This window comes from Ruditapes philippinarum, unplaced genomic scaffold, assembly GCF_026571515.1.
Source record: "Ruditapes philippinarum isolate M1 unplaced genomic scaffold, ASM2657151v2 ctg4749_1_1_1_1, whole genome shotgun sequence".
Classification (NCBI taxonomy): domain Eukaryota; kingdom Metazoa; phylum Mollusca; class Bivalvia; order Venerida; family Veneridae; genus Ruditapes; species Ruditapes philippinarum.
The window spans coordinates 64765-136853 of NW_026863493.1; the positions used below are offsets into that span (position 1 = coordinate 64765).

Consider the following 72089-nt stretch of genomic DNA (forward strand, 5'->3'; position numbering starts at 1 on the left):
TTCACGACAAGCTATCAGCTCCATTACAACTCCTTGTTTTCGCGTAATTGTTCATATCTCGTGAACTTAATTCGCAATATTTATACGTCTTTAAAATATTCCAAATATTCTTAAAATGATGTATGGCTTCCATTACATCTTCATTTATATTTAGTTTCCAGGAAATGCATTAAAACATAAATCATTTCTCAAATATAAGATCGTCGTAAACTTCTCATAGCCGCTAATTATGCATATCTTAATATGCTTAATAATATTGTTCTTTGACGACCGTGCCGAAAGCAAGCTTCATTTTAATATCTGAAACAAAACAAAACAAAACAATATAATTTTATTTCAATATGATCTTTATATAAACAGAATGATTATTCAGAAAATTTTATTAAACTTCTCTTCTTCTGCACTCGCAATAAAATTTTGTCTTCACTGAACAAAAAAAATTAATGCATATTCAAGAACTAAGCAAACTAACATTTTGAGAGGTGATCGCACACAGCTATCAAAGCGTTTAAAAAGAACATCATTATATACAACAATAACAAGAACAACAACGACAACAACAGACATACGTGGTTATACGGTGTAAATTAAGTACTCCAAAAGAACCAAACGTGAAAAAGAACGGAGCTAAACATTCCACAAACATATATTTGATATGTTGAACGCTCTTAAAAATCAAGATAGAATGTAAGGGGTTTAAGCACAGTACACAGAAGGTTTGTGTGACAATAAAACTATGATAAAAGATGGATACCTTAAATGTCAAAAAATCTATATCTAATTGCAGAAATAAAACAAAAATGTCACAGGGTAAGAATATTTGATATTTATCGATGTTTTATCAGGGAGGAGGATTTTTGTCATTTTTTTCTCTCAGAAACATCTACGTCTTCATGTCTACTATGAAGTACGACAATGACATTCACATGGTTATAATGTGCATAATTATGGTGTATAAGCGCTTTCTAGGTATTATTAAGTGTATATATGTCTGTAATTTTCCAACCCTAATCTTGAGTTCAATACTCAGAAAATATGATAAATTTGGTTCCTGAAGAACTACATTTTGTCTGTTGATTGTAATTTATTATACCGATATGCCAGATACCATTTTTATTGACATGAAAATTGACGTTCGCTTTAATCTGAATGTTGTATTATCCTATAGAAATAAAAACTATATAAATCTATATGAAGAAAAGCGTTAATTGATGAGTAAACTGGTCTACATAAATAATTGAATTTTTTCATATAATTACTGTGTAGAAATGACGAAGTTCATAAAGGTCAGTATATAAATTAAATTAAAAATTCATCAATAACGTGTATTTCCTCCTTCCGTTTTCCGCCGCTTTGTGTTCGCCCATGGGCGGTTGCATATGGGACGAAAAATCAGGTCGTTATCGCAAACACAGGTCAGGAAACCTTTTTTGCATATTTATTTTACCATATTCCATCTTATTTTATATGACTTAATACCAAAACATGTTTTTATTCCATGGAAATTAATGTCATTTCATAAATAGCCTATGCATTTGAATCGACTTCAGTTGTCTTCAGGTTTTGTGCAAAATAATATTGGGAAAACTAACACTTTGCCCGCGAAATTCTTGTCCTTCTTTTATTTTTAACTCGGCCATAAGAAGTGTATGGACAGCTGCTTTACTCACCCCGGCGCTGCCATCCAGATTACTGGTTTAAATGCTTATAAAGTATCTGAAAGCTTATAATATGCCTAAAAGATTTTTATTTTCATTGTTACTTCTTTGTTTCTGATGGTATTTTCTTCAAACTTAAAATATACGTTGCCATGTATCAGACACATTACACGTTCAATTGTTCATCGCTGTATCGCCAAAAATTTAAAATCAAATTTACAATGAATTCAACTTTCAATTTCTTTGATATTCTGTCTCTTTTATCCTTTTGGGATTTACTTCAATCTTCAAAAGGACATTTTTTATTATTAACCAACGTTATAAGTAAGCAGGTTCATAATTATAAAGCACATAATTTTTAGAAATGTGATTAAAATTAAAGTCTTGCATCTTTATGTCCTGACTTAAACTATCTCCATTTTGAACTTACGGTCTTGTCTTTATGAAATATTTAAAATATTTTGTTGATAACTTCTTCGACTTAAAAGTCAAGATTAAAATTTCTTTGTCATCAATGATATTATGTATGTATAATAAGGTAAATAGCTCTCGCATCTTTAAGGCAAGAGTAATTTTCTCTTTGAATTTAAAATTTGGCTTTTAAAATATTGCTTTTAACTCTTAATTTCCTTCTAACAGAAAGGATTTCATTCATATTGTATTGATGTCTTTTTCATAATAGCTTACATATTGTTCTTGCTTATTTCATGCCATAGGGCCATTTGCATGTTATGTGGTACACAAAAAAAGGATATTCGAGGTTTTCTGTTATTACTTATCACATATACTGATTTTTACTTGTTCTTTGTTTAGTTCAGTATTACGTCAAGCGTGCTGACTTCTTTGAGAGATCTCGTTAAAATTATCCATGATAATTATTTTTTTTGGGATATCAAGGTGAAATGTAGATCCTGTTCTTGCTCTATGCTGGTGACAAAGGCGTTGCCCTTAATGTTCCAGCAGGTTTAATGATGTAGCTTTTATAACATTACAATGTGATCCCAGTGTACAAAACAATGTACACGTTTACTATATCATTTCCGTACTCATGTTTAGCATAGCTATATTAATCAACACCGGATTAAAATTGCTGAATATAACCTGTCAACATTTTTAGTTTAAAGTTTTAATTTTATTTTAATAACATAGCAGTCTGGAATTCTGAGAATGATGATCGGTATCTACATTAACATACACGTGTCAAATACAAGAGAAACCTAGTATTAATATTGAAAAGGACAATGTTCACATCAACATAAATATTTAAGATTATATGGGAATAATTCCTGTAAATAATATTTGTGTAATAAACAACTGAAAATACCATTCTATGAAAAGTCACTGATGTCACGACAACAGTCAGAACTATTTTTCTTTTCTATTTCATTTAATATATCTAATGGAAACCTGTCTGGAGTGCTAATGGTTAAATTACTTTTAGACATAGTTAAGAAACATATTTTATTTACAGAACTTATTTTTCTGTCCAATTGTGTGGGAAGCTTTATTCTTTAAAACACCTTCTTGAATCCATCTCTTAATTTTAAACAGTGCTGTGTAATGAGTATAAAGTTTCTTGCTAAAAGAAGGGACACTCCCCTAACTCTTCCCTTTACTTAATAAACAAAAACAAAATGATTATTTTTTATAAGTCAACAAAATGAAATTAACCATAACAAACACAAATAAGCAAATGCCTCCACTCTTGTAAGTATTGACAAATCATATTTTCTAAGCAACAGCAAAACAACATCATCAACACTATACCTTTATTTAGTTACTGATTGACATTATACGTTATCATGAATTATAATTATCCTCACACAATCATTTGATTAGTTAACTAAAATAATGTTACAGAAAAGTTGTTACATGAAGATTGGATGAATAAGCTTAAATGTTTAAAATTGCTCCAATCTAATGCTATCTTAAATTTTGCCTTGCGTGTAAATACACTGCTTATTAGATAACAAATAAGCTACGACTGATAATGATTCTAAAGAAAGAATTCTTAACCAGCGCAAAATATGTTCAATTACAAAACCGGTTACGATAAAACATACTAAATTGTTATCTTCTGTGGTACACATAAATTAAGACATGAAGATAACTTCAGAACACGCAATAATCAACTTATTAATATAAATATTTATTCCCAAGATAATGATCAAAGATTTATGTCATCATTTAATGACTTCTTTTAACAGGGTTGACATATCACGTGGTATGATAATGACATCACTCTCAAGGTATATAAAGCCTTGAAAATGCAAACATTTTGTTTTCTTGTAAATCATTTGGCAATTAGTAGATTGATATTTATTTTAAATTAGTTTTTCTGTAAGGAAGTCAAAATACAACTTTGTTTACATTTTGCTGCAATGATCACAAATTATTTCTTATCAGTTCTGTTTTCTTCATGTGGTAAGTATCTTTTATGTTCTACATTGATTACAACAGCATTATAAAACTCACAATAGCACTGTCTACAGAAAGGGAAAATCATGTCTGAAGCTAAATGTGCCTTGAATGTAATAAATTACAAAATTATTGCCTTGCTCAAGGGATAATTTCGTAATTTATTTCATTTTCTCATCAATTTGAATAAGAAATATGCATGCTTTTAGCGATTCAATTTTCTATCAGTTCTTTAGAACAAAAAACTTCAATATGGAAAGGGACTTTATAACTTCCTTAACAGAAATGAAACCCCATTTGTCTTGGTGTTTCAAACGAGTTAATGACAAATGTTTATCTACAGACTTTTACCCTCGTGTTGACGGTTGATATCCTGCACAGAAACAAACATTCGCAATGTTTGTACCTCTTCAAAGATATTCTGAAAATGATGTATAGCTTCTATCACATCTTCAATTATATTCATTTTCTAGGAAGTGCATTTTAACAGGAATCATTTCTCAAATATGAAATTGCTTTTCAATGTTTTAGATTATTGTTAAGCCCAAGCCTGTCCGTTTTCTTGTTCATTTCCTGTTTACTTCCCGTAAACACATTCAAGGATATTAATTTGTCACTGCATTCGTAATTTAAGTAGCATAATCTGCAGTTTTTTAATGGCAGTGGTAAATGCAAGCTGGGATCTTTATAAAAAGACAACAACAACAACAAAAACACTAATAGAAATCAAGATAAAATAAAGATAAATAATTACCATATCTGTTGAAACAAAACTAGTTATTAACATCCAACTGTTCTACACGGGCAGTACGTTCACTTGTGTTTGCCCTAAGTCAAACAATTAAAAAACTAAGAAAAGTATAATCTTGAGAGTGACATACTGTTGCAAAAAACAACAGCAGGCATGGATGTATAGTACTAGACTACTTTAGAAAAGTTCGGTCATAACAAATCAATATTTAATTATCCCATTAGTGCTTTAAATGATTTCATAAAGACATTAAAGCTCAAGGTAATAACGATTTGCTTCTGATGGGATGTTAGCCCATGCGGCTATGATAATAAGATGACTTGTCTGACGCATTATCAACTCGGTCATTCCGGTATTGATGATATATTTATCAATTATCAACATGTTCAAAATGATTATCATTCACCATATAACTGGGTCATCTTTAACATTCTTTGCGATTAGTTATAATGATTCATTTTTTTATTGAAGACAAAAACAACTTTGTGAAATTGTCTCACATTCAACGATGCTATAGTCACGTAATTAACATCTAACATGGTCTTGAAACAGTATGGCTTTTTATGGTTAATGTACCTTTGAATAACAATTTCTTCAGTCTTGTCTAAAATATAGATAACTTATTTCTGTTTGATCATGATCATAACATACAAAAATGTACATTATATGCTGATGCTATTTGTATCAAGCTTAACAATCGGTTATTATAAACCAATAACTTATCATTATGTTACTTGAAGTCAGCTAAAATTTTGCTTTCTCTGATCTCATTTATTATAAATGTCCTACAGAAATAGACAAAGTGCATAAATCGGCTTAATTTACATACATCACCTATTCTTAAATAATCTGTAAAGATTTATACCATAAGGAAAGCTCATTAGAATCCTGTTAAATTTCTTCTTTGGTCTTGTCCAACCTCCATTTTATCTCCATAAAAAGAGCTGTTTTACTTGCATAACATTTTTCAAGCGGTAGAACATTTTTAAACTTTAAAAATTCTGTTGTTGTGATCAAATGGTTAACTTTTTTTTAATGCGTTTATTTAAGGTCGCCGCCGGAAAGCCCATATGGGCGACCGTACACTCAAGTCGGGCCAGCAAAGAGCGTCCCGCTGAGATTTTTTTCGTCGATTTTTTTCCAGCTTTTATTGGTGGAGGAAGACCCCAGGTGACCTTCCGGGCATTATTTCAGTCTCGAGCGGGCACCCGGGTAGAACCACCAACCTTCGTAAGCCAGCTGGATGGCTTCCTCACATGAACGATTTCGACCACGACCAAAGTGAGGATCGAACCTTCAGCGGTCAGGGGCCAGTGATCTCAAGTCGGCGACCTTAACAACTCGGCCACGGAGGCCCCGTACATGGTTAACCACACTAAGAGAAATTATATATGTGTATATAATTATGCAAATAAAACAATTTTCAAACATCGAAGAATATGTAAAATATGAACTGCAAGTATTTGTGCATATTATATGTAATCGTTAAAATATATGCATTCAAATATTATTTTAAAATTTGACTTAAACTTTAATGTAATTAAATTTCTAATTACCTCCCTTTATTTACATGAAATGTTAAATGCGGTAATATCTTTAAAAATAATGCTTTTTTGAACTTACAATATTGATAAATCTTAATTTGAGCATCATATCTCTGATTTAAAACCATAAAAATTGTGTTACAGGTTATTTAATCTATTTAGTTTTTGAGGATTTACTGTACATTTCATTATTAAGCATTGTTTTCTTATAATCAACTCAACAACATCAAAAGTCATAACTCTAGTTCCAGAATGTAATGATTTATTATCACCTTGCGCTAAAATATATTTTACAATAACTTTTTTATTATCTGAGGTATGTAATCTTCTTCAACTATATGGTTCTTTCTATCACTCACCTAATGTCTGGCACAATTCATAAGCGTAGCACAATAGTTTCAGAATCATTTCTCCCTGCCAACGAAGTTTGAATATTCTTGTTCAATTTATGCTTTTAATTTAAATTTCATTATTTTGTAAGTATTTACTTCATACATTTTTTTTACTGTTCAACTGCACCTTCATATCTGACGAGGTTCATAACGTTAGCATTAGTTTAATGGTGCAACTTTGTACAAGTGACAATAGCTTGTCCCTTTTAGTTCCGGTAGGTTAGGGGATAATCATATTTATATGATTTTGAACCTTAAGATTTTAACTATACAAACAAAAGTACAAACTTATACAATGTATATACGTATACATTATTACTAACAAAATATGTATATTGTAGGCTTTTTATCAACTCTAAAGAAAAGAAAAACTTCTTACTCTAACTTGGCAACATTTTGATTTAAATTTAAAGTTTTTTGTTTGTTACTTACATACTATATATGTTATTGCTATTGATGAACTTAAGAATAAAATTGCCTGAAGTAACCAGACAGCATTGAGATTAAAGTTTTAAATTTACTCTACTAACATCTCGTTTAAAAACTTAACAGCCTGGATTTCTGGGAATGATAGTCATATCGAATTAAACATAGATATTTCAAATTGCAAAGAAATCAAGTATTAATATAATAAAAAGCTATGTCTATTTCAACACAAACATTTTGAGTTACGTAGGAATCACGTATTTAAAGATATATAATAAACATCCCGAAATACCAAACTTTTGTAATTCTGAATATAAAAGGCCACTGATGTTACGAAAGAAGGGAAAATTAATTTCTTATTGTTTTTATTTAAATTGAAAACTGACTAAATTGTTAATGCTATAACTGTTTTGGGATATTTTTTTTAAATTTCATTTCATATTTGTAATTTCTGATCGCAAGATCAGTAAATACAAAGCTTACATCCACGGTCTAACACAAAATTTCCTAACAGACCTAACAACGCAAAGTAGTTCTCACTCAAAACTGCTAAAAAAACAGCAATTTAAAAGAGAGAATAATTTTCAGTGCAGGCATTTAACGAATTACAGTGCATTTAAAGTTTAGATTAGTCAATAGAAATATGAGGTTACAAGCACAAATTTCGCGGATGAATATCTTTTTTACCCTTTTTACCCAATGAAAAATGTTCGGCTATTTCCGTAAAGCTTCGGATTATCATGAATGCACAATCACAAATTACGCGGATGAATATCATTTTAATCAATGAAAATGCTATTTTTAGCTATGTCGTTTACCGAATACTCCAGAGCGTAGTACACAAATAAATCTGACTGTAGTGGAATATATACATGTCGGACTGTTTTCATTGGCGAGAAGATTTTCGCTAAATTATTTTCATCAGTGTTAAACAACAGGTTTATCGTGAACAAAATACCTCGAAAAAATACGGATTACAAACACGAAATAGAAATTCTCAATTTAGAATTACAATGTATTTGTTTTTATTCAAGTTACATACATATAACTTCACCGTGGTGCAGACGTAGCGCGCTCGTTTAGGGTGAGAGAGCCCTTGGGTTCAAATCCTTGTCAGGGCAACTTTTTTGAAGTGTCTTTTTAAGGAAGTAGCCACAGTATGCAAGGATAAAGTGTGACCGTCATAAAAAATGAACATAGATTATTTTTTGATGCAACTCTAGTCATGCAAAATTCCATATGTATCAATCTCAAACTGTTATAGAAAAAAATCTAAACGCAGTTGCTGCGTTACATGAATTATAGTATATAAAAATAAACTTATACAGGAAAATACATGCAGATAGTCAGTATGATTTAGATTGCAAAGATCAGAAAATACCACAGAGCTTGCAGCCCTTTGATTTATATATTAAATATTGAAGTGGCGCTGTGAATATAAGTGACGGCAAACTGTTAACGCGTCAGGCTAGTAATCTAAATCCGCTTAGGTTATTAAACACCAGCTCAGGGGCAAGTCTTTGTATCATTGAGAAAGAAGCTTTGCGCTAATTACAGTTTTCTAAGTGGTTGGTTCCATGAAGGGTTTCGAGACTGTGTCTATAACAAAACAAGGATATCACTTGAAAACTTTACATCATTTGTTACATCAACTATTTTATTAATGAACTGAAATATTGTCACAGAAAAAAGTAAAGATTGGATGAATAGGCTTAAATGATTCATTTTTAGATTCCGTTTACATTCACTGTTAAGAACACGTTAATTAACGGACAAAAAAGCTACGACTGAAAATGCGTCTTAAAAATAGAATTCTTCCCAGCGCAAAATAAGAATAATTACACCTGGTAAAGAATCATTTTTTCATTAAATTTATTCAGGATTTACTTCATCATTACCAGTCTATTTAATAGGATTGACATACCACGTGGTATAACTATGACGTCATTTATAAAGGTTCGTTTGGCGAAATTTCTTTTTTGCTTTAAATTAAATATGAATCACATTTTATTTGTTTTGCGTATTGGCAATTACTTAATTTATTTTAATTATTAATAAGTATTTTGCATGGAAGTCATATATATTCGTTCGTTTACAGGTTGCTTCCTTTATCACATATTATCCAATATTAACACTCATTTGATAAGCATTTTACATGTTCTTCATTATTAACTACAAACAATCGTTTTACAGAAACCTAAAGTGCCTTTAACGAACAAATTACAGCATTTTGCCATTTCTGAGGCTGTACTTTATTGTTTTCATTCAAAATTGCAATCTTAAAGTGCATGCAGAAAGCATTTAGTATTCAATGAAGTATAAAAAATATTGTATCCAGTTAAAGAATTCACGACATTAAAACTCCTTGTTTTCGTGTAACTGTTCATATCTAGTGAACTTAATTCGCAATATTTATACGTCTTTAAATATTCCAAATATTCTGAAAATGATGTATGGCTTCCATAACAGCTTCATTTATATTTAGTTTCTAGGAAGTGCATTAAAACATGAATCATTTCTCAAATATTAGAACGTCGTAAACTTCTCAAAGCCGCTAATTATGTATATCTTAATATGCTTAATAATATTTGTGATAAATTTTCAGCTGCAAACTTCTTGATTTCTTGTTTACTTCCTGTGAAATAAAACAGGGTTAAAGTGACTCTCCTTATTTACTTCTGTTATTAACAAAATGTTAAGTATACAGTAAAGAGATCAACAAGGCAAGGCGACTTTCACAGATTGCTTATAAAAATGAAGAAAATAACATTTGTAGCTAAATTATAAACGTATGGGCTCGTATGTTCTTTGACGAACATCAAGATCAATAACAGCAACAGCAACAACAACACAATAACAACAACAACAACAACAGACAGACAGACATAAATGGTTAAACAGTGTAAATAAAGTACTCCAAAAGAACCAAACGCGAATAACGGAGCTAAATGTTTAACGATCTTCAAAATCAAGATGTAAGGGTTTAAACACGGTACACATAAATTTTGTGTGACAATAAAACTATAATTGTGTGACAATAAAACTATAATAAAAGATCTATATTTTATCAGAAACATCTGCGTCTTCATGTCTACTATGAAGTACGACAATGACATTCACATGGTTATAATGTGCATAATTATGGTGCATAAGCGCTCTCTAGGTATTATTAAGTGTATATATGTCTGTAATTTTCCATCCCTAATCTTAAGCTCAATACTCAGAAAATATGATAAATTTGGTTCCTGAAGAACTACATTTTGTCTGTTGATTGTAATTTATTATACCGATATGCCAGATACCATTTTTATTGACATGAAAATTGACGTTCGCTTTAATCTGAATGTTGTATAATCTTATACGAATAAAAACTATATAAATCTATATGAAGAAAAGCGTTAATTGATGAGTAAACTGGTCTACATAAATAATTGATTTTTTCCCCATATAATTACTGTGTAGAAATGACGAAGTTCATAAAAGTCAGTTTATAAATTAAATTAAAAATTCATCAATAACGTGTATTTCCTCCTTCCGTTTTCCGCCACTTTGTGGGCGGTTGCCCATGGGACGAAAAATCAGGTCGTTATCGCAAACACAGGTCAGGAAACCTTTTTTGCATATTTAGTTTACCATATTCCATTTAATTTAAATATGACTAAATACAAAAACATGTTTTTATTCCATGAAAATTAATGTCATTTCATAAATTGCCTATGCATTTTAATCGACTCCAGTTCTCTTCATCTTTTGTGCAAAATAATATTTGGTACACTAACACTTTGTCTGCGAAATTTTTGTCCTTGTATTATTTCTAACTCTGAAAACTTATAATATGCCCCAAAAAATGTTATTTTCATTGTTACTTCTTTGTTCGTAACAGTACTTTCTTCAAACTTTCAAATATACGTTGCCATGTATCAGACACATTACACGTTCAATTGTTCATCGCTGTATCGCCAAAAATTTAAAATCAAATTTACAATGAATTCAACTTTCAATTTCTTTGATATTCTGTCTCTTTTATCCTTTTGGGATTTACTTCAATCTTCAAAAGGGCATTTCTTATTATTAACCAACGTTATAAGTAAGCAGGCTCATAGCTTTAGCTTGAATTTGTTTAGAATTTTCTCTCCTTGAAATTATTATGTTACGTTTTACATAATTTTCAGAAATGTGATTAAAATTAAAGTCTTGCATCTTTATGTCCTGACTTAAACTATCTCCATTTTGAACTTACGGTCTTGTCTTTATGAAATATTTAAAATATTTTGTTGATAACTTCTTCGACTTAAAAGTCAAGATTAGAATTTCTTTGTCATCAATGATATTATGTATAATAAGGTAAATAGCTCTCGCATCTTTAAGGCAAGAGTTATTTTCTCTTTGAATTTAAAATTTGGCTTTTAAAATATTGCTTTTAACTCTTAATTTCCTTCTAACAGAAAGGATTTCATTCATATTGTATTGTTGTCTTTTTCAAAATAGCATACATATTGTTCTTGCTTATTTCATGCCATAGGGCTATTTGCATGTTATGTGGTACGCAGGAAAAGGATATTTGAGGTTTTTCTGTTAGTACTTATCACATATACTGATTTTTACTTGTTCTTTGTTTAGTTCAGTATTACGTCAAGCGCGCCGACTTCTTTGACAGCTCTCGTAAAAATTATCCATGATAATTATTTTTTTGGGATATCAAGGTGAAATGTAGATCCTGTTCTTGCTCTATGATGGTGACAAAGGCTTTGCCCTTATTGTTCCAGAAGGTTTAATGATAGACGTAGCTTTTATAACATTACAATGTGATTTCAATATACAAACCAATGTATACGTTTACAATATTATTTCCGTTATCATGCTTTTTATAGCTATATTAATCAACACCGGAAATTATAATTATAATTAATTTTTGGGAAATCGAGATGAAATAATGTAGATCCTGTTCTTGCTCTGTACTGGTTACAAAGGCTATGCATTTAATTTTTAAGCGAGTTTCATGATGAACCATTACAATGTGATTCCAGCGTACAAACCAATGTATACCTTTACAATATCACTTCCGTAATTGCTTAGTATAGCTATTTTATGCAACACCGGATTAAAATTGTTGAATATAACCTGTCAACATTTTTAGTTTAAAGGTTTAATTTTATCTTAATAACATAGTAGTCTGGAATTCTGAGAATGATGATAGGTATATATATTAACATACACGTGTCAAATACAAGATAAACCTAGTAGTAATATTGAAAAGGAAAATGATCACATCAACATAAATATTTAAGATTATATGGAAATAATTCCTGTAAATAATATTTGTGTAATAAACAACTGAAAATACCATTATATGAAATGTCAATGATGTCACGACAACAGTCAGAACTATTTTTCTTTTCTATTTCATTTTATATATATCTAATGGAAACCTGTCTGGAGTGCTAATGGTTAAATTACTTTTAGACTTAGTTAAGAAATATATTTTATTCGTTTATACAGAACTTATTTCTGTCCAATTGTGTGGAAAGCTTTATTCTTTAACACACCTTCTTGAATCCATCTCTTAACTTTAACAGTGCTGTGTAATGAGTATAAAGTTTCTTGCTAAATGATGGGACACTCCCCTAACTCTTCCTTTTACTTAAACAAAAACAAAACGATTATTTTCAAACAGATTAGTCAACAAAATGAAATTAACAATATCAAACACAAAAAAGCAAACACACCCACTTTTGTTAGTATTGACAAATCATATGTTCTAAGCAACAACATCATGAACACTACACATTTATTTAGTTACTGATTGATATTATACGTTATCATGAATTATAATTATTCTTACACAATCCTTTGATTAGTTAACTAAACTAATGTAACAGAAAAGTTGTTACATGAAGATTTGATGAATAAGCTAAAATTGCTCCAATCTAATGCTGTCTTAAATTTTACCTTGCGTGTTAATACACTGCTTATTAGATAACAAATAAGCTGCGACTGATAATGCTTCTAAAAAAAGCGCAAAATATGTTCAATTACAAAACCGGTTACGATAAAACATACTAAATTGTTATCTTCTGTGGTACACATAAATTAAGACATGAAGATAACTTCAGAACACGCAAGAATCAACTTATTATTATTAACATTTATTCCCAAGATAATGATCCAAGATTTTAATCATCATTTAATGACTTCTTTAACAGGGTTGACATACCACGTGGTATAATTATGACATCACTCTCAATATATATATATTGTATCGATAATACTATCTTTTCTGTTCATGTAAATCATTTGGTAATAAGTAAATTTATCTTGGTTCATTTTTTGTATGGCAGTCAAAATACTACTTTGCTTACATTTTGCAACAATTATCACCAATGAGTTCAAATAAGCACTATTAACCTCGTTGTTGTAAGCATCTTACACATTTTCATCAATTTTATCAGCATTATAAAACACACAATGGCACATTTAACAGAAAGGGAAAAATCATTTCTGAAGCTAAATGTGCCTTTAACGAAACAAATTACATAATTATTGCCTTGATTAAGGGATATTTCCGTACTTAATTTTATTTTCTCATCAATTTGAAAAATAAAAAAAATATGCATGTTTTTAGCGATTCAATTTTCTATCAGTTCTTTAGAACAAAACTTCAATTTGAAAAGGGACTGCAAAACATTCTAAACAAAAATAAAACACCACTTATCTTGGTGTTTCAAACGACTTTATGACAAGTTATCATCTACAGATTTTCACTCCGGTGTTAACAGTTAATATTCTGCACAGAAACAAAACTCACAATGTCTGTACCTCTTCGAAGATATTCTGAAAATGATGTATGGCTTCCATCCGATCTTCATTTATATTTGTTTTCCAGGAAGTGCATTATTACAGGAATTATTTCTCAAATATTTAATCATCGTCAATTTTAAAAGCCGGAACATATGCATACGTGATGCTCTACAATGTTTAAGATAATTGCCGGATAAAAGTAGGTTTCTCTCCGATTTCTAGTTCAGTTTCTGTTGACTTTCCGTGAACAAAAAAAAACAATAAAACAAAAAAAACACACACAAAACATTTTCTGCAGTTTTTGGGCGGCAGTTGTAAATGCAAGATGATATATTTACAAAAGAACAACAACAACAACAACAACAACAACAACAAAAGCACACTTATAGAACTCATCTTTGTCATAATCACTTCTGTCAGAACGGAAATATGTATTAACCTCCAACTGTTCTGCACACTTCAAATGCGTTTGCTTTAACTAAAAATAGAATTATAGGAGTAAGTCATTCTTCAGAGTATGTATGTCTGTAGTTTGAAAAGTTTTCCGATTCTCAGAAAATATGATAAATGGGGTTCCACTAGACCTACATCTTATATGTTAATTGTAATTTATTACACTAGTATATGCAAGATACATTTTTGCATTGAAAATGGGATTGGAGTTTGCGTTTATTTGGGAATCGTGTTATCCTGCAAACTAGTTCATTTCAATGGAAATTGTTCATCTAGTGATCTAATTAATTTAATCACTTGTAAATAAGTAATACACTGTATGCCGGCTTGATTCAGCAAGAACGAACAGCCATAAATTTGATAGAAGAAGTATTTATCTTTCCAATCTCTTCCACTTCACTGCAATTTCTTAAATCAGCCAATTGCTGACTTCCTTTATCCCAGAAAAGAAGAGTTAATGATATTAATATGAAACAGTATTAAACGACACATTTTGGTATACAAGTTTGAAACAGTTTCCGAAACGAATGAATGCAAAAGTGCTCTATAAACTGTAAAGATATATTTCAAGTATATGAACTTAAATTTCTTTACAATTTGAAAATAACTTTTCAGCATACATCACCAAAAATATATTTTTATTCCTTATATGTATTTTTTTTTGCTGATAGTGATGCATTTATAACTTTAATTGAAACAAAGTGAACAAAAGCACATACTTTTTGTGGAATGAAACTGACGTGACATGTTGCAAATGTCTTTATAACCGCCATGTGACTCATCTGTGAAAGAACAAAATTGCGTTTCACATGTTTAAATGCCGAGTCTTGCTTGAGTTGGCACTAGGGGGCATTGACAGGCTTTATATTTAACAGATCCGACATTATAAGCCTGCAACAAGATCATCCTAACATCCATACAACCTTTTTATGGCCTGCAGTGTTCGCTTTTCAGTTTGTATTTATTTTGAAAACTTCAGAACACAGAATGGTTTATCCAAATGGATTGAAAACAAAATAACAATACCATTTTAGACAGCGTTTAACAAATGATTAGATTTGCAACAATCCTAACCAAGGTCTTTTTTTTTTAAATTATAGCCATTCAATATAACTTTATACGACTAACATGTTATACACGTATCTGGTATAGATTTTGTTAATCAATTTAAAGGCAAATAGCAGCGTGTTAATTATCTGTTAACTTCTTGATGTTTTATTGGCCTGCATAAATTATTTGAATTTTCCATAAATAGAAATACATTATCTTCCTTTTTGATAATCTAAGATTTATTTCTTTAAATGTTGTTTTATTTTTAAATTTTTTTATGTGTGCTTTGAACGAAGTTCGCATGATGTCATTACGAATCAACATTGTGAAGAAAAGAACTCGTAGTTTATATTTATTTCATTCTGACCTTTGTTTTAATTTTCATTTCATAGAGATTGTTTTTATTTCTCTCTATTTCATATTGAATCTCTCTGTCATCTTATAATGAAATTTAGTTATTTTGTAACCGTAACTTCAATGTTTTCCTTCTTTAAACTTGTATTCCGTTCAACAGCTCTATTATATTACGGTTCGTAACTCAAGCATCTGGTGAGACTATAAACTTATGACAATGGCCAGTCCTTTTTGGTTCTAAGGATAGACATCTCTATATGATGTTTAACTTTTAGATTTTAAGAGTACAAACAAAGGTACACGCTGACATTATTGTATTACTTGTATTATAGCCGTAATTCAACACTGGATTAAATTTGCTATCTGGCAAGTTTTAGATTAAAGTTTGAAGTTTATTCTAGCAACATCTCGTCTTACACATTATCTGTCTGGATGACAGTTTATTTATTTGAACATAAATATTATTTTGATATTGTTATTATAGAGATATTTTTAGTTACGTAAGAATCATTCGGTTAAAGCAGCACGCCTCCATATTCATGTTAATTTTCACAAAATTTGTGGATTTTTCTTTAAAAGAAGAAAACATGAAGTAATTTACAATATTCATTAAAACATAAAGAGGTCAACATATGCAAAAACAGCCCTTATTGCGTTAGTAACGCAGTTAGAATATGGTGATAAAATACGGAAAAATCAGTGTTTAACCGCACATAACATGTAAAGTATAACTTGGATCTTGAATATTTTTACCTTTCGTAAAAGTTTAAAAAGTTAAGGGCATTTTTCTCAACATTGATTTTTTTTAAAAATAGTTTGACTCATCTGGAGGCGTGCAGCTTTAAAACTTATTTTTATGATACCATTCTAATATTACTTTGATTATGCAAAGTCATGGATGACAAAATGGAGATTCTAATTTCCAATTATATAAATGGAAAAGTGTCTGGCATTTAAATAGTTGAATTATCTTCAAAGGGTATAAATCTAAATCTTACGAAATACTTTTATAAAATTTATCAACAGTAAAATTATATTAGTTCCATTATTATATGGCTGACTTCCCTACGACAATTTTATAACATAAAATTCTTTTACACATGAATATTGTACGAAAACAGAATAAAATGTTCCATTACAAAATATTATTTGCTACTTTAAGTAGGGTTTTATCAGTTTAGCAATGGTCTGGTCTTATGCGTGTCGCTTTTAAGCCAATTATTACATATTTATATCATACAAGCATTTTAGAAGTTACTGTATTCTTTTTTATGACCAATATAATCTTTGCAGCAGATATATAGCTTTATACACTTTAATGCTATATTTACAATAATCTTTCATTAGTTTTTTTACTTAGATTGTGAAGAAAGCTGTATAATTATTTACATTCTAAAATACATGCCTTGAACTAACCATTACTGAGCAGTGAGTGCAACTTTTCTACCTAAGCCTGTCCACGGATGGAAAAGGAAAGTATAAGTAACTATCCACGCCCCTTGGCAACAGCAATATTCAACATTTAAATATGAAAATTGTTCATTCTTTCTTTTTTTGAAACACATATCCGAAGATGTGTTCATGGAACTTTCAATGTGGCACGTTTGTGCCATTCCATGAAAAGCGGCTTACGGATCCCAAGTAAAAAAATACCTGTGCCCAAAACGAGGAAACAATAGGCGGAACTAGATAAAATAGATATCTTAGAGTTCCATCAATCTTTATTTTGTTTTAGATTTATTTCCCGTACAAAGACTACATTGTCAATGTTTAAGCGGCCTTGAATTTTTCAAAATACATTCAGAAAATGATGTATAGCTTACATTACATTTTCAGACATAATTATGTATTTCATAGGGTAAACTTTATAGCAGGAATTAAATATTAAAGCTGGTAAACATTAAAAGTCGGAAGATGAGAAACATCGGTCTTTTTAACCTTTTTTCTTTGTTGACTTCTCTTAGATAGGATTGACATTGTTTATTAAAAAGAGAAAAAGTAGAATCATTAAATGTCGATGGTTCCATTTTATTTAGTGTCGTGAATTTTTGTTTCGTTGAAGGCACATACATTCTTGTACTTCAGGCCAATACTCCGCTTTTCATTGAATGGCACGAAAGTGTCACATTGAAGGTGCCATGATAAGCGCCGTATGAAAATATGTTTCTAAATACAAAATTTCATCATTTTACATGTTTATATGTTGAATTATGCTTAAATAGATGCTAGGGGGCAGTCGTTAACTTGCACTATTCAGTACGTCCATGATCAGTCTCGATCAAACCGAGCCTGCACCATTTTCAATTTTGTCGTTTAAGGCATTCATTAGAGATTCGTTTTTCTCAATTTCACCGGAGTCTGTTTGTGCTTTGATGACAAAGCGGATTGCTATCCATGATAAGAAATCGGAACCTTACATGACTCAACGCTCCTAAAACATGTCAAAAACGTTGCAGGCTTAGATTGAGCTAGCTTATTCATCGACGTTTAATTAGGAGGATGTTTTGTCGATTTTACTTTCAAGAAACATCTGCGACATTATGTCTACTTTTGGAAATGCGACAGTGACATCAAAATGACAATAACATGCGTAGCTATGGTGCATAATTTCTCTCTTAAATATTCTAAAGTGTAAGCATATCTGTAGTTGTCTGTAGTTGTCTGTTACTTAGAAAATAAGATAAATTGTGTTCAAAATTTCAAAATTTTACCAGTTCACGTTTAATGTTGAATTCTACTTAAATTAATTATAGTAGTAATAATTTTCCATGTAAACTTATGTCAAAATACCCGAAAACAACTTTGTTTCAACAGCATATGAATTTTCAATGTCATTAATAATTTAGATAGTCTAAACATGACGTTGTATAGCACGCGACTCATCTGGCACCCTCTATGCCAGATTAAATTTCCGGCATGGGTAAAACTAAATGGAAATGTCGGCTTGATGTGCACAAATAACAAAATTTTGAAGTTGTAAGTATATTCATTCCTTGTTATGATAGATAGATGTTTCGAGGAGCATTTGTTATGACAGCCATTTTCTTGATTTTGGCGCTATATTGAACCCAACATTAAATGTCATGGGGATGTAATAAATGCAGCTAATATCATTTCGTTGTATCTTATTTTTGAAACAATTTTATGTATGTTTAAGTGACTTGAAAGAAAGTTAGATGTAGCATTTATCAAAGTAAAGTTGCGAAAGACTACAGCTTTTATGTCAAGCCTTTTCGATTTTCCAAAATATTTAGATAACAACACATCGCTAATAAAAACGTGCTTAATGTCAAAAATCAATCATTTTTTATAAGAATTTTTTTTTAACAATTTACATTCTACAAAGAATGATCATCATCACTCGATCAGTATATGTTTTTTATGTTTATACATTTTTATCTTATCATCTTATCAAACAACATTATTGGCGTCCGCGCCGAAAGGCGAAACCCTTAATAGAATGCATTTAGATTTTGTAAAAGTACAATCGCAATTGTTTGGCTCTTTCCGTCAGTCGTAGCCGAGGACGTTTCGATAGGTGAAAGGGTAGTTGTTGTTTACTGATTTTTAAACACGAAACGGTCATTCGTGTCGCGCTATGGTAATAGATAAAGAACAATAGAATTTTACAGGAAATGAAATGCAAACATATTCAACAATAAATCGCACTCTTCCTAAATCTATCTTAACAATTATTTAAAGTACAATGTATAAACGTAGGTCATTTTTTACGAATTGTTATATTATAGTATTATCATTTTGAAATGGTCTTTTCCGTAGGTTCCGTACGCCCCCCTCAACACATTTCTTTCAAAGTGTTTTTAAAGAATTTGTTTTTCAAAACCAACAGTTAGTTGGTCAATTAATAGAAAGATTCAAACACTTTAAGGCTTTGTTCTGTGAAGGTTTTTGATGTTTGGGCCGGAATATCCGTTTTAAGGGTACCCGCCAATTTGGCTTAAGCGCTAAAATAACGCCATTGCATTTCTCGCGAATTTTCAAACATATGTGAATATGAAGAGATACACCAGTCCGTTTTGAAAGTATATATAAATTAGAGTGCATGATTTCTAGTCAAAGAGTACGTCTGAGAAAAAAAATGGAAATATGATAAATTTACATTCAATTTGTTTATCATAGGAATTTTTGTTTCATACAATTTTAAACTCAAGGTAATATTGGTAACCGCAATCCCATGAAAAGATAGAAAATATGTTCATATTTTGTCTATAAATCATACTTTTCTGATCCCAATACACTTCCTGGTGTTGAAATTTGATAGTAATTTAACATAATGTTTACGAGATGTGATATTCCATGTTTTCTTAATTTATAGTTGTCTAAAAGCATATCTTATAAAAGATTTATTTCTAATTGAAACTCATAATTTTGCTAATGATAATTTGTTTTTGTTTATTTCTGAACGATCACACTAGCAAGGTTGATTAAAAACACGTACTTGATAGTTTTGTATAAACACAAAGTACGCAATGGTTTGCAGAGTTTAAATTATCATGGTATTTCCATTACATCTGGTGCTCTGCGACAACCGTCGCGTTCGGGGCGTGTTTGATTTACCACGTGCTTACATTTACCACACCCGACAGAGAAAATATAAAATTTGATTGCACCTGCAAATTCATTTGTTTGTCTGTTTCAGGTTACTTTTAGGTTTCACTTTTTAGCAATGCTAAGAAACATTTACGTAGAACTCGAAGAATGTGGCATAAAATGGCATAATGTGCTCCAGCGCGCATTGTCAGTCTATTTTTTTTTAATTTGTCATATTTTGAATTATTGTTGCCTTCTCATTATGCTATTTATTTATACTTGCAGAAAAGATTAGTTGTGTGACATTTTTTATGACGGGATTCGAACACACAGAGAACAATTTTAGGCTGTCAAGCTTTTGCACGGCGACGGAGTAATAGAGAGTTGAAAAAGCAACAACAAATTTCACGCCCCATAGCAACGGCATTACATTAAATACATTGTATGACAAACAAGATCTACAAGGAAAGGTGGCATTCACTGAACGCAACTCCCACACGACCAAGTTAGAGGGACCAGCGGCAAGAAGTATCGCCAAAGAAAGTCCAACACGACAAGACTGACATTGTTGCAAGCTTTATTTGATTGAGACTGTTCATGGACTCTCTTTCATATGTTTTTTAAACTATAAGTATTTTCTTTTTAGTTTCTCCAAATTTGAAATATTTTCTCCAAAAAATGAATTACATCAATAACAACAATCCATGCAAACTTAGAAAACGGAAAAGGCAACAATTACACAAATAAAGAATAAGTTTTGGCAGCTGTTTCAGTTATCACAACCTACCAGAAATAAATTATATGAATATTGTTATGAAGTACGAAGTGTTCATTGAATAAGATACGTCACTACAGGTTTCTAACGTACATGAATGCAGCATACATTCATAATACACAATAAGAAAGAATGTATGTTTGCAACACCTGGCTTTATGTTTACAATTAGTTTTAAGTACGAGTACATATGTCTAAAAAGCTCTTTGTCAAACCAGAAATTAGTCTCCCGAACTTATGTTTAATGCATTGGCAGGACATTCAAAAAGTAAAATGTTTTCCAATTTTTCATTTTGAACATTTCTTATGTAAATCACTTAGTTGCGCAAAATCTTTATCAAGTGTTTACCGTCTTCAGAAATCGTCCTCTCCTATATTACCGAGGCTTAAGCAACAGTTTCTTATTGACCTTATTCAGCTTTTTGCATTTTGTCGGCTTTTCTTTGCCCTGACCTGGTTCTTAATTTGTGTCCTGCTTGACTCCTTGCCGATGGTCCTGTGTTGCTGGGTCGTGAAGAGATTGAATGTATTGTACGCCGCCCATTCTTGTTGATTTTGTGTTTTTGTGTATAATTTGTCAACAGTAAAATTGTGTCCATCTTATCTCAAATACACGACATAATATACATCAGTTTGTACAGCAATGCAAGATAATACCACATGAACAGTTTGTATTTCAATTATCTTTTTAATACCAACACAATAAAACTTATTAGCTTAATCTTGAGGATCCTGTCTATTTAATGGGGGTGAAAACCGCAAGCAATTGTGACAAGAGCTAATTGGCTTCGACACTAATTAACCTCGATCAATGATGTAAAATTAAATCAGGGAAAAGAAATAGTTTAAATTGAAAGGAAAGATCATATGAGAGCACTTTGCAGAACGCAGCACAAACATAATCCATCAGCAAAGGACCATTGATAAGGCACCCAGCAGGAACAAAATTTTGGGCACGTGAACGGCATGAAAACGTTTTTAATGATACTTCATTTAAAACACGATTATAAAACATTGTCATTTAATGTAAAATACTGCATTAAAAATATTTGACACTAGCTTGTCAATTATTCAAACGAACCATACAATTTCCATGTTTCTAATGGTTGTTTTTTTGCTTGTAAAAGATTTCAAACGGGAATTTGTTGTGTTGCTCTTTTCCCCTAAAGACATAATGATTAATTGATGATAGTTTAATCTCAGTTGTTGCGGCAAGTCCTGTCAAAAAATGCATTGCTGAATTATGCATTTGACAAATTTTCATTTAATCGTTTAAAATGATGTTAATTTCAGGCACGGCACAGTCTTTTTAATCATAGGGGGTGACAGAATTATAAATCAGGTTAATGCATGCTCCAAAGGGGGTTGACTTTCACATTTTTTTTCGGACGGTGTCGTGGAAAAAAGGTTTCTGATTTCCACTATTTGTTTCGTGATTTTTACTTGGTAAGCCAAATCCATGAAGTTATGGTGGGATGGAGGGGCCAGAATCTCCATTTTGTCCCCCCCCTCCACTTCGGATTTGCAAAATAATTTTAAAATTTTAGTTTTTACTACTATGTCTACATTTCTTAAGAAAGCGGTACTGTTTTTTAATACAATTGAAAATGAAATAAAAAATGTGAATAACATACTTAAGACACACATCAGGTGATTTCTCTGCTGGACATAAAGATATTGGACATTTTTCATGGCAAAGACACGCTTCGTTATATAAACTGTCTGTTCACCAGATATCGGAAAACACATAACGCAACAGAGTTAGTGAAGAAACTAAGACGGGAATTATCAAAGCTTTGAAGGAATATTAACGTACAGTAGTGTTGAATGGGATATTAAATCTGAAACTGTTCTTGAAGCCAAAGGAAAACTTTAAAATTTACAAACATGTGTAATATTACAAGTACAACATTATAGGTGAGGTGATAAGATTTTTCGTTTGTGAATCTGGATGTTAAACATACTTTAAATTTAATTTATTGAAATCGATGAAGAGAATCAGCAAAAATATTTTTGCAATATATCTTACATTTGTATTCAATTAAATAATATTAAAGCTATATTAACTTTAGTTAGTGAAACACTCGAAAGGTTATTGACACATTTGGGGGTGTTTATAAATTCAAAATTTCTCCATTTTCGTGGTTTAATGTTAAATTCCGGCGTTTGGGGGGGGGGGTCATTCATAAACGGTAGCTTACACTTTCCAGTATCGTCCATGAATAGGCTCAATCATTTTCATTTTTTGCCGTTTAGGGCATTCTTTAGGGGTTCAGTCTTCCTCTAAATAACTTTGATATTTGATCTATTTTCAGGATACTTTATTACTCATTGGAACGTTATGAAACGATCATACAAAATTGCAAACTTAAATCATAATTGTGCAAATTGTGTTGTTTTATAAATATAACTGTGAGTTGGTCCATTATACCATAGCAAGTTTAACTGATTATAAAAAGTATCATACGTGACATCAAAAACGCGGAACAATTATAAATGAATAGTGCTGGTGAGTGTAAGATACAAGATTCGATATAACATATCTATATATAGCAGATTATAAATTTGTTATAGAACAAAAAATATATTATTTTTCATATAACAAAAATCAAAGTAATGATTTTTGTCAACGTAAATATTTGTGAGTGAAACAATCTGTGGGTAACTTGCCTCAAGACGCATGAGAAAAATAGTATTTGAAAGTAAAATATTGCAATTGAACAAAGAAAGTATTTAACGCATTTCAATAGACTAAGTGCTAAAAATCCACGGAAATTGTCATGCTTTGCCTAAATAGCCCTCTCTGTGTTCGTCTCGCAGTAGAAATATGTTGTTAAATACTTAAAATCATTCATCGCATATAACATATAACATGTAAATTATTACTTGAATTTTGAATGTTTTTACTTTTCTTAAGATCTAACTAAACTTTTCTCATATTTGATTTTCATGAAATATTTTGGCCAATCCGAAAGCATGCAGCTTTTGATGGTATTGTTTGTAAAGGTAAATACTTTAATGATTGAAAAATGAATATGATAAAATATCTTATAAAAGGAAATAACCAGAAATGACTTTAAAGTTTGGTATAAAATGCCCGTCATCATTATATAACGCTAACAAGAATTTGAAGTCATCTGATGACAACAAGTGACTTCATGTGATAAGATATCGTTATAGAAATTAGAAATGCCCGTTGGTTGATTATTAAAAACTGTTAACGCAAGACTAAGGTTTCTTAATAAAACAAGATTTTTTTTTGTATTCTACCATGTTCATACAATATCTTATGTCAAACAATGACTTTAACAATATTATTTCAAAGAGAGGAAGATCAAACGATCATAAATGTCGTTAAATGTTATGCATAGCATGCGAAGCACGCACTGTTGAATCTGATTTACAGAAATTTTAATCAACATTTGGTAATGTCTAGGCAGTTGGCCCTCCTGACTAATTTATTAACAATTTCAGATTTCTCCGCAAGACTTTTAGTGACTACTTAGTACACATGACTTCTTTGTCATGAGTGAGAGACAAATAATCACTAGACTCAATGTCTGAGATAAATTCTAATGGCAAAATATTGCTCAGCCCGAAATTGAACCAGCGAATCCAGTGCGCTCTCAATTAAGCTTAGCGGGATAACATCATACCTCTCTTAGTCCGGCACGGAACGGTACGCCAAAGTAAAGGCTAATCTCACGAAGCGTCGCGAGGTTCGGCACGGAACGATAAAGCACAAACTATTATTAGGTAACGTCGCGTTAGCCGTCGCGTTAGCCGGCACTGCACGACATAGTTTATAAAAGCATAACGTACCGTTGTGTAGTTCTGTACAGCACGACACAGCATACAATGACGCAACTTTTCGTGGTTCAGCCAGACACTACATAGCAAAGGGTTAAATAGCCTAGTGCAACGTGACCGGCTTGACAAAGACTTTTTTAACGTAGCAACTTAAACATAGACATGACACGACATAACACATACTAGCATATCTTAGCTCTGTGCCACCCGTCTCAGCACGGAATGGAACAGAAGCATAGCATTGGAAACTTTTCCATAGCTTCTGATAGTATTAACATGGGAAGCTAATAGTCATAGATACTTATATTTTCTACATGAAATGAATGTATCACATATTTACATATGACCAGACAGAAATGAGATCTCTATCACGCTCGAGTTTGATCCCGTGTGCTCCAGGGTGACTTTGCTGGCGTCTTGCCAATAACATGTTCGCTATGGTTAAATATGTAGTTTAAACCTGACAAGGTTTAAATATATAATTAAAATAGGGTTATAATAGGACTAACTTGATTTTTATTTGTATTTCCTTCCATTGGATAGTACTAGAACGGGTCCTACCCGAGTCTAGTCAAGATAATCCTAAAGTTACTTACTTTTTTTCTTAAAAAATAGTTCAGTACATGTAACAAAATAAAGTAAATAAAAAACACATACACAAAGTATTAACCGATCAGTATAGAATGTGAAATATAATGTAATTACTGAAATAAAAAAGCTTAATTAAAAACAGTTATCATAACAGTTGTAAAAAGTAACATTTTTTTTTTTTTGATACACAGTTTTAATATTTTAACTTTGAATAAAGTAGATTTGTCTACCCAAGGCACTTTTTCCTATTAGTGTTTCAAATAATTATACTGAAAATGTATCGATACGATAGTCTTATAAAATATTATAATATGACAATTAGTAGTACAAATGTATATTGTTTTTAGAACATTTTATTATCTGCTATATATATAGATATGTCATGTCACATCTAGTTTCTCACACTAACTTACAATGGCATTCGTCTTCAATATCGTTCGGGTTGCATTTTTGACCATAACTCGTGCATTTAACATTAAAATCGTTATACTCTTTACTATATTGTATCTCAAGACAGAATGCTACTAAAACAGTTATTGAATGTCAGTTGATCAATGTTTTACATGTCAGGTTAACAATCGGGGTTATAAAACTTTCATAACATTTCGGTATCCAAGATTGTCAGCATGACGTCAACATTTGCTGAACTATGATAATTATCGTCGAAGCAACGTTTTTCATTCATCAGTGAATTAAGAAAGGGAATATAAACATCAATAAACACCGGCGTATATGCAATTAACCGAGGATTGCTCTAATTTGTAACATATTGCAATATCTTATTTTGTTAACATTCCGTATGATTTTATTACTCCCCGTATTAAATGCAATTATATATGTTTTCATAGCTTACATTGCATAACTGCAGTGTGGCCTTGGTTTGAATTTATAATATGTTAATGGTTAATTACATGGTATTTACATGAACACGTCGCTTAGCAGTATGCAACATGTATTTTTACTATGAAAAAAAAATCTTTAAAAGCCGGGGTAATCCTTTGGGAGCAAAGGTAGCAAAGAAAACATAATATATAAGTGAACAATTGCAGATTCGTACTGTTCATGAAAGATTATAGAAAATTCAACACCCCACCCCAACTAGCACCGACCTTAGTAGTATTAAATTTTTAAAACAATAAAATGTTTGATTCATTCGAAAGCAAAATAATTTAAAAAAAAAATAAATAAAAAAATAAGTAACAACTTCACTGAAGACTGGGGCACCTTCTTCAACACGCATTAAATACAATTCAATACAATTCTTAAATAATTATAGAAATACGATTATTTTCAGTTATAAACTGAATTTAAAATTATAGCTTTAAATGCTTCTAAATTTATTTTCATGCAGGCATTATATATTGTAAGTCAGAATAAATATCTTAAAAGTCTACTGAGAAACAGGTTTTGTATTAAATGCGCCTTTAAACATCGTCATAAAATAGTCAAAAAAATGTATTGGTATCTGCACAAGAATTATTCTTTACCTTTGCATCATTGATAATACCAGCCAATAAATAAATAAATAAATAAATAAATAAATAAATAAATATAAAAAGTAAATAATAAATAAATAAATAAATAAATATATAATAAATAAATTAATAATAAAAACAAAAACATCATCAACACAAAATAAAAATAATCGAACGATTTTTTTTATAGAATATATGCAGTTAAGAATATCTATTCTTGATTGTTAAATAAACAAGACAAAAAAACCGTTAATGAAAATATAACCTTATTATAATTATTTTATTTTTTTAGAATGCGGAAATCATAAATCCGCTGTAAAAACCTCAAAAGCATTTATTTTGCTTTTTTAAGGAAATAACACTGATGACTTAATCCAGATTTTAAATCAGTTAGCTTTGATTTCTTATTAACATCAAGCATATAATTATAAACTGATGATTTAAACATGTAAACAAATTTTAGTGTTATTAATTAGACTAAGTATACAGTTAACAATTGATTGATTTTAATACGATGGATCATAAAGTTCGTATATCTCATTTATCAAATGGAATATGGCAAACCGTTTCATTGAACAATTAATTGGTTTTGTTAATAAGTTATTCGTCTACTGATAAATTCTCATTTATTAAACGTACGGAATTTAAATGATATAAAAAATATGAAAGCTTGTTATTTATAATGCGAAAAAATAAAAAAAAACATAAAAATGTGAATTATAATAATGTTTAACCAGCCATTCACTTTTCTAAAAGCCATTTATATTTCATCTTCAAAACGTTTGATATCATACAAAATTAATAAAATTTATTTAATATACAATCTTCTATTTTATTATGTAAGTATCAATTGCCTTCGCTTAATGGATATTATAATTTATATTTTCCTTTATGTGTTTTTTTGTGAGATATTAAGCTGTATTACAAATAACAAAACACAAGCCACAGTTATTTGAAATATTTAACGGTTGCGAAATTGAATATTTGTCATATTAGACATAAGTCAAGGCTAAATTCACCTAACTTAAGGCACACATGACGATATAGGGAGAGTGCAATCAAGACATGCAATCTAACTAAATTTACTTCTTACATCAAGACAGGATAAATGCAGTTCCTAAGGTCCAAAAGTCAACTCATACACAATTGAAAATCTTATATACATAAACTGACCAACTGACCAGAATTAAAAAAATCGCATCGCAATTTAGAGCGTTCTTCAGTTTTTGTTTAAAGCACTTTAAGCCAAATTTCATTGTTATAGTCAGTTTGCGCAACGCAATTAAATTTTTCATTATGCAAAAACATAATAAAAAGAAATTAACTTAGAATTAACTCAGATGTAACAGATATAACACATTTATCAGGCAAGGCTAAGAAAAAAAGGGGGGCGAAGCTTCATTTGTTTTTCATGCCGAGCCTTATAAATTTTTTCAAAATTAGACACTTGTTACGTGTTCTATAAATAATCATGTTTGTAATTTTAATATGCGTTTCATTTCTGAAATTCCACATTAACAAAAACTGCACCTCGAGTTCATGCCGCGTGACGTAATAAACAAAGTGAAATTGTTGATAAATGAACGACAATAATTAATAGCTTATCAAGAACAATTTCAGCAACGACTGTGCATTCATCTAAAGCAGTCGCACGAACTCTGTATAAACTGTGTACCTGCTTGAAATAAAGTTTTTTTTTCATAAAGTTACTTGTTAAATGTAAGTCATTAAAACACCTGCTAAAACTGCAATAAACGCTATACTTGGTTACGGTGGTGGTAAATACTCAGCCATGACCTATTTTACAATGTTGAATGTTTTAATTTGTATCTTCTATATCGTGTAGCATTTTATTACTAAATGATACAGAATTCAATAGGAATGTTGGCAAAACTATACTGAAAATCTGATTTTTTTGCGAATGGCTATATTTCGCGAATTGTAGATTTTTCATTAAACATAAATAATCGCTTAGTAATTAAGTAGTATCATATATAGTAGATATAATTGAACAGAATGGAGAAATTTGAAAATTTAACCTCGCCAATAAGTCTGAAAGGTAGATTTCGCAAAACTTGGTCAAGCGGAAATAACTGACTGCACACTAAAAAGACAAAGACATCGCTCGATATTGTTGATTTATTTGTTTTTCTCATTTTTCTAATGGTCTTCACATAAACATTTGCCTCAAAACTTATCAGGAAACAATTAACAGTTAATTGCTTTTCAGGTTTGCAAAAGACAGTAGCGAGAGTAATAAACACTGTTATGTTAATGGACATTTCGTCTAATTTACATTCTCTTGATATGCAAGAAAACAAAACATAATTTACGTGCTACAAACTAATAAAGCTTTAACTAATTTGTCCAGCTTTATTAAAATTACATTATATAACCCATCTTCTATATACAACAGAAAAATGTTTCTTGCTAATGGTTTGAAACAAGTATCTCTTAATAGATTCTCATTTGTCTTAGGAAACGTATCTGTCTATTTGCGAATTTCCTTTCATCATTCATTTAGGTAAACAAAAGCTCTCAGGGCCTAAATGTACCAATTTCAAACATATGCCATGGGCACGTTATGACGAGATGTTTCATAATAAGAAGATGGATTGATATAATAAATTCTTTTCGGTCAGATACACTTGCATAATTATGTAAAGTTCCATTGTAAATGGAAACCATGCATCTTAACTATGGGTGTTTAATTAAGTCAATGCAACCTATTGGTAGATGTTTTATTAACAAATTTTGAATTCTGCTTATTCTGAGCTTTCTGTAAGTATTTAAATTGTGCTATCTGTCGAGTCCCTAACTTGAAGGTAATCTTACTGTCATACTTACCAGCAAAAACGATACTATCATCGGCCAATATCGTAGCAAATCGTTTATTTCCGGAACGTTATTTTTTCAAAATCTTGGCCATTAGATTATTTACATTCGATATGTACTAAATTCCAGTTATAAACGCTTAAAATAAGTGAATACGGTTGATGTGAAAACAAAACGTTCAGGAAACGATTGATTTATAACAATATTGGCCGACGTGAGAATTTTTAGGCGGGAAAGCATTGCAGTAACCCTACCTTAAACTCATAAGTTTAAATGCAAATTAAGCAACAGTTGTGATCCGTTTAGGGCATGCAAAGTTAGTTCGAAAATGTTATTTAATCAAATGAGTATACAATATATTAACTTTAAACAACTTTGTTTTTTTAAGTTTAGTATCATTTAGTATTATCCGGCAGTTCGTCAAATCTATGTAATATAACCATATAAGGTATAAGTGTCATTTTCCGGAATCACAAATATATAAACTTATGGTGTATAAAAATAAGTTACATATTATTTCCATTGGTGTTAAAATTTCTGAAAAAAACTTGGATTCCTTGAGAGCAAAGAAAGGGCGTTGAAAATGGCAATTACAAATAATAAAGCAAAATAATGTTGAAGGAACCTGATGTACAGACCTGGACTATTTTGTTTTTATTTACTGTATTTATCATTGTGAAAAACGAAGACGCATGTTTTGTATGTATATTCAGCAAAGCATGCATAATTATGCTGGTTAATGCGATAAGTAGCTTATCGCGGGTTTATATGCATTCCTCATGCATTTCTCGCACAATGTCTTCAAACCATGCGATGGGAAATCAATTATACTAGTATTAACTTGTGATATATACTTGCATGCGTGTAGATATGCGTCAATATAAGGTATTAATAAGATAAGTATTTATTGTTATATTGATATCCTAAATGTTATGAATATTATGAAGACAACCCTCCCCAACATATACTTATGTACATTAAAGTTAATCGGGAGTAATACAAACCAATAGATGATGATAGCAGAATCTTCTTTGGAAAAATTTAGAGGTACAGCCTTTGAAATGCCCCACTCTCAACACTGGCAGACACAGTATTCAAACGTTCTGAAATAAATAAAAAACAATCCGGTAAAATTACGCTTAGATTTGTAAATAAAAGAACATATGTAGACTGAGTTAATGGAAACTTATATTTGTTTTGTGTTCACTTTTTCAGACCAGAAGAAATTTGATGACGTCATGCAGTCATCCGGAGAGCCTCAAAATCAGTCGATGGTGCCATATGACATTCAGCCAGACAATTACGCCATATCTTATGACAACTTCTCTTTTGATTATCTTGACAATTTTCCATACGAGCTACAAGTTGACGAAGCGGAAATATTTTTAGATCTAAGTGCATTGAATATATTCCTTATTGTATTATACGGACTTATTTTTATCATCGGACTTCTTGGAAACTTATTCGTAATATTTGTTATAATACGCTTCAAGAGCATGCGAACATTGACGAACTACTTTCTCGTGAATCTGACTTGTGGAGACATTCTTGTTATTGTAATTTGTATACCTGTGACACTCGGGAGCACCGTCTACAAGAAATGGATATACGGCGAAATATTGTGTAAATTAACTCCCTTTATTCAAGGAATAGCAGTCGGTGTGAGTGTGCTTTCTCTATTGTTCATCAGCATTAGTAGATATTTTGCTATTTATAAACCACTTACAGCAAAGATTGCGTTCTCCACTAAGAACGTTCGTATAATGATTTGCGTAATATGGATAATTTCACTTGGTTCATTCTCACCACTTTTATTTGTTAATTCGGTCAAAACCTCGAACTTGTTTGGTTTACTTGAATCGAAAATTTGTGAAGAACAGTGGAACAGTCAATCCGATAAAAATGTGTTCAATTTATTTGTGTTCAGCGTGCTTTTTGTTTGTCCATTCATTATAATGCTCGTGGCATACTCAGTAATTGGCTATACACTGTGGTATGGAAACCCAACATTAAGGGATGCGTGCAAAATGCACCAACTCAAAACGAATCTGATACTGAAACAACGCAGGAGGACGGTCAAAATGTTGATCTGTGTAGTGATATGTTTCGGAATCTGCTGGCTACCATATTATATTGTAAACCTTTGGATCGATTTTAATATTGGGGACACATCAAAGACTAGATTGATGACGACAGTGTATACATATATTTATCCTCTTGTGATGATATTAGGGCTTTCCAATTCCGCAATAAATCCCATATGTTACTGCTTTCTAAGTCGTGGTTTCCGGCGTGGACTTCGTCAACTTCTGTACTGTAACGGCTTCCTTAAAAGAAGTAGTGTTTTCTTTAAATCTTCATTTAAACTAAAGTCAACTGTGAGTGAAAGTTTTGATACAGCTAATGTGTAGCTTCGTTGTATAACTATGTGAATGTTATATGTGTGATTAAAATCTGGTGCAATATATGTTTGATGTTTACCTAACACTTCCTTCGGCTGCCGTAATACGTTGGTATTTTTGTAGCGTTCGTTGGTATTTTTGAAGCGTACGTTGGTATTTTTGTAGAGTACGATTGTATTTTTGAAGCGTACGTTGGTATTTTTGTAGAGATCGTTGGTATTTTTGAAGCGTACGTTGGTATTTTGTAGAGTACGGTGGAATTTTGAAGCGTACTTTGGTATTTTTGTAGCATTCTACAGCGGGCTGTTTAAGGGTGCAGACTGACTATTCGTGATCATATTTAATGATACAATCACTTAATAATAATGCTTTGTTTATTGTTTGTTTATTATCGTTGAATTCATTTGAATAATTGTTAAAATAAATTGATGTATGTTAAAACCAGTGTTTTTATTGTTAAAGCGATATTGTTATTTTTTCTTTGTAAAATAAACTAAAAACGACTTTTGATTTGAATGTGTTATTTTTCATGTAAAGGGTAGTGATAAGCCGTTTCTTTATTTAATCATCCTTAAAGAGATTTGATCTATAGTTTAATGTTTGTTATACCATAAATGAATCATTCTATATTTTCCCAGTAATTTCTGTCCTACGGCCAAAACTTTGTATACGTAAGTGACTTTACTGAAAATGAAAATGGGCTGAAATCTCATGATTTCAACTGGAGTTTCCAGTTCATTAAATTGTTATATTATCTTCATATATTTTTCAGAATTGCCGATTAGAGCCAATTAGTGATGTCCCTATATAAAAATAACAGCAATTGTGACAATTTAACAAATCTATTGACTATATAACTGTTCAAAACATACCTTTTTTGCATTATTTTATTATGTATTAGCCAGTCAACTATAATGTTAAACATTCAATTACAACAGTTTTTTTGAAATTCTTTTTTAAATTTGAAATATGTCCCTAAAGTTTATGTCACCCCTGTCACATAATCATTATAATTAAAAGTAATAACTGATCCCTAGAAATTATGAAGAAAGTAAGGCCGCCAATATAGAGAGAAGTCTTTTAATAGTAACACACAATGTGCCACAGGGGATCGTCTTGTTTGTATATGTTGGAAAACGCATACTTCTGTTGGCAGGTATTTGCGTAATTTTATGCCCGTCATTCCTGTAATGGGCAGTATGATTTAATTGTCAGTACTTTGCATTTACAGTCGTGATACAAAAATTGTAAAATATGTTGTAAAAGTCATGTAACGATTCACAACTTTTAGGGATACATTGTTATTACTTTTCCTGAGATTTACATTGAATAAGTCACTCATGTAATAGTCACTTCTGTTACGACTGATTTTGTATCAAGGTTAACAATTGGGTTTTATAAAACGTTCATAACATTTCTATATTAAAGATTATCAGCATGACGTCAATGTTTGCGTGAATGATGATTTAAGAAAAGGAAAGTAAACACCAATTAACAACGGTGTATATGCAATTAACCGAGGATTGCTCTAATTTGTAACATATTGCAATATCTTATTTTGTTAACATTCCGTATGAGTTTATTACTCCCGGTAATAAATGCAATTATATCTGTTTTCATTGCTCACATTGCATAACACTTTGAATTTATAAGATGCTAACAGTTAATTACACGGTGTTAACATGTACACGTCGTTCAGCAGTATGCAACATGACTTTTTTACTAAGAAAAATCTTTATTAAACAGGGTAATCCTTTGGGAGCAATGAAAACAAAGTAAGAAAGTGAACATTTCAGATTCGTACTGTTTATGAGAGATTAAGGAAAATGTCACAGATCGAACCACAACCCCTCTAGCACCGACCTTAGCAGTATTTATTCTTAAACACAATAAAATGATGGATTCAATTAATACGAAAAAGAAAATAAAACAAATAAAAATAACGGAAAATAATAGTAAAAATAAATATCGAAGAAGTAAATATTAAATACAAAAAAAAAATGAAAAAAAAAATGAACAAATGAATTATTATAGAAATTATTCGATTAGGAATATCTATACTTGTTTATTAAATAAACAAGAAAATATACTTATAATGAATATATGTCATTTTGATATTACATTTACTCATTTGTTTATTTATCTTCTTTTTGGAAATAAATGCGGAAATCATAAATCCGCTGAAAATCCTCAAAGCGTTTGTTTTGTTTAATAAAGAAATAAAATGTTTGGCTTAATCCAGATTTTAAACCAGTTAGCTTTGATAACCTAGTAACGAAAATAATATAATTATTAACTGATGAGTTAAACATGTAAACGAATTTCGGTGCTAACAATTAGACTTAGTATACAATTAACAATTTCTTAATTTTAATACGATGGATCATTAAGTTCCGTTTTATCGTATTTATTAAAAGAAATATGGCATACCGTTTCAACAAATACTTTATTGGTTGTGTTAATAAAGTTATTCATATACTGTTAAGTTCTCATTAATTAAACTTGCGGAATTTATATGATATAAAAGCCTGATGTTTATAATGTAAAATTAATAAAATACATAAACACCTGATTTATAATAATGTATAACCCGCCATACACTTCTCTAAAGGACGTTTATATTCCCTCATTAAATTTGATTTATATCTCCTTGCTATTATAGAGAATTAATAATGTTTACTTAATATGCAATCTATTTCTTTATGTAATTTTCAGTCGCCTTCTAAAGCAATGACATGAACGCTGTTGAAACTGTTTACCTGCTTTTGATGAAATTTGTTTCTCACAAAGTTACTTGAATGTAACATGTTAATCATTATAAATGTAAACCCATTAACACCGCAACTAACGCTATACTTGCCTTTTTTACAAGATTGAATGTTTATATCTTCTATATTGTAGAAAATCATATAATAAAAATCCTATATATAGGGTCTGTTTAAAAACTATACTGAAACAAATCAATCTGATTCTTTGTTTCCAAAGGGCTAAAATTCATGAATTGTAGTATTTACCTAAAATAAATAATTTGTAAATATTTAAGTATCACATATAGTAGATGTAATTGGACGAAAGGAGAAATTTGAAAATGGTCAAGCGGAAATAACTGACTGTACTCGAAGGAGACAAAATGGTAGCTCTACATTGTTGATTTAATTTGTTTTTCTAATGGTCTTCGCATAAACATAACCTTAACACGTATCAAGAAACAATTAACATTTAATTGCTTTTCAGGTTTGCAAAGCAAGTAACGAGAGTAGTAAACAATGTAGTGTTAATGGACATTTCGTCTAATTTACATTGTTTTAATATGCAATAAACACAACAAATTTTACGTGCTACAAATTATTATAAAGCTTCCAATTATTTGCCCAGCTTTACTAAAATTACATTATATATTCCATCTCCTATATACATCAGACAAATGTTTCTTGCTAATGGTTTGAAACAAGTATCTCTTAATAAATTCTCATTTGACTTATGAAACGTATATGTCTACTTGCAAGTTTCCTTTCGTCATTTATATATGTAAACAAATCACTCTCAGGACGTAAATGCACCAATTTCAAACATATGCCATTGACACGTAATGAAAAGATGTTTCATAATAAGAAAATGGCTTGATATAATAAATTTTCATCAGTCAGACACACTTGAGTATTTTTTAAAGTTCCACTGTAAATCGAATCTAAGCATTTTAACTATCGATGTTTTATTTAGTCAATGCATCCTATCCGTGGATGTTTTATTTTGAATTCTGCTTATTCCGGGCTTTCTTTAAGCATTTCAATTGTTCTATCGAATTATCTGTAAAGTGACTAAAGTCCCTAACTTGAAGGTAGTTTTACTGTCATGCTTTCCCGACAAATCAATTCTAACATCGGTCAATATCGTAGCTAATCGGTTAGTTCGGAACGTTGTTGTTTTAAAAAATCTTGAGCATTAGATTATATACAATCGCCATGAATTCAATTCTAGTTACAAACGGTTAAAATACTGAATACCGAAAATTGTGAAAATAAAGCACGTTCTGGAAACGACTTATTTATAACGATATTGGCCGATATTAGAATATTTGGCGGAAAAGCATTGCAGTAAGAATCATCAGTTTAATTGCAAAATATGCAACAGTTGTGATCAATTCTCCGTTGAAAATGGATCGAGAATGTTATTTAATCAATATACTATATACATGTATACACTTTAACCAATTGATAAAAACAAAAACAACAACAAAAAAAGAAAAGACAAAATGTCAACCTGATTATTAAAACTCTAACAAACTTGGATTTGTATGAGTATTGTATTTTATTTTAGTATTACTTTGCATTAATCCGGCAGTTCGTCAAATTTGTGAACTATAAATATACAAGGTATTATTGACTTTTTCCGGAGTCACAAATACATAAACTTATGGTGTATAAAAAAGTTACATATTATTTCCATTGGTGATAAAATTCCAGAAAAAGAGATATATTCATAGAGAGCAAAGAAATCGCGTTTAAAGTGGCAAATACAAATAAATAAAAAATAAGTAAAAATAACAATGTTACGTTATGATAGGATTATTCTGATGCACATACTCTATATTTTATTTACTTTTATTTACTATCAATGTATTAAACGAAGACGCATGTTTTGTATATATATTCAACAAAGCATGCATAATAATGCGTGTTAATGCGATAAGAAGCTTATTGCGGGTTTATATGCATTCCTCATGCATTTCTCGTACAATGTCTTCAAACCATGCATTTGGAAATCAATTATACTTGTATTATCTTGTTAATTATACTTGCATGCGTGTAGATATTCGTCAATATAAGGTATTATTAAGATAAGAATTTATTGTTATATTGATATCCTAAATGTTATGAATATTATGAAGACAAAAAAGACCCCCCAAACAAATTATTATGTACATTAAAGTTAATCGGAAGTAATTAAAACCAATTGATGATGATAGCAGAATCTTCTTTGGTAAAATTTAGAGGTTCAGCCTTTGAAAAGCCCCACCCTCAACACTGGCAGAATCAGTATTCAAACGTTCTGAAATAAATAAAAAACAATCCGGTAAAATTACGCTTAGATTTGTAAATTAAAGAACATATGTAGACTGATTTAATGGAAACTTATATTTATTTTGTGTTCACTTTTTCAGACCAGAAGAAATTTGATGACGTCATGCAGTCATCCGGAGAGCCTCAAAATCAGTCGATGGTGCCATATGACATTCAGCAAGACAATTACGCCATATCTTATGACAACTTCTCTTTTGATTATCTTGACAATTTTCCATACGAGCTACAAGTTGACGAAGCGGAAATATTCTTAGATCTAAGTGCATTGAATATCTTCCTTATTATATTATACGGACTTATTTTTATCATCGGACTTCTTGGAAACTTATTCGTAATATTTGTTATAATACGCTTCAAGAGCATGCGAACATTGACGAACTACTTTCTCGTGAATCTGACGTGTGGAGACATTCTTGTTATTGTTATTTGTATACCTGTGACACTCGGGAGCACCGTCTACAAGAAATGGATATACGGCGAAATATTGTGTAAATTAACTCCCTTTATTCAAGGAATAGCAGTCGGTGTGAGTGTGCTTTCTCTATTGTTCATCAGCATTAGTAGATATTTTGCTATTTATAAACCACTTACAGCAAAGATTGCGTTCTCCACTAAGAACGTTCGTATAATGATTTGCGTAATATGGATAATTTCACTTGGTTCATTCTCACCACTTTTATTTGTTAATTCCGTCAAAACCTCGAACTTGTTTGGTTTACTTGAATCGAAAATTTGTGAAGAACAGTGGAACAGTCAATCAGATAAAAATGTGTTCAATTTATTTGTGTTCAGCGTGCTTTTTGTTTGTCCATTTATTATAATGCTCGTGGCATACTCAGTAATTGGCTATACACTGTGGTATGGAAACCCAACATTAAGGGACGCGTGCAAAATGCACCAACTCAAAACGAATCTGATACTGAAACAACGCAGGAGGACGGTCAAAATGTTGATCTGTGTGGTGATATGTTTCGGAATCTGCTGGCTACCATATTATATTGTAAACCTTTGGATCGATTTTAACATTGGGGACACATCAAAGACTAGATTGATGACGACAGTGTATACATATATTTATCCTCTTGTGATGATATTAGGGCTTTCCAATTCCGCAATAAATCCCATATGCTTTTGCTTTCTAAGCCGTACGTGGTTTCCGGCGTAAACTTCGTCAAATTCTATACTGTAACGGCTTCCTTAAAAGAAGTAGTGTTTTCTTTAAATCTTCATTTAAACTAAAGTCAACTGTGAGTGAAAGTTTTGATACAGCTAATGTGTAGCTTTGTTGTATAGGTATTTGAATGTTATATTTGTGATTAAAATCTGGTGCAATATATGTTTGATGTTTGCCTAACACTTCCTTCGGCTGCCGTAATACGTTGATATTTTGGAGCGTACCTTGGTATTTTTGTAGCGTACCTTGGTATTTTTTGTAGTATTCTACAGCGGGCTGTTTAAGAGTGCTGACTGACAATTCGTGATCACATTTAATGATACAATCACTTTATAAGAAAGCTATATTTATTTGTTATCGTTAAATGCATATTTATTTTTGTTAAAATAAATTGATATATGTTAAAACCAGTGTTTTTATTGTTATAGCGATATTATTATTTCTTCTTTGTAAAATAAACTATAAAATCAACTTTGAATTTTAATGTGTTATTATTGATGAACAGTCGCTGCTTCATTTATGTATCTTTAAAGTGTTTTGCGTTATAATTTAATGTTTGTAATACTATAAATAATTATGTTGATGGTATTAAGTAGCATAAGTGACAACAAACAATGAACACATTATATATGGATGTTCTTGGTATATTTGAGATACATTGCCCGATATTACATATCTATAAAATAATAGCACATGAGAAATTGTTTTCAGGCAAAGTATTATGTTTTATCAGATAAATATTCATACTAAATCAATGAAACCTTTATTTACATTATTTTATCAAGATATATCTTATTTGAATATTCAAATGATTTAAATATATTGACCAATATTTGAAATACTTATGAAAAATGTGTCAAGTGTAGACTAAAACACTTTAAAGTGTATGCTGTTAAATCATGTTAGTCAAGATTAGCGTGTAAATGCAGATTTGTTATTTTCAAGTGGAATTAGGGTCATTTACAAATACCACATAAAGGCGAAATGCTTTATATTATATTTCAACCCATCGTTTTTAATAAAGATAATTTACCAGTAATTGAAAGTAAAAAGATTGCTTTTAAGGGTTGGGCGTCAGAATTACGGCCACCGTTTACGCAAGATTGCGTTATTGTTAGAGGGACTAAAAGGGTTTAAATTTGTGCAGTCTATCCAGCAGATGAGGTGCTTTTAACACTTGGTATTGCTTTAAGTTTGTTACATCCCATGATAGCCATTTAACCCTGTTTCGTTGCCATATAAACTAAAATGTGTAAATGCGCCGTGAAAGCAAAGACATTGTAAAAAGGGAAGGTTTTTCGCATTTATTGTTCATTTTCCTTTGCTACTTTAAATCACATTTGCAAGTTAATTAAAACAAAAATTATTGATTGATGATATTGATTTAATTGTTCTACATGTTGTGAAATGCCATATAAATATCTAGAAAAAGTGATTCCTCGGAGGCATTTAAAGAGCCATATTACATGAAAATTTTAGACTCGGTATGATTGTGTCTGTACATGAGGGATAATAAAAAATGCAATATCCCCCATGACCAACAGCACCGGCTTGAGCGTGACTCAATTTCAACACTTGAAAGTTATGAAATCAATAATCCTGAAGGACCAATGAAATATAACAAAAAGTAAATACAATAAGAAAATTCATGCGATATTGAAAAATTAATTTTACAAATGGCTTCGCATGATTTCAATAGAATGGAATAATTTATTTATTGAAGTATACTTCATGTGTTTATGAACAAGTGTTAATATCATTTCTGTATAATTATGTGTTTTCTGTGTTTAGCGTTTTGATGCTAAATGGTATGTTGTATAAATCTTTATACGTTATAATATACGGGTCCTATTAATGTTTTCAGGCTTAATATCATAAAAGAGATATGAGCCGCGTCACGACAAAACCAACATATTGGGTTTGCGACCAGCATGGATCCAGACCAGCCTGCGCATCCGCACAGTCTGATCAGGATCCATGCTGTTCGCTATCAGTTTCTCTACTTGTTATAAGGTTGGTAAGCGAACAGCATGGATCCTGATCAGACTGCGCGGATGCACAGGCTGGTCTGGATCCATGCTGGTCGCAAACCCACTATGTTGGTTTTGTCGTGACGCGGCTCTTATATTATAAAGATAAATAATAATGATAATAATAATAATAATAATTATAACAATAAGGATAAAAAATAATAACAACTCTTTTTAGAATCCACCCACCATTAGAATATGTGTGCATACAAATGTCACCTTTTATAGAGTCTTGATTTCTTTTTAATTGACATTTGCTTCATATACTTTATCAATTAATATTGTATTAAAAATCCTGATGTGGATTGCCTTATCTTAGACAATCATTATTACCAATATATCTGAGCACATCATATACTTCATGCTGATTCAATAACAATTTTATAAACGTATCAAATAATGTTATTGGTAACAGACAATTTAACACCAAGGCAATAAAAAATTGTTTTCTTTACGATTCTATTTTCTGCTGCAATGAATATTAATGAATGGAAATCTACTTGAGCTAGTAAAGACAAATAATATTTAAAGAATGCATATATGTATGCAAAATTATTTAATTAGTAATTGAATTTAACGGTTTACATTCTCGGTGCCATTAACAAGTGACATTTTGTGATTTGTATGGAGCAGAAAACAGAAACAAAACTTGGTCCAGTGAAGATTTTCATACATAACCTTTGTTGCTATTTCATTATCTTTAATGGAATAAATAAGCGGCTCAATCTTGTCACTAACCTATACTTAAATGTGCCTCGGCAAAAATCAGTAACTTTTTATGAACTCAATATAAGACGTCATTAAAAAATATGGAGATAATATTATTTGGTGATTTTTGTCGTTTTTCTGCACATCTTAACGACGTGACATTCTTTGTCATGAACTGACTTCAATTTATACATGTCATCGTTAATTTGATCTTTTTTACAACAGCACTAAGCATACGCAAATACTATTAATTCGTTTTATCAATTTACAAAATAAAATATTTATTCACGTTTTCCCACTTTATGTTTTTTTAATGAATATCATCATCTCCCTTGGCATTTACAATTGTGGGTATAATTTAAGGTATATAAATTAACGGCAATGACGTCATCTTAGTATCAAATATCGTCTGCGGGAAAGTAAGTAGCAATTAGCAGAGTGACAAAAACGTTTGTCACCAGGTGCACATTTTAATTATCACGTCTGTCATTAGATCCGAAAATATGTCTTTTTATATACTTTTATAACAGTCCATTCGTTTAAATGAAGTACTCATATTCAACTACTAAGTCATTAACAAAACAAGATGACAAACCAGCCAAATCATAACTATAAATACTGGATTCAGTCTATGCCAACCATTGAATGTCTACAAGCGGTTTATTGGTATAAAAACAATATCGGTATTGGCTTTCAGATGCTTGCATGTGCTAAATATCCTCCCTCTTAAAATGGTTACATGTGATATAATATGCTATTTTGTTTCATTCGTTTTTTAGTTACACCGACACTGTTAATGTTTTCTTAATGATTTTATGTTTAGGAAGCCTGTGTTTTGATTATAGTCGCAGTTCATACAAAGCTCGTATTGTCTTGTTGGTGATGCAAACTTATCAAGGTATTACTCATCGTTCACAAACTATGATTTTAATGTAAAATGTGTTCAATGTTTGTTAAATCATATTTATATAATATATGGTTTTTTGGGGGTTTGTTGGTTAATTTTCTTTGGTTTTTACGCCGCACGAACACAGTTTAGTTTATATGGCGCTGAAGACACTACGTTAAGTACTTATAGTCATCATAGACCCCTTGCTGTTGGTGTTCCGGCAAATGGTTGAGTACATGATGCTCAAAGGCAGTCTCGTGGAAAAGCCATTTCACTAGCGCAAATCAATAGCAAAATGGTTTTAATTATTATAAGAAAGCTGTGATTTTAGCTAAGAAATATGACAAGAGTTATACGAGAATATTCATCAATCAACAGTCTTGTAGCGGCGTCTTGTCTCTTCTTTAAACATTATGTTATTTTTTGTTGCAGAGATGCTATCTTTACTTTTGTATTTTAATGTTTTTGTTAAATGAATTGTAAAAAATGTGTAGAAAGTCTGTACTTTAAAATGTGAACAACACAGAACTGTTTACCAATGAGCCTTTGGTGTAAACTATTTGTTACATTAATTCACTTATTTGATGTTTATGTGTTTACAAGAAATATCCAATAGTACCCAAGATATAAAGAATTTTTCATTTGACAGTACGTGTGTAAGAAAAAGTAAAATAAAATGTTAAGTTTTCATAAAAATATATACTTTGTGGGATATATAAGACATGTTTATTTATTTTCATTGTGGTGAAAAAGTAAAGGTTTTTACAACACTGTTACAATTACACTACTCATAAATATCACGTACTTCTATTTTGAAACGTCATATTTTGTTGCCAATTTAAATTATTGGAATCACTTCATATCCGTTTTTCATTTAGAACAACACAATCAAATTGAAAGCTTTTATCAGCAATTGGTAATATAAATAAAAAATAAATATTTACTATAATACCCATGAAGTAAACACCATGTTGAAATCCTTGTAAATAAGGTAATATGAAGACAACTTAACTGCCAATTTGTTCATAGGTGTATTTTGTGGCTAAACCGTCCAACAATTTATTTCAATTTGGATGATTTTAATCATTAAATTCTGAATCCTGCTTAAGCTGAAATCTTAGCATATACTTTCAATCAAACTGAATCAGCAACAATATTTCAATTTGACATGTATTTAAGAAAAAAGATGTTTACTATTTTCAAGTTTCAAACTTGACATGGTAGCATCAATTATCAAAATTTATAATATTCAGTGTTCTGATTGATATGTTTACTCGTGTTCCAACACAGATCCAAGGTGCCGAATCTTGTAATAAGAAAATTGAAATAAAATTCGAAACAATTAAATGATTACGACCCTATCACTATTTTTTGTGCGAAGTTCATGGAATTTATTTGAACCGTCGTTTATCTTTTGAAGATCTATAAGGTAGACTATGTCCATGACTCTCTCGCCGCCGGTGTCGGCGTTTGTTTTATCAATTGTCAAGGTCGTTGCCTCAGAACTTGCCTCAATATATAGAGGATATTTGTTTGTTTGTGTGTAAGATGAAATTTTATTTCATCGAGTGGGCTTTAAAAACAGTATTCTCACGAGTGGCGAAGCCACGAGTGAGAATACTGTTTTTTAAAGTTCACGAGATGAAATAAAATTACATCTTACACAACAAACAGACAAATTTTCTTTTTATTTTATGCTTAAAAACAAGTTAAAACGAAATTTCCATAATTTTAACGTTAATATTAAAACTGTTTCCCCCATTGAGAGCCCCATTTATTCGGAATTTCTCATTAAAAAAAAGAAGTCTTGAGCTGAAAAATAAGTCCGCCAATCAACATTAAATGACGGTGATATTTATTAATTTTATTAAAAAAATATGAATGATCGCTTGTTTTGATAATAAAAACAAACAATTCTTGTAGGAGAAAAAGTCCAACCATCCATCCATATTTCTGTTACTTAGTGCGAATTTATATTAGACCTGGCTTTGTAAATTGTAAGCGGCTGCCATTTTTTAAAGTTGTGTATTTCATGGGAGGAAAATAATTGTGTAAGATTCAGAGGGATATAATTTGGATTTGTTAGTCATACACATTTTTAAAAGAAAGAAAACTTATTTGAGGATTGTAACAGACAAAAAATAAGTGTTGACAGATGTGAAAACATTCAGAAAAGGAGCTAGGAAAATGGAAAACTTGGAAACCTGCTCAAGAACGCTGGGTTGATTTAACTTATTCTTCAGTTATGGCTGTCAATGCTTTCAATTTTTCATAAAGCATACGGCAGTTATTGCTCGTATGATACTTTAATATGCCCAAATGTCATCAAGAGCAGTTTTGCATGGGGAAGGAATGTATTTTTGAGACTGTCAAAATGAAACAAAAAAACGAAATTTGGTGATTGGAATTTCATGAATTTGAATGAATAGAAGTAAGTTTTCTTCTTTTTATTACTTTTGACATTTAAGTTATTTATCAATTTCAGTTTTGCTTTTTCTTTAAACAGCCTGACATTGTCAGAATTGTCAGCAAAAATAAAATTGAGGTACCACATGGGGAAAATCTTAAAAAAGTAGTTTCCTCATAGAAAAGAGTGAAATTATATTTTGATAATTTTCACTGTGAAATTACCAAATATAATTTTCACGGATAAACCAGTAATCCACTGAAAAGCATAAAATAAATATGTTTAATGTCTTATCTCTTTAGCTTTATGTTTGTATTACTCTTGAACAATACAGTTCCCTTTATTTTTTTATAGGTTGCCCTGTTAGCGACATGCACAAACAACATTTAGCATTTTATACAGGCAATTTTGTTTGCATTGCTATGAAGATATTCACACATTGAGCATAGTGGGGTTGGGGCTGATTTTCAAAGATTTCTTCTTTCAATTTTAATCTTATTTCATAGATTCTGATGAAAGCATTTATTTTGTACCAAATTGTATAATTAAGTTATTGTCTTATTATAACACTTTATAATTTATCTTATTAACAGCTTTCATGTTATAATCTCAGTTAGTTTTTATAACATGCCATACTTTGTTTTATTTCTGACATATATTCTAATAAGTTATACCAGCTGTTACATAATGGACTAGAATTATTTGCGTTTAATAAATCTGTCAAGTCCGCCACCTTAGATCAGTAGGGAATTGATCAAGTTGATAATGCACGGCGAAATTTCCTCATAACCTTACAAAAATCATGTGATACCAGTTAAGTATAATATGTTTTAATTGCAACTATTCCATACATAAATACTTGTAAGGTTATATGAACGATAATAAAAAACAAATATTCTCAAAGAGATCTAGAGCAAATGGATCGAGCAATAAGTTATAAAAACATTAGCAACAACCACACCATCAACGTCAATGTGGTATAGATCATTATTATTCCGGTTCTTTACATACAATTATTTTTAATTAAACAAAATTAACTGTTTGTGTTATTTTATAAGAAAACTTCGGAAAAGCTGTTTATAACTTGCAGACACATTGTCGCATTCGTCCAACAAACCAGTACTGAGAAATGAAAGTAAAGTTTCTTGCTCAAGGTAATAACGGCTCGGCCCTGACAGGGTTTGTGATTACAGGTCCGACGCGTTAACCCCTCGGCCATGCAGCCACAAAATACCATTTAAGATAGTTTCGTGGTTAAATTGCCATATTTTACAAATAATTTGATATATCTTTCGCAGCAAGAAAATAAGGTAAATTAGATTAGCTTTACTTTGAACGGAATTAATAAACGCAATTATTGAACAGTACTAATACACTGATTTAATAAACCGAATTAATGGTTGGCACAATGCTTATAGTTATTTATAATTATCTATACAAGAGTACAAACCAACAGATTGTAAAATTGTTATTTTTAGAATGTGTTTATGACGTATTTTAATAAATGTCACGTACATTTTGCTCTTAATGTAATTGTCGCGGTGTCTTGTAACTAGTAGTTTTATATATATAGTAAGTAATTAGGTCATAAAACTCAAGCGATAATTGTGAGATATAACATACATCATTAGTTTTAGAATAAACCAGCAATTGTTATATACATTAATAGAAATAAACCAGTCAGGAAAACATCAGGCTGTAGCTGATGAGGATCAGCTGTAAGATATAAAAACATATATCAGATAAAAAAAACAAAGAAAAAAAAAACCCCCGAATAAGTACAAAGTAAAAATGAGATAAGTAGTACAATATGGATGTTGACAATCAAGGCTAATACTTAATTACAACTAAAATTAAGGATAACGAAATGATAAAATTATATTATTAAAGATGATAATGTTAGTGATGATAATGATTATAATAATGCAATGACAAAAATAAGAGTAGCATTTTTTCTGCAGCTGCTACTATTCCTCCGCATACTTCTCAATCTCCTTAATCACTGCTCCTCCCTACTCCTCCCTAATCTCTTCATTTATTACAACTTCTCCTCCTCCATATTCCTGCCCTCTCTTCCACCCTTGTCTCTTCCTCCTATTACAACTTCTCTTCTTCCATACTACTGCCCCCTCCCACTCCTCAGTCTCCTCCTCCTAGTAGGTCCACTGTCCTACTTTCGTCTGCCTTTTCCTGCCCATATCTTCTTCCTGTTGCTTCTACAAGTCCTCAATACCCCTGTCCTCTCATCATCCCCATTTTTCTCCGATAATGTTTTCATCTCCTCCTTACTCCTGCCCTCTCCTCCTTACTACTACAACAACTACTACTACAACTACCTTTTACTACTTATAATCATAATTATAATAACACTTATAAGTCATCATCATCATCAAAATCGTCTTCATTTCTCACGAAACCGACTTATCATTTTTTAATTTTATTAAATATTTCTATATTTATAAACGTTTAACATTGTCTGACTTTAAAGCGGCTAAGACATTATAACATGATTTTATCTGGATGAATGGATATTCATATTCTATTTGAAAACAGTGCTTACAGAATGATAGTGTTTATTCAAATACAAATAGGATATTGATCACTCCCGTGTATGACTTCTTTAGATATTAAACATTTGTCAACAAATGTTACTACCGTCCACAACCCGTAGCCGGTGCTAGGGGTCGTTGACGATAGTTTGCACTTGACAGTACCGTCCGTGGACAGGCTCAATCAAACCGATTCTGCAGCATTTTTTATGAAGCCGTTTAGGGCTTTCTTTAGTTGTTCTTTTTTCTCTATTTTATTACTTACATTAATAATTGATCCAGAGATCCAGAAAGGTGATGTTTCTTCAATATATAGTAGTTCATTATATTATATTAACATACATGTACTCTTAATTAACCATTGACGTCATAATGTTGATAAGAAATGATTACATGAATCAATAAGATCTAAACGAAAGAGGCTAATGAAGAGCATGTTCGTTGATTGTTGGTGTCCTCAATACAAAGAATAAGATCCTTTAAGTACTTTTGTTATGGTCTCATTGGGTTTACTTTTATGTGATTCTATATAATCATTTTAGTATTTTACTTATTTAACCTTTAACTGTTAGAATTTAACTTGGCGGGGATTTATTTTATTTACACTGTCTTGTTTATAGGAACATGTTGAGGCTGAGAGTGAGGTTTGGTGCACCATTAACCGATTTAAACTCCCAAGCAATACTTGTGTCCCTTGTTGTTTTCTCGTATACGGTAAGTATCTTCCCCTTTGCCCCTAGTTTTATTTCTTTAATTTACCCCCCGCCACCTTTCCCGGGTCTAATGTTCTCTCCCCTGTGTCATTTAACTTTGTGGGCCTATTGGTGAATCATTTATTTGTTTTCTTTAAATTCCTTGTCAGTAACAAATTATTCAATCATTTATTCGTTTTCTTTGAATTCCTTATCAGTTACAATTTACTTATCATTTTGGCATTAGCTTGTCCGTGCTCTGTCTTGTGTCTGTACGTTTTTGTTTTGGGTCTGTCTGGGCTCCTTGCCACTGGTTCTTGTTGCTGGGTCATGTGGGGGTTTCGTTCATTAAACGCCGCCTTTCCTTGTTGATCTTGTTATCTTATTTTATGGATTAATTGAAATGAAGAAACGAACATCTATAATAATCAAATCGTGAAACAATAACAAAATAATAATAACAACATCAACAATATCTACAAGAGAATGGCTTTTCTTACACAAGATGATGAGTACGCGACATTTTTCTTTATTTTAGATAATGATTTGCATATCAAATCGCAGTTCTTACTATAAGCATTATAAACGTCATCAAAAATTAAAAAGAAATACATAAGCGCGATATAATACAGTCGGATATTTGAGGAAAAAAAACACCCTGTTTTTAGGGATTCTGTATTTATCTATTTTATGGTCACATCCGTGTTATTTGTGCCGTGTGGTGGCTGTAAAAAGTATCCCCGTACATTTTATCAATGATGTTATATTTTCGATCCTTGAAGATCGTTCAGCACGACATTATTGTTGTGCTTGTGGTATTTTTAGTTTCAACTTTTCGGCATTTTCTAGTTGGGTGGTTCCAATATTCCTACTTGAATAATGTTGAATCACCCTTAGGATATGTTGCCTGCTTTATAAATTTGTCTTTTGACGTCTTATCTGTGATATGCAGGCTTCATAACCTCAGATCCCCTTTCAAAATTCCATTTTAATTAGTTCCGCCCATTGTTTTCTCGTTTAGGGCACACGCTTTTTATTATTTGGGGACCATACGCCGCTTTTCATGGAATGGCACGGAAGTGTCACATTGAAGGTTCCATGATAACCGCCGTATGAACACATCTGCGGGTGTATCAAAATTCAAAATTTTACTACTTCATGTTTAAATGTTGAATTCTGCTTAAGCCGGTGCTAGGGGGCGTGGACGGTAACGTGCACTTTCCAGTACCGAGCATGAACAGGCTCAATCAAACCGAGCCTGCAACATTTTCATTTTTGTCGTGTTGGGCTTTCTTTAGGGATTCTGTATTTATCTATTTTATGGTCATTTCATTGATTTAAGAAACAAGTGAATATCACAGAGTAGAAACCCTACATTGAACGACCCGGACTAAAGATCACTTCGCTATTAAAGGATGTAAATCTATATCGTATGAAATATCTTAATAAAATTTATCAACAGTAAAAATGTATTGGTTCTATTATTATACACATGCATAATGTACGTAAACAGAATAAAATGTTCCTTAACAAAATATTATTTAGCTACTTTAAGTAGGGTTTCATCCGTTTTGCCATGATCTTGTGCATACCCCATTCGCTTTTAAGACAATAAATTACCATATTTATTTCAAACAAGCATTTTGAAAGTAATCTTTTTTTTATTCAAAAAATAAATTTTGCATCAGATATATCACTTTATACACTTGACGAGCGTTATTTTACATAACGGATTTTTATGTATTTACATGTATTCCTCATGTACAGACTCAATCAAACCGAGTCTGCAATTCTTATGTAATTTTGTTGTGATTAATGCTTCCGAGGGATCACTTTGTTTCCAGATTTTTAAGTCAATTGTAACAATATCAACTTTTAAGAGCAATATCAGTTTTAAAGAAGTATTTGGCGGATATAATACATTACATTTTGTCTTTATAATGTTCATAAAAATGACAAAAATAGAATAGAGTCATAAAATATTCATGTGTCGATGACAATATCCACTATATGAGGCCATGTCGCAGTATACACGGTGTGCGATATTATATAAAAATGTAATACTAAATTGTGTGCTAGTAGCATTTCTGTTCCCGAAATATACATATGTTCAGATATATGTAACGCACATTTGTGCCGATGTTTTAAAACTAATTTTTGGACGAATACCAATGATAAGAAAAAATTGAAATTGAGTTACAAAAGTACAATTGATCCGTTATTGTTCCGTCAATGACCTTTATACTTAAAGTAATGTTTTGCCAAATATAATCGCACTAATACTTAATTGATCACTAGTTCGATCTTCGGGCGTACCCAATCGTGACAAGTGAACACGGATATTGAGCTTAATGGTCAAAATAATCGCAAATTGACTATTACCATGTAATTTGATTTCAACTGACATTTAGTCCTATAATTGTTAGATGTTATGATATTCCTTTAATGAAATCAACAACAGTATCCTTCCTACCTCCATTTAGTCCTATAATTGTTAGATTTTATGATATCCCTTTAATGAGATCATAAAGTTAAAAAAAGTTATACCTTATGAAAGCATTCCTCAATTAGCATTTATCTCTAAACAACAACAGTATCCTTCCTAACCCCAATGTCGGGTAATTATATCTCTCTAGAACAACCCCTCAAAGGAACAACACAAATAAAGCAATAATAACATTAACAAAATCGTGTTTGTTAAAAAAACAAAGATATATTTGTTACCCGTCTTTTTAGCATCTTTACACCATTAGAATATGAAAGTATAAAAATTTCACCTTGTACAGATCCTTGATTTTTTTTCAATTGACATTGCTTCATATCCTTTATAAATTAGTTTTGTATTAAAAATGCTGAGGTGTGTTGCCTTATTTTAGTCAATCATTATTACCAATATATCTGAGCACATCATATACTTCATGTTGTTTCAATAACAATCTTATAGACGTATCAAATAATGTTATTGGTACAAGACAGTTTAACACCAAAACATGTTTTCTTTACCATTCTATTTTCTGCTGCAATGAATATTAATGAATGGAAATCTACTTGGGCAAATAAAGACAAATTATATGTAAAGAATGCATATCTTTAATGAATAAATGAGCGGCTCATTCTAGTTACTTACCTTTACTACAATGTCCTTGGGTAAAAATCAGAAACAATTTCTTTAACTGAATAGAAGGCGTCATTTAAAAAGAAAGAAAGAGCGTCATTTAAAAAGAAAAAAATAGATGTTGTGATTTTGTCATTTTATTTTGCGTGACATTCTTTGTTATGAAATAATTTCAATTTACACATATCATTGTTAATTTGCTCTTTTTTACAACTAAACAGCGCTAATAATATAAGAATACTATAAATACACTATTAATAATTTACAAAAATATATATTTATTCACCTTTTCTTCCTTTATGTTTTAATGAATATCATCACCTACCTTGGCATTTACATTTGTTGGTATAACTTAAGGTATATAAATTAACGGCAATGACGTCATCTTAGTATCATACATCGTCTGCGGGAAAGTAAGTAGCAATTAGAAAAGTGACAAAAACGTTTGTCACCAGGTGCACATTTTTAATTATCACGTCTTACATTTGATCCGAAAATATGTCTTTTTATATACTTTTATACCAGTCCATTCGTTTAAAATGAAGTACACAGACTCAGCTACCAAGTCATGAACAAAACAAGATGACAAACGAGCCAAATCATATCTATAAATACTGGACACAGTCTTTGGCAACCATTGAATGTATACAAGCGGTTTATTGGTATACAAAACATTATCCTAATTGGCTTTCAAATGCGTGCATGTGCTAAATATCCTCCCTCTGTAAATGGTTACATGTGATATAATATGCTATCTTGTTTCATTCGTTTTTTAGTTACACACTGTTAATGTATTCACAATGCTTATATGTTTAGGAAGCCTTTGCTTTGATTATAGTGGCAGTTCATACAAAGCACATATTTTCTTGTAGGTGATGCAAACTTATAAATGAATAACTCATCGTACACAAATTATGATATTAATGAATAATGTGTTCAATGTTGGCTAAATCATTTGACATATTTATATAATATATATTTTTTGCGTTTGTTGGTTGTTTTTTGTTTTTCTTGGTTTTACGCCCCAGGTTATATGGCGCTGAAGACACCACGTTGCATGCAGCAACGGTAGGTCCATGTACTTGGTCATAATATACCCCCTACAATGGGAGTTCCGGCAAATGGTTGAGTGTATGATGCTCAAAGGCTGTCTCGTGGAAAAGTCACTTGACTAGCAAATTACCATTTGAATAATTCTTTTAATTTTCATAAGATATAATTTTAGAAATATGACAAGTTTTATACAATAATGCCAATCGGTCAAAAAGCGGCATTCGAGGTAATGATACTTCGATATTCATTATGTTATTTTTTGTTCCAGTGATGTACTTCTTCCTTTTGTTTTTAAACGTTTTTGCTGAATGAATTGTATAAAATGTATAGAAAGTCTGTAATGTATAATGCGAACAACACAGGACTGCTTACTGATGAGCCTTTCGTGTATACCATTTGTTACATTCATTTGTTTCAACTTATTCGATGTTTAAGTGTTAACAAGAAATACCGAAAAATACCCCAGATATAAAGAATTTGTCATCTGACAGTACTAGTGTAAGAGCAAGTAAAAACAAGTTTTTAAGATTTCATTAAAATATATATATGTGTGAGATTAATAAGGTATGTTCATTTATTTTCAATGTGGTGAAAATTAAAGGTAAAAGCGTTTGCAACTCTGTTACAATTACACTTCTCATAAATATCACGTTTTCCTATTTTGAAATGAAATGTTTTGTTGCGAATTTAAGCACGAATCACTTTATATTTGTTTTGCGTTTAGTACAACACAATCACAATTGAAAGCTTTTATCAGCGGTTGGTAAAATAAATAAAAAATAGATATTTACAATAGTGCAAACAAGGTAATATTAAGACAACTTAAATGCCAATTTGTTCACATACGTATTTTGTGGCTCAAACTTCCATAATTATGCGTACATCACTACTGTAAAATGCCGTTCCCTTTATTGTTTTATAAAAATCAGCATTCTTATGAATGCAATGTTGTCGCCGTTGCTATGAAGCCATTTAATTTGCGTTGCTATGAAGCCATTTAGCATCGGGGGCAGAATTTTAAAGTTTTCAGCTTTCAATTTTAAATTTATTTCATAGATTCTGATGAAGCATTAATTTCGTAACAAATTCAATAATTAAGTTACATTTGTATTGTCTTATTATTACATTTTATAATTTATCTTATTAAACGTCTTTCATATTGTAATCTCAGTTTATTTTTATTACATGCCATACTTTGTTTTTATTTCTGACATATAATATGCGTTTCTGATAAGCATCATCAGCTGTTACATAATGGACTAGAATACGTTAAATAAATCTGTCAAGTCCGCCACCTTAGATCAGTAGGGAGTGGTGCAGGTTGATAATGCACTGCGAAATTTCTTCATAACCTTACAAAAATCATACCAGTTTAGTAGAATATTTTTAAATTGCAACTATTTCATACATAAATACTTGTAAGGTTATATGAACAATAATAAAAAAAAAAAAAAACAACAAATGTTGTTGTAACATATAGCTCGATCCATTTGCTTTATATAAGCAAATGGATCGAGCTATATGTTACAACAACATTAGCAACAGCCATATCCTCAACGTGAATATCTTATAGATCATATTTATTCCGGTACTTTACATACAATCATTTTTAATTGAACACAATTACCTGTTTGTGTTATTTTATAGAAAAACCTCGGAAAGGCTGTTGCAGAAAATAAATAAAAATGAATAGACGTCTGTTACTTGTAGAAAATGGTAGTTACTCGTACGTTTGCTGGCGATCATTCTCCTGAAACCAGTGAAGAACGGTATCACCGGACTGAATGTCAATTTGGTTTATACAACATTTAGTTTAGTTCGACTAAGTAGGAGGTTTAAACCTTGCCAACACATTCTCGAATTCGTCCACAGAACCAACTAGTACTGTGAAATGAATGCAAGGTTTCTTGCTTAAGGAAACAACGGCTCGGCCCTAACAGGGTTTGAACTCGAGCAGACAGCGACTTTAAGATTACAGGTCCGACGCGTTAACGTCCATGCCGCCACAAAAAGTATATTTAATGTTATTACGTGTTTAAATTGCCACATTTTTGCAAAAAATATGATATATCTTTCGCAGCAACATAAAGTATATCACATTAGAAATTATTCATACAGCTTTACTTTGAACGGAATTTATAAACGCAATTAATGAACCGTATTAATACACTGAATTTATAAACCGAAATAATGGATTTCATCTTGTCGACACAAAACTTGTAATTATTTATAATTGTTTATACAAGAGTACAAACCAACAGATAGTAAAATTGTTATTTTTAGAATGTGTTTATGACGTCTATTAATAAATGTCACGTACGTTTTATTCTTAATGTAATTTTTGAGATGTCCTGAAACTAGTTGTATCATTTTATAGTAAGTAATAATGCCATTAAACTCAAGAAGCGATAATTGTGACACAGAATAAACACCATTACATAGATTGAACCAGCAGTTGGTATATACAATAATGGAAATAAATATGACAGGAAAACATAGGCTCTGGATTATGAGGATCATCGGAAATATATTAAAGATATAAAAAACGAAATAAGTACAAACTAAAAATGAGAAAATTCTACTTGCATTGTTATCATCATGATCATAATACAAGTATGAATATAGTTTATGTTGATAAGTATAATGACAATCAATGCTAATACTTAATAACAATTATAATCAAAGATAACGAAATAATAAAATAATATTATTAAAGATGATATTATTAATGATGATAATAATAAGAAGAAAAAAGGTACCAATAATGATAATGATTATAATAATATTATCCAATCATCATCAAAATAATCTTCATTTCTCACAAACCGGACCTATTCTTTATTTTATTTCATACACGTATATTAATAAGAATATAACATTGCCTGACTTAAAAGCGGTAAATACATTATAACATGAATTTATGTGGATGAATATTTATATTTTATTTGAAAACTGTGCTTAAAGAATGATAATGTTTATTCAAATACAAATAAGATATTGATCACTCCCGTGTATGATTTTTTTTAAGATTGTAAACATTTGTCAAAAGATGTGACTACAGTCCACACCCCAGCCGGTGCTAGGGGGCGTTGACGATAGTTTTGCACTTGACAGTAGTGTCCGTGGACAGGCTCAATCAAACCGAGCCTGCATCATTTTTATTGTGATTATTTTTTCTCTATTTCATAACGTACATTTATTATTGATTCAGAAAGGTGTTATTTCTTCAAGATATAGTATTTCATTATGTTATATTAACATACAAGTACTCACAATTAACCATTTACGTCATCATGTTGATAAGAACTGTTTACACGAATCAATAAAATCTAAGCGAAAGAGCTAATGAAGAGCGTGTTTGTTGATTTGTTGGTATCCTCATCTTCTCCGATTATTTTCTTCTTCTCCTTACTCGTGCCCTCTCCTTCATCATCCTATTATTTTTACTACTTATAATAATAACAACAATTATAATTAAACATCATCATCATCATCATCAGCATCATCATCATCACCACCACCATCCAATTATCATCAAAATCATCTTCATTTCTCACAAAACTGACCTATGTTTTTATTTTATGTCATACATGTACATTTATAAGCATATAACATTGTCTGACTTAAAGAGGTTAATACAATATTACATAAATATACCTGAATAAATGAATATGCATTTTTTATTTGAAAACTGTCTTTAAAGAATGATGCTTATTCAAATACAAATAGGATATTGATCACTTCCGTGTATGAATTGTTTTTAGATATTAAGCATTTGTCAACAGATGTGACTACCTTCCACACCCCTAGCCGGTGCTAGGGGGCGTTCACCATAGTTGGCACTTGCAATTGGCAGTACCGTCCGCGGACAGACTCAATCAAACCGAGTCTGCAGCATTTTTTATTTAGCCGTTTAGAGCTTTCTTTAGTTGTTCTTTTTTCTCTCTAGTTTCTTACTTACATTTATTATTGATTCAGACAGGTGTTGCTTCGTCAAGATATATAAGTCCATTTTATTATATTAACATACATGTACTCACAATTAACCATTGACGTCATCATGTTGATAAGACACGATTGCTTGAATCAATCAGATCTAAGCGAATGAGGCTAATGAAGAGCATGTTCGTTGATTGTTGGTATCCTCAATACAGAGAACAAATGATTTTATGGACTTAATGAATGAAGAAACGAACGGCTAGAATTATCCAATCGTCATAGAACGATATCGAAATAAAGTACACGTCGCTATTAAAGGGTGTAAATCTATATTTTATGAAACATTTAAATAAAATTTATCCACAATACAATTATATTGGTTTCATTAATATATGGTTGGTTTTTAAAAACGTTGCAACATAGAATGGCTCTGTTATTTTATACTCATGAATAATGTACGTAAATAGAATAATTATTCCGGAACAAAATAAAATTTCCTATTTTAAGTAGGGTTTTATTCGTTATGCAATTGTTTTGTGCATGTGCCATTCGCTTGTAAGGCAATAATAAATGGTTGTTTAGACTTAATGAAATCAAGAAACAAACGGCTAGAATAATCCAATCGTTAAACAATACTAGAAGATGAATACACGACGTTTTTCTTTAATTTGGATAATGATGAGCATATCGTATTGCAGTTCTTACTATAAACATTATAAATATTATCAAAAATAAAAAGAAATACATAAGCACGATATAAAATAGTTAGATGCTATTGTTTGATAACAACATGTTTCCTGGTATTTTTATTGACTTGAGAAACAAGTGAATTATCATAGAATAGAAACCCTACAATGAACGACTTAAAAGATTCATTTCTTGATGAAAATGTCCACTATATGAGACCATGTCATAGTATACACGGTGTGCGATATTCTATAAAAATGTAAGAGTAAATTGTGTGCTAGCAGCATTTCTGTTCCCGAAATATACATAATTATGTTCAGATATATTACGCATATTTGTGCCATTTTTTTAAAACTAATTTTTGGACGAATACCAATGATAAGAAAAAATTATAATTGAGTTGAAAAAGTGCAATTGATCCGTTGTTTTTCCGTCAATGATCTTTGTACTTTCAATACTGTCTTGCCAAGAGTAATCGCACTAATACTTAATTGGTTACTTGTTCGATCCTCGGGCTTACCCAGTCGTGATAATTGATCACGGACATTGAGCTTAATGGTCAAAATAATCGCAAATTGACTATTACTATCCTATTTGATTTCAACTGACATTTAGTCCTATAATTGTTGTTATAATAGATGTTATGATATTCCTTTAATGAAATCAACAACAGTATTCTTCCTACCTCCATTTAGTCCTATAATTATGAGATTTTATGATATCCCTTTAATGAGATCATAAAGTTAAAAAGTTATACCTTATGAAAAGCATTCCTCAATTAGCATTTATCTCTTAACAACAACAGTATCCTTCCTAACCCCTTTGTCGGGTAATTTTATCTCTCTAGAACAACCCCTAAAAGGAGCAACACAAATAAAGCAATAATAACATTAACAAAATCGTGTTTGTGAAAAAACAAAGATATATTTGTTACCCCTCTTTAAAAAATGCTTCCACCATTAGAATATGAAAGTATAAAAATTTTACCTTGTACAGATCCGTGATTTTTTTTTCAATTGACATTGCTTCATATCCTTTATAATTTAGTTTTGTATTAAAAATCCCGATGTGCGTTGCATTATCTCAGTAAATCATTATTATAATTATTATAAATACATCTGAGCACATCATATACTTCATGCTGATTCAATAACACTTTTATAGACGTATCAAATAATGTTATTGGTACTAGACAGTTTAACACCAAAAAATATTTTCTTTACGATTCTATTTTCTGCTGCAATGAATATTAATGATTGGAAATCTACTTGGGCCAATAAAGACAAATTATATGTAAAGAATGCATATATTTAATGAATAAATGAGCTGCTCATTCTAGTTACTTACCTTTACTACAATGTGCTTGGGTACAAATCAGAAACAATTTCTTTAACTGAATAGAAGGCGTCATTTAAAAAGAAAAAAGAGCGTCATTAAAAAAGAAAACGATTTATGTTGTGATTTTTGTCATTTTATTCTGCGTGACATTCTTTGTTATGAAATAATTTCAATTTACACATATCATTGTTAATTTGCTCTTTTTTACAACTAAACAGCGCTAAGAATATCAGAATACTATAAATTCTCTATTAATAATTTACAAAAATATATATTTATTCACCTTTTCTTCCTTTATGTTTTAATGAATATCATCACCTACCTTGGCATTTACATTTGTTGGTATAACTTAAGGTATATAAATTAACGGCAATGAAGTCATCTTAGTATCATACATCGTCTGCGGGAAAGTAAGTAGCAATTAGAAAAGGGACAAAAACGTTTGTCACCAGGTGCACATTTTTAATTATCACGTCTTACATTTGATCCGAAAATATGTCTTTATATATACTTTTATACCAGTCCATTCGTTTAAAGTGAAGTACACAGATTCAGCTATCAAGTCATGAACAAAACAAGATGACAAACGAGCCAAATCATATCTATAAATACTGGACTCAGTCTATGGCAACCATTGAATGTCTACAAGCGGTTTATTGGTTTAAAAAACATTATCCTAATTGGCTTTCAGATGCGTACATGTGCTAAATATCCTCCCTCTGTAAATGGTTACATGTGATATAATATGCTATCTTGTTTCATTCGTTTTTTAGTTACACCGACACTGTTAATGTATTCACAATGCTTTTATGTTTAGGAAGCCTTTGCTTTGATTATAGTGGCATTTCATACAAAGCACATATTTTCTCGTAGGTGATGCAAACTCATAAATGAATAGCTCATCGTACACAAATTATGATATTAATGAATAATGTGTTCAATGTTGGCTAAATCATTTGACATATTTATATAATGTATATTTTTTGCGTTTGTTGGTTGTTTTTCTTGGTTTTACGCCCCAGGTTATATGGCGCTGAAGACACTACGTTGCATGCAGCTACGGTAGGTCATAATATACCCCCTACAAAGGGAGTTCCGGCAAATGGTTGAGTGTATGATGCCCAAAGGCTGTCTCGTGGAAAAGTCACTTGACTAGCAAATTACCATTGAATAATTCTTTTAATTTTCATAAGATAGCTATAATTTTAGAAATATGACAAGTTTTATACAAGAATGCCAAAAAGCGGCATTCGAGTTAATGATACTTCGATAATCATTATGTTATTTTTTGTTCCAGTGATGTACTTCTTCCTTTTGTTTTTAAACGTTTTTGCTGAATGAATTGTATAAAATGTATAGAAAGTCTGTAATGTATAATGCGAACAACACAGGACTGTTTACTGATGAGCCTTTCGTGTATACCATTTGTTACATTCATTTGTTTCAACTTATTCGATGTTTAAGTGGTAACAAGAAATACCAAAAAATACCCCAGACATAAAGAATTTGTCATCTGACAGTACTAGTGTAAGAACAAGTAAAAACAAAGTTAAGATTTCATAAAAATATATATATGTGTGAGATTAATAAGGTATGTTCATTTATTTTCAATGTGGTGAAAATTAAAGGTAAAAGCGTATGCAACTCTGTTACAATTACACTACTCATAAATATACATACTCCTATTTTGAAACGTCATGTTTTATTGCCAATTTAAGCTATTTGAATCACTTCATATTTGTTTTGCGTTTAGAACAACACAATCACAATTGAAAGCTTTAATCAGCGGTTGGTAATATAAATAAAAATAGATATTTACAATAGTGCAAACAAGGTAATATTAAGACAGCTTGCTGTGTGGCAGCTGTAAAAAGTTGCCCCGTACTTCACTTCAGTGTTATATTTTTCTGGTCCTTCGGGATCATTGATGCCAGCACTATTAAGTGTTGAGAATTGAGTACCGCTCAAGACGGTGCTTGGGGGCGTGAGGGACGTTGCACATATTCATTATCCCTCATGTACATACTCAATCAAACCGAGTCTGCAATTCTCGTGTAATTTTGTTGTGATTAATTCTTCCGAGGGATCACTTTGTCTCCAGATTTTTAAATGCCAATTTGTTCACATGCGTATTTTGTGACTCAAACTTCCATAATTATGCGTATATAACTACTGTACAATGTCGTTCCCTTTATTGTTTTATATATTGAACTCTTAGCGGCATGCACCAAAAAATCAGCATTCTTATAAATGTAATGTTGTCCCCGTTGCTATGAAGCCATTTAATTTGCGTTGCTATGAAGCCATTTAGCATCGGGGGCAGAATTTAAAAGTTTTCAGCTTACAATTTTAATTTTAATTCATAGATTCTGATGAAGCATTAATTTCGTAACAAATTCAATAATTAAGTCATTGTCTTATTATTACATTTTATAATTTATCTTATTAAACGGTTTTCATATTGTAATCTCAGTTCATTTTTATTACATGCCATACTTTATTTTTTATTTCTGACATACAATATGCGTTTCTGATAAGCATCATCAGCTGTTACATAATGGACTAGAATACGTTAAATAAATCTGTCAAGTCCGCCACCTTAGATCAGTAGGGAGTGGTGCAGGTTGATAATGCACTGCGAAATTTCTTCATAACCTTACAAAAATCATACCAGTTTAGTAGAATATTTTTAAATTGCAACTATTTCATACATAAATACTTATAAGGTTATATGAACAATAATAAAAAAACAACAAACAAATATTCACAAAGAGATATAGAGCAAATATATCGAGCAATAAGTACAACATGTTCTTGCATATCAGACAGGATTATCTACCGTTTACACCGGTGCTAGAAAACTCGATCTTAAGATAAGTCGCGTGCTTTAAATGACTTCATTGTCGCGCGCATTTTATGAGTTAATTGCGTTCTTAGGATGACGTCACTAAACCGTGTTATGAATAAAGTTGTAATTTCATACGCTACTATAAGAAAAATGTGCATAATGAGAATATCCGTTTGCGTAATTTCTGTTTTGAAAATAATTGATATAATTTTATAATATGCAAGAAAAAGAATAAAACACCGGCTGTCGGTGCAGACTGGTATATCAAGCTGTCGGGTAACTGTTTAGCGGAAACTCGGCAGAGTCTCGTTACCGCCGTAAATAGTTACCTCAAGCTAGATATTCCGGTCTGTACCGGCAGCCAGTGTAAGATTCTTATAAGCAACAGCCATACCCTCAACGTCAATATCTTATAGATCATATTTATTCCGGTACTTTACATACAATTATTTTTAATTGAACAAAATAACCTTTTTGTGTTATTTTATAGAAAAACATCGGAAAGGCTTATGAAGAAAATAAATAAAAATGAAAAGACGTCTGTTACTTGTAGATAAAAAGATATAGACGTCTGTTACTTGTAGAAATATGGTACTTACTCGTACGTTTGCTGGCGACAACAGATTATTCTCCTGCAACAAGTGAAAAGCAATATCACCGGACTGAATGTCCATTTGGTTTATACAACATTAAGATTAGTTCGACTAAGTAGGAGGTTTAAACCTTGCATACGCATTTTCGAATTCGTCCACAGAACCAACCAGTACTGTGAAATGAATGCAAGGTTTCTTGTTTTTCATATTTCTTGCTCAAGGAAACAATGGCTCGGCCCTAACAGGGTTTGAACTCACGCAGACAGCGACTTGAGATTACAGGTCCGACGCATTCGGTCATGCAGCCACAAAATGTCCATTTAATATTGTTGCGTGTTTAAATTGCCATATATTTGCAAACAAAATATGATATATCTTTCGCAGCAGCAACATAAAGTTTATTACATGAGAAATTATTCATACAGCTTTACTTTGAACGGAATTTATAAACGCAATTATTGAACGGTATTAATACACTGAATTAATTAATTCATGGATTTCATCTTGTCGGTATAAAGCTTTTTATTATTTATAATTGTTTAATTTACAAGAGTACAAACTAACATATAGTAAAATTGTTATTTTTAGAATGTGTTTATGACGTCTTTTAATAAATGTCACGTACGTTTTATTCTTAATGTAATTGTTGAGATGTCCTGAAACTAGTTGTATTATTTTATAGTAAGTAATAATGCCATTAAACTCAAGAAGCGATAATTGTGACACAGAATAAACACCATTACATAGATTGTACACGCAGTTGGTATATACAATAATGGAAATAAATATGACAGGAAAACATAGGCTCTGGATTATGAGGATCAGCGGAAAGATATTAAAAATATAAAAAACGAAATAAGTACAAAGTAAAAATGAGAAAATTCTACTTGCATTGTTATAATTATGATAATATGATAATAATACAAGTATGAATAATTAATGTTGATAAGTATAATGACAATCAATGCTAATACTTAATAACAATTATAATCAAAGATAACGAAATAATAAGATAATATTATTAAAGATGATATTATTAATGATGATAATAATAAAAAGAAAAAGGTACCAATAATGATAATGATTATAATAATATATTGACAGAAAAAGCTATCATTACTACCCCTCCTCCTCCCTACTCCTACCCTCCTCCTCCACCCTCAACTCATCCTCCTATTACAACTTTGCCGATTATTTTTCTTCTCCGTACTCCTGCCCTCTCCTCCTCCTTACTTTCATTATCCTATCATTTTTACTTCTTATAATAATAACAACAATTATAATTAAACATTATTATCATCATCATCATCACCATCATCATCACCACCACCATCTAATCATCATCAAAATCATCCTCTCACAAAACGGACCTATTTTTAATTTTATTTCATACATGTATATTTATAAGCATATAACATTCCCTGACTTAAAAGCGGTTAATACATTATAACATGAATTTATGTGGATGAATATTTATATTTTATTTGAAAACTGTGCTTAAAGAATGATGATGTTTATTCAAATACAAATAAGATATTGATCATTCCCGTGTTTGATTTTTTTTTAAGATTGTAAACATTTGTCAAAAGATGTGACTACAGTCCACACCCCAGCCGGTGCTAGGGGGCGTTGCCGATAGTTTTGCACTTGACAGTAGTGTCCGTGGACAGGCTCAATCAAACCGAGCCTGCAACATTTTTATTGTGATTATTTGTTCTCTATTTTATTACTTACATTTATTATTGATTCAGAAAGGTGCTGTTTCTTCAAGATAAAGTACTAGTTCATTATATTCACATGCATGTATTCACAATTAACCATTGACGTCATCATGTTGATAAGAAATGATTGCATGAATTAATCAGATTTAAGCAAGAGGGGCTAATGAAGAGCATGTTCGTTGATTGTTGGTGTCCTCAATACAGAGAATAAATGGTTTTATGGACTAAATGAAGAAACAAACAGCTAGAATTATACAATCGTGAAACAATAACAATAACAATAATAACAACAACAACAACAACAATACCTACAAAGGAGGAGCTTAACCTACACTAGAAGGTTAATACACGACGTTTTTCATTAATTTGGATAATGATGTGCATATTAAATTGCAGTTCTTACTATAAACATTATAAATATTATCAAAAAATAAAAAGAAATACATAAGCACGATATAAAACAGTTAGATGCTATTGTTTGATAACAAAAACATGTTTCCTGGTAATTTTATTGACTTGAGAAAAAAATGAATTATCATAGAATTGAAACCCTACATAAAACGATATCGGAATAAAGTACACGTCGCTATTAAAGGATGTAAATCTATATTTATAAAAGATTTTAATGAAATTTATCCACAGTAAAATTATAGGTTCCATTATTATATGGTTAGTTTCTGAAAACGTTGTAACATAGAATGGCTCTGATATTTTATACTCATTATACACATGCATGTGCCTTTCGCTTTTAAGGCAATAAATAACCATATTAATTTTATACAAGCATTTTGGAAGTATGTTTTTTTGTTAATTCAAGCAATAATTTTTGCATCAGATATATAGCTTTACAAACTTGAAGAGCGTTTGTTTTTACAAAACGGATTTTTATGTTTTTAAGCCAATGATAAAAATATCGACTTTTAAGACCAATATCAGTTTTATAGAAGTATTTGACGGATATAATACATTACAGTCATGTAAATTAATCATATTCATAAAAAATGACAAAAATAGAATAGCATCAAAAAATATTCATGTCTTGATGAAAATGTCCACTATATCAGACCATGTCATAGTATACACGGTGCGCGATATTCTATAAAAATGTAATGTAATACTAATTTGTGGGCTAGCAGCTTTTTTCTTCCCGAAAGATACCTTTGTTCATATATACGAGTATGTTACGCATATTTGTGTCGATTGTTTCAAAAACTAATTTCTGGACAAAGATTTATGTTGTGATTTTTGTCATTTTATTCTGCGTGACATTCTTTGTTATGAAATAATTTCAATTTACACATATCATTGTTAATTTGCTCTTTTTTACAACTAAGCAGCGTTAAAAATATGAGAATACAATAAATTAATAATTTACAAAAATATATATTTATTCACCTTTTCTTCCTTTATGTTTTAATGAATATCATCACCTCCCTTGGCATTTACAATTGTGGGTATAACTTAAGGTATATAAATTAATGGCAATGACGTCATATTAATATCAAGTATCGCCTGCGGGAAATTAGATAAAATTAGGAGGAGAGTGAAAAAAACGTCTGTCATCAGGTGTACATTTTAATTTACGTCTTCTGTTAGATCCCCCATATTATGCCCTTTTATATACAAATATATCAGTCCATTCGTTTAAATGAAGTACACAGATTCATCTACTAAGTAATTAGCAAAACAAGATGACAAATCATATAAAAAATTTCAGACTCAGTCTAAGTCAAACATTGAACGGTTTATTGGTATAAAAATATTATCTCGTTATTGGCTTTCAGAAGCGTGCATGTGCTTTAAATCTCCCCCTTTAAAAATGATTACATCTGATATAATATGCTATCTTGTTTCATTCGTTTTTTAGTTACACGTACACTGTTTATGTATTCACAATGCTTTTATATTTAGGAAAAAATAGAGAGAAATATGAGTCCCTAAAGAAAGCCAACACGGCCAAATTGAAATAGAAGCTTTTGCTTTGATTATAGTGGCAGTTTATACAAAGTTCGTATTTTTTGTAGATGATGCAAACTTATAAATGTATTACTCATCGTTTACAAACTATGATATTAATGTAAAATGTGTTCAATGTTTGTTAATTTAAGTCATTTTTATGTAAATTCTTTTTGTGTTTGTAATTTCTTGGGTCTGCAGTTGCCGAAACAGGAAATATGTTTTTGGCTAACCTCGCGTATTACAAACTCAGTGCAACACAGTTTATCAAAACCACATGACCTGCTTGAGCTAAGAGATGCAAAAACTCCAGTCATTTGAACCTTTTTATTCGTCTCCGACGATCACGCAGGGATAAACGATGGCTGCAATTCTGATGGTGTTTAACACGTAAAGGCAACCCCTCCGCCACAAGGGACACGTTAATTGTGTAAGTTCTTCCATTTATATATTTAACGTGCTGCTTAATGCAAAAAATCAGTAGTTATTTAATTTCAAAAATAATTATATTCTATTTCTTATTGTCGCGCAAGATAGTCACTAACATACGTAAGATTGTGTCTATTTTCCTGATAACGATAATTATGAATTGTATCACAGGAATACATATAAAGGTACATTTAGCGTAAAAAGCAGTGTCGAATGTCAAGTGTCAAATGTCAAACAATACAATTAGACATCACGTTGTTTGCAGATACTGTAGGTACATGTACTTGGTCATTATATACCCCCTGCAGTAGGAGTTCTGGCAAACGGTTGAGTGCATCATGGTCGAAGGTAATCTCGTGAAAAAAATCACTCCACTAGCGCAAGACCATTGGCAAAATTGTTTTAATTATTATAAGATAGCTATATGACAAGTACTTTATAAGAAGGCCAGTCAATCAACGGTCTTGTTGCGGTGTCTTGTCTCTTCTGTAAACATTATGTTTTTTTGTTTTTTTGTTTTTTTTTTTTTGTTGCAGTGATGATACTATTCTTCCGTTTGTTTTTCATTGTTTTTGAGGAATGAATTGTACAAAATGCATTGAAAGTCTGTCTTTTAAAATGTGTTTACCACAGGACTGTTAACTGATGAGCATGTCGTGTATATTATGTGTTACATTTATTTCAACTTATTCGATGTTTAAGTGTTAACAAGAAATATTCAAAAGTATCCCATGTATAACAAATTATTTAGCTGTCACTACGTGTGTTAGAAAGAGTAAAATAAAATATGGTAAGTTTTCATAAAAATATATACTGTGTTGGATCAATAAGGTGTGTTTGTTTATTTATTTTCAATGTGGTGAAAAGGTAAAAGTGTTTGCAAAAGAGAAATGAAAATGACAATTACACTGCTCATAAATATCACGTACTCCTATATGGAATCGTCATGTTTTGTTGTCAATTTAAGCTATTTGATTCACTTCATATTCGTCTTGCATTAGATAAATTGAGTTTAGAACAACACAATCAAATTGAAAGCTTTTATCAGCAGTTGGTAATATAAATAAAAAAAATAAATATTTACTATAATGCCCATGAAATAAACAGCATGTTGAAGTCCTTGTAAATAAGGTTATATTAAGACAACTTAAATGTGAATTTGTTTATAGGTGTATTTTTTGGCTTAATCGTCCAACAAACAAATCATTTCAATTTGTCTGATTTTATCGATCCTGCTAAAGCTGACATCTTAACATATACTTTCGATCACACTATTTCAATTTGACATGTATTTAAGATAAAGATGTTTACTATTTTCAAGTTTCAAACTTGATATGGTAGCATCAATAATTAAAATTTATAATATTCGGTGTTCTGATTAATATGTTTACTTGTGTACCAAAGTGATAAGGTGCCGAATCTTGTTATAAGAAAATTAAAATAAAATTCGAAATAATTAAAGGATTACGACCTTATCATTTTTTTGTCCGTAGTTCATGGTATTTATTTGAACCGTCGTTTATTTTATGAAGATCTATAAGGTAGATTATGTTCATTACTCTCTCGCCGCCGGTGTCGGCGTTTGTTTTATCAATTGTCAAGGTCGTTGCCTCAGAACTTGCCTCAATATATATGTTTAATGTCTTATCTCTTTAGCTTTATGTTTGTATTACTCTTGAACAATACAGTTCCCTTTATTTTTTTATAGGTTGCCCTGTTAGCGACATGCACAAAAAACATTTAGCATTTTATACATGCAATTTTGTTTGCATTGCTATGAAGATATTCACACTTTGAGCATGGTGGGGTTTGGGCTGACTTTCAAAGTTTTTTTCTTATAATTTTAATTTTTATTTTATAGGTTCTGATGAAGGCTTCTATTTCGTAAAGAATTGATTGCAAAATTAGGTTATTGCTTTATTATAACATTTAATTATTGATATTATTAAACAGCGTTCAGATAAAAACTCAATTTATTTTTATTACATGTCATAATCCATTTTTATTTCATACGCTTTTTTACTTATCTTTATCAGCTGTTACGAAATGGAGTAGCGTTTAATAAATCTGTCAAGTCCGCCACCTTAGATCAATAGGAAGTGCACCAGGTTTATAACCTATTGCAACTATACTATATATAAATGCATACAAGGTTGTATGAATGATAATAAAAGAACAACAAACAAATATTCCCAAAAATATTTTGTGCAAATGGGCCGAGCTATAAGTTATAATACCCTCAACGTCAATGTCTGATACATCATATTTATTCGGTACTTTACATACAATTATTTTCAATTGAACAAAATTAACTGTTTGTGTTATTAAGAGAAACACCTCGCAAAAGCTGTTCAAGAGAATAAATAAAATTGTATAGACGTCTATTACTTGTAGAAAAATGGTACTTCCTAGTAAGGCTGCTGGCGACAACAGATTATTCTCCTGCAACCAGTGAATAGCAATATCAACCTGACTCAATGTCCATTTGGTTTAAACAACATTTAGTGTAGTTCGATTAAGTAGGAAGATTAAACCTTGCAGACGCATTTTCGAATTCATCCTTAGAACCAACCATGACTGAGAAATGAATGTAAAGTTTCTTGCTGAAGGAAACAACGGCTCGGCCCTGACAGGTTATGAACTCACGCGTACAGCAATCGTTATATTGCAGGTCCGACGTGTTAACCCCTACGTCATGCCGCCACAAAAAAGTCCATTTAAGACAGCTGCGTAGTCAGACTGCTATATTGTACAAAAATATGATATATCTTAATAAAGTAAATTAGATTACAAATATTTACGCAATTAATTCATAGTATTAATACACTGAATTAATAAACCAAATTTATGGATTTCATCTTGTCGGCACAAAGCTTGTAATTATTTATAATTGTTTATACAAAAGTACAAACCAACATATTTTAAAATAGTTATTTTTCTAATGTGTTTATGACGTCTTTTTATAAATGTCACGTACATTTGATTCTTAATGTAATTGTCGCAGTGTCCTGTAACTAGTAGTTTTATATTTATAGTTAGTAATAAGGTCATAAAACTCAAGCGATAATTGTGAAACATAACATGCTACATCAAATAGATTAAACCAGCAGTAGGTATATAAGATAATATTATAAATCAATCAGGAAAAAGAAAACATTAACGTTTGAGGACCAGCAGAAAGAAAGACAGAAAAATATTAGAAAATAGGGACACAGATATCAGATAAAAAGTAATGAAAAAAAAAAAAAAAAAAAAAAAAAACAACAACAACAAAACATGATAAGTACTACTACAACAACAAATACTACTAGTTCTTCACTGCTACTGCTGCTGCTGCCGCTGCTCTTGCTACTTTACATCAATATCATCTTTATTTGACACGAAACCAACATATCCTTTGTTTTTCATTTCATATGTTTATTTATAACATATAACACATTGTCCAACTTAAAGGCGGTTAATATATAATTGCATCAATTTATCATACTTTGTTTAAAAACTGTGCTTAAAGAATGATAATGTTTATTCATAAACAAATATCATATTAATCACCCCCGTCAGTGAATTTACATTTTAGGTAATAAACATTTGTAAAAACATGTGACTTTATTACTTACATTTAATATTGATTCAGGAAGGTGTTGTTTCTTCAATATATAGTAGTTCATTATATTATATTAACATACATGTACTCTTAATTAACCATTGACGTCATCATGCTGATAAGAAATGATTGCATGAATCAATCAGATTTAAGCAAGAGGTGCTAATGAAGAGCATGTTCGTTGATTGTTGGTGTCCTCAATACAATGAATAAATGGTTTTATAGACTTAATGAAGAAACGAACAGCTAGAATTATTCAATCGTGAAACAATAACAACAACAATAACAACAACAACTATTACAACAACAACAACAATACCTACAAGAGATTGGTTTATCGTTCACTAGATAATGAATACGCGGCGTGTTTTCTTTATTTTGGATAATGATGTGCATATCAATTCGCTGTTCTAATTATAAGCATTATAAACATCGTCAAACACTTAAAAGAAATACATATTTAGCATGACACAATACAGTTAGATGCTATTATTTGATAAAAAAACAAACTTTTTCATGGTCATTACATTGTTTTTTGAGAAACAAGTGAATTATCAGAGAGTAGAAATCCTACATAGAACGATCCCGGACTGAAGAACACTTCGCTATTAAAGGATGTAAATCTATATCTTATGAAATATCTTAATAAAATTTATGAATAGTAAAATTGTATTGGTTCCATTATTGTATGGTTGATTCCCCCAAATAAAGTTATAACATGGAATGTCTCTGATATTTAACACACATGAATAATGTATGTAAACAGAATAAAATGTTCAGAAACAAAATTTATTTTGCTATTTTAAGTAGGGTTTTATCCTTATAGCAATGATGTTGTGCATGCGACATTAGTAAGAGTAAACTATTTAAAATTCAAACAATAGTTTTTGCATCAGATATATAATGTTATACACTTGAAGAGCTTTTTTTAACATAACAGATTTAATGTCTGTATGCCAATAGTAACAATACCAACTTTTAAGACCAATATCAGTATAATTATAGATCTGAAGTATTTGGTGGATATACGTAATACATAACATGTTGTTTGATCATGTGCATAAAAATGACAAACATAAAAAAAAGAATAAGATAGTCATGTCTTGACGATAATATCCACTTTATGAGGCCATGTCATATTTAACACGGTGTGCGATATTATATAACATTGTTATGTAATACTAGTTTGTGGGCTAGCTGTTTTTCTGTTCCCGAAACATACCTTTATTCAGATATACTCGTATGTTACGCGTATTTGTGCCGATGTTATAAAAAACTTATTTCTGGACAAATACCAATGATAAGAAAACAATTTGATTGAGTTGAAACAGTACACATGGGGTACAAACAATATCCGTTCTTGTTCCGTCAATAATTCCAGATTAAAATTCTTTAAAATATCATTTTGCCGAGGATTATCGCAATAATATGTCACTAGTTCGTTCCTCAGGCTAGGCGTTATTACCCAGTCGTGACAACTGATCATGGAAATTGGGTCTAATGGTCAGCTAACTGTCGATTAAGAATTCACACGCGAATTGTAGGCGGTCACAAAACAAATTAATTTTACTAGTTAGTTATAAAAGAAAGCCGCGGTTTTGATATTACCAAATCATTTCGCTAGCTGTAAGTAGTCGGTCACAGGTAACGAATTAGTTTATTACTGGTTAGTTATCCAAGAACAAGAAAGCCACCCCTAAGATATGTCAACCAATTTCTTAAGCTAACATAACCTTAACAACAAAAGTAATATTTTGATTATGTTAAACAATTTTACACATAATGTTAACTTTGATAAGTGCAAGAAAAATACGTTCTATTACGTGATGTGTCAAGTCTAGCGTGTTAATCAAAATAATGCTTTGTTATATTTTCTTATGAGATAATAAAAAATGTGTGATAATGTAACAACAATGTAACGGAAATTATTTATAAACAGATTCAATATGATATCTCTTCATTAGAAACAAAGTATTGAGAATACGATAGCTTATTATTGTTGAAGCATTGTGCTCAGATATCAATTGAAAATTAAACATGTTCTTTAGTCAATAAAAATTACACACAACATACGAAAAACTATAAAGTATTGCTAAGACACTAATTATCGTCATAAGTATCTAGAAATGTCTAAACATATTGTAACATTTTTTTCTATATTTGTAAAATGAATTTCACATTTCGCACATAAAGCATGCTCGTGTTTAACAATAAATATAACATAATAATAACGATGCAATTATGGTGACAAAACTTATTTTGTAAAGAAAAGTATATCCATGTGACTGAAGGATTGAATGAAAATTCAACAAGTGCAAATGCGTATTAAATAAATAAATAAGAAAACCATGTCCGAACTTATGCTTCAGAATGCGTGGACTGTTCGTAAGTCTGGAAATTGTGTTTGAAATCAAAATACAAACACTGTTTTATGCAATAAAAACAAAAATATTTTTTACGATTCAATCTATCCACAACGAAACATACTTTCCACAATACGAGACACAAAACAATGCGACACAGAACATAACGACAGGATGTAGAATGCTTGATAGTGTCACTGATTCAATCATTGGATACTCTAGATATTTTAAACTATTCAAACTAACCATATTTTTTGACAACAGGTCGAAAGACACTTAACACAATACGAAATTGAACAGAAAGGAAAAGATGTAGAATGGAACATTTTCAGCCTACTTTGTACTTGATGTTTACAAGGTCAAACTCTTATCTCAATTAACATTTGATCTACGGAAAAGAAAGATAATTTACGCACGAATAACTGGTAACTATCTTATTTAATTTTAAAAAACTTGTTTTCAATACATATGATCATGACAATAATGGTTTATAACATTCGTTGAACGCCGCCTTTCCTTGTTGATCTTATTTATCATATATTATAACACTTATATTAAAATATAACTTATATTAGATACCAGAACCACTTGAAAATTTTATACGTTGTTAACACCGTACCATTTTGGTGCA

At 30.8% G+C, this 72089-nt stretch overlaps 2 protein-coding genes across 2 annotated transcripts; both read left to right on the plus strand.

The window, feature by feature from the left end:
- Positions 1-22915: 22915 nt before the first annotated feature.
- Positions 22916-32780, plus strand: LOC132722214 (QRFP-like peptide receptor). The gene is made up of 2 exons (XM_060706663.1): positions 22916-23086; positions 31096-32780. The coding sequence occupies exon 2, from the start codon at positions 31119-31121 to the stop codon at positions 32289-32291; it is 1173 nt and encodes a 390-aa protein (XP_060562646.1). The 5' UTR covers positions 22916-23086; positions 31096-31118; the 3' UTR covers positions 32292-32780.
- Positions 32781-37473: 4693 nt separating this feature from the next.
- Positions 37474-44740, plus strand: LOC132722219 (QRFP-like peptide receptor). The gene is made up of 3 exons (XM_060706667.1): positions 37474-38474; positions 41201-41335; positions 43668-44740. Exons 1-3 carry the CDS (start codon positions 37500-37502, stop codon positions 43812-43814), a joined length of 1257 nt encoding a protein of 418 aa, XP_060562650.1. The 5' UTR covers positions 37474-37499; the 3' UTR covers positions 43815-44740.
- Positions 44741-72089: the final 27349 nt, after the last annotated feature.

What these genes read in the sequence shown, in the direction of transcription:
- LOC132722219 (XM_060706667.1), top strand. Translation starts at nt 37,500, where the DNA reads ATGGTGCCATATGACATTCAGCAAGACAATTACGCCATATCTTATGAC. An exon ending in TATTAGGGCTTTCCAATTCC is followed by an intron (nt 38,475 to 41,200) that starts GCAATAAATCCC and finishes TGTATGGAGCAG; the next exon opens with AAAACAGAAACAAAACTTGG. An exon ending in ATGTGCCTCGGCAAAAATCA is followed by an intron (nt 41,336 to 43,667) that starts GTAACTTTTTAT and finishes TCGTTGCCTCAG; the next exon opens with AACTTGCCTCAATATATAGA.
- LOC132722214 (XM_060706663.1), top strand. Translation starts at nt 31,119, where the DNA reads ATGCAGTCATCCGGAGAGCCTCAAAATCAGTCGATGGTGCCATATGAC.